At 43.1% G+C, this 72,089-nt stretch overlaps 1 protein-coding gene across 3 annotated transcripts; it reads left to right on the top strand.

The window, feature by feature from the left end:
- The first annotated feature begins 6,452 nt into the window (after positions 1–6,452).
- SS18 (SS18 subunit of BAF chromatin remodeling complex) lies at positions 6,453–38,188 on the top strand. 3 transcript variants are annotated; one of them, XM_063451452.1, is made up of 11 exons: positions 6,453–6,655; positions 12,983–13,059; positions 14,501–14,585; positions 21,035–21,188; positions 22,776–22,997; positions 24,288–24,455; positions 26,915–27,019; positions 31,760–31,852; positions 32,597–32,743; positions 35,682–35,815; positions 37,039–38,188. In XM_063451452.1, exons 1-11 carry the CDS (start codon positions 6,587–6,589, stop codon positions 37,063–37,065), a joined length of 1,281 nt encoding a protein of 426 aa, XP_063307522.1. In that variant the 5' UTR covers positions 6,453–6,586; the 3' UTR covers positions 37,066–38,188. The 3 variants fall into 3 exon arrangements, with proteins under 3 accessions (XP_063307522.1, XP_063307523.1, XP_063307524.1); XM_063451453.1 differs by lacking the exon at positions 31,760–31,852 and having other exon boundaries at positions 37,039–38,186; XM_063451454.1 differs by lacking the exons at positions 26,915–27,019; positions 31,760–31,852 and having other exon boundaries at positions 37,039–38,187.
- The last annotated feature ends 33,901 nt before the right edge of the window (positions 38,189–72,089 follow it).

Below are 72,089 nucleotides of genomic sequence, written 5' to 3' on the forward strand. Positions count from 1 at the left end.
ACTTTCAGAAGTTAGGGGTTATTCACGTACTAGAAGAGATAGCACCTTGCTCATTTACTAAACAGGTATTTCGAGTCTAACAGAATGTAATAGTTTTCTGTCTTTCTGACAGAATGTAATAGTTTTTAAATAAAACTATTACATTCCATGAGACTTGAAATTACTGTTTAGTGGATGAGCGACTACTTGTTTAAGAATGACTGCTCTAAACCTAAAAAAAAAATAAAAAATGACAAGCCAGTCAATTGGAAAAGAATTGAAAGTTTAAATGTTTCAATTTTAGACAGACTGGGCACGTAGCAAACAACAACAGTCCGCCATGGCAATTAAAGGAGAGTCTTCTAAATAACTGAATTTTGATCTGAAAGGTTCCAATTTTTCAGAAAAGTAAGAAAGAAAGGTTATTGCACGCTCTCCAATCTAGAGAGGGAATTTTCTCTGCAGGAGATATGGATGAAGGATGTGGTAAAAGTTCAGCTTACTGAACCTACTCCTTTTTAGAAAGATGTAGAAAAATAGATCCACGACATGTTAAAATATGAGAAATATACTTCATGAACTGAAGGAATCTTGGATCATTCTGGAGTCTGTGCCTCATCTATAGTGATGGTAAGAAAGAAGAATGGTTCAGTAAGATTATGCATTGACTATAGAACTTGAAATTAGAGAACTATTCCTGATTAGTACATTTTCCTGCAACAGAAGATACCATCAATGCTTTGTCTGGATGCAAATTATTGGACCTCCATTCTGGGTGATAATGTTTTATTATGTACATCCTGTTTTCCTATAGCTTGTACAGACTCAGATATTCAGATCAGATGTGTCCAGTGCGCCAGTGGTAAGCACATAGGTGTGCGCACGGGGTGTGCCTGGGCACACCCTAATCCCCGCGGCACGCCTATGTATTGAGACCGGCAGGGGAGATCTCAGGATCCCCCCTGTCGGCTCATGCAGAGCCGGCGCTATCCAAACGCCGGCTCTGCTCTCAGCCTCCCTCCCCACCGAGCCACAGGCAGTGAGGGAGGTAGGAGAGGACCAGCGGAGCTCTTGCCAGCAGCTCCGCCGGGTTCTTCTCGCCGGGTTCCTCTCAGATCTCGCAAGAGTGAACTCTAGCCCCGCAGGCTAGAGTTCACTCACCACTGGACCACCAGGGAAGGATGGCAGAACAAGGATCCCCCCTCCAGGCATAAGGTAACAAGGGAGGGGCGATATTAACTGATCTGCCCCCACCTCCACTGGACCACCAGGGAATGTAGCAAGGAACAAGAATCCCCCCTCCCCACATAAAGCAAGCAGGGAGGGGGGATATTGAGTAATGTACCCCCACCTCCACCCCCCACAATCACCCACACACATACAGCACCCACACACATAAAGCACCTACACACACATACACAGCACCCACAGACATACACAGCACCCACAGACATACAGCACCTACAGACATACACAGCACCCACAGACATACACAGCACCTACAGACATACACAGCACCCACAGACATACAGCACCTACACACATACAGCACCCTCACAAAAACACACAGCACCCTTACACACATTACACAAACAGCACCCTAACACACAGCACACAAACAGTACCCTCACAAACACAAACAGGACCCTAACAAACACACACAGCACACTACCAGTACCCTCACACACAGTACATTAACATCACCCTCACAAGTGCACACACACACAAACAGCACCCTCACACACAGTACATTAACAGCACCCTCACACACAGTACATTAACAGCACCCTCACAAGCGCGCACACACAAACACCCTCACCCACATAGTACACTACCAGCACCCTTACACACACATCACACTAACAGCACACTCACACACACACAGCAGTGTATGTGTGTGTGTGTATATATGTGTATATGTATATATACACACATATATATACATACATACATATATATATACGCGGCGTGTGCTTGTGCTTTAGGGTGCACACCCTAATGCAATAGGCTGCGCACGCCTATGGGTAAGCATGAGATTTTACAGAGGGGAGAATGTAACCAGGCTTCAGATCCTACAGTTTGTATGCTATGGTCACCTTACCCTCACTTCTTCGAACCTGATAGCCAATGAAAAAGGGGAAAAGCAGAGGCTGAAGGGAAAAAGAGGCTGTGGGGACTGAGCTAGGCCTGAGTTGCACATGTCTTAGACATATTCAATTTGAGGCTCATTGAAAAGTCTGAGTAAGTTTTAATGCCATCAGCAACGTAAAATCCTTCAATGTAGTGCTCCCAGCATTGTGCACTAACCATCTTGTGGGACACAAGGTATGATTTACCAAAGCCGTGGGTGGGGTTGTATGCTGAGCACTGCTGAAACTACAAAGGACAGAGATATTATAGCAGCAGAACTTGTCATAAGTTACCTACTTTTTTTTCATTCTTTATGTTTATTTGCATTTGTGTGCTTATAGTAATTAAATATATCTGCACTTATATATTTAACTTAACCTCTGTGTTTGAGAGTGGTTATTTATAGTGGAAACCCCATCTACTCAGTGGGGTGGGTTTCTTCATATGAAGAATCACTGAGTGGAAGCACTGATTACAGCAAGATCTTCTGCTCTCCAAATTTTGTTGGAAACTCTGACTCCCTGTTAGCATCAACGTTGAATGTAGCCGCTGCCCATACTTGCCTTCTACTGTTCGCCCGCCGCGTTCGCCACGAACAAGCTATGTTCGCCAGCGAACGGTTCCTGGCGAACAGTTCGGGACATCACTAGTTATAAGTAATGTATTCATTTTTTTATCTGAATTCATTGATCATCTTTCACTAACTTCATCTGCTTGTCTCTTCTTTGATATCCCATACTAACAAAATTATCTTTTGTGTAGCACATCCCACACGTCATCTTTGGAGGTAGATATCTTTAATGTAACACTATAGTGGAGAACAAACAGTGTTAAAAAACAGATTTTAGGTGGCCAGGCCCTCTGCTCCTGTTAAAAGGTAATAAAACTTACCTTTATTCTGGTGGCGCGGCTAGCCCTGCTCCTCCTCCTTGGCTGAGATCATCAAAATTGATGATCTCAGAAAATCCAATGTTCTCTCATTGAGGAAAGTTCAGTGCCTCCATTCAGAATGTGAAGATGTCGAACGTTGGTTCTGCACAATGTGCAGCATTGACACAGCACTCCTAATGGCTGTTTGAGTAACTGCCACTAGAGGTGTTCCTAGGCAGTAATGTAAACAAGGCAGTGTTTACAGTAAAATCTCTGCAGGGACATACTACACAGAACAACTGCATTAAGCTGTAGTTGTTCCGGTGACCATAATGTTTAATAGAAATTATCAGATTGTGTATATTCAGTTAATTAGCTTTGTGTCTGCAAATGTTAAATATGTCCCACTCAGCATTTTCTTGCTGGAGTTTAGATGTAGTTCAAGTTTTCAACTTTTCTTTTCTAACCTTAGGATTAAAAAAAAACCCCAAAAAAAACCTTAACTCTTCAGCGCCCTCTGCTGGCTGAATGGAAGTGTGTGCATTTACATTATGCTGGTATGCAAACGAAGGCAGCCAAATACATTGTTGAATGCAATATTGTTTACATTTTGTGTTTGAAAATGTTATTTGTTTTATATATTAATTATAATTGCTCATTTGTTCATGTTCTATATATTTGTATTTTAAAATAATTGTCACCACATGCTTAAGGACTAATCCCCCAAGGCTAGTTATTGTCCAAAAGATAAAGAATGCTATGTTAGTTCCTTTTGGAACTGTATGTCATGTGAGGATTTTAATAAATCCAAGTAACAGTCTTCGGAACCCGTCGGTTGGCTGCACAATCCCTGGAGCCCAGGATAAGTCAAAACGAGAGTTAGGTGTGAGAGCCGCAAGTGTCTTTATAAAGACAGGAGCTATCACACTACAGGCAAAGGTGACAGAGGGGACAATACCGGCCTGGAAGAAGAAAGCTGCAGCTGGTCGGATGGAAGAGTTCTGTAAAGATCCCAGTCAAGCATAAGTGGCTAGGGCTGAAAGGTTCCAGGTTCCAGTTCCCTGTGGCAGCAAGGAAGTGGACTGGCGGAGGTACGGGAGCTTTGTCACAGACATTAGTAACAGAAATACTCTAACAATTCTAAAAAAAAAAAAAAACAATACCTACCAAATTAATTCAGTTGTTACTCTGAGCAAAATTTCCAGATGTTAATAATCATTAAATTTTTTTCCCCATTGTTTGCTACATATTAACAGGGCAATTCGTTAAAGTGAGAATTCAAAGTAAATTTCAAACTTAAGGTCAAAATAGCTGAACAGGAAATATTATCGAAGTCGCCTTTCATTTCAATCACTCTGGCCTTAAAATGAAAATTCTCACTTTAGTAAACAACTGTAACGGAACTCCCCATACTCTGACCGAGTACCTTCCGTTGATGGAAGCTTCCTAGCCTGCGCTGAGGACCACAAGCACTGCACCGGACACCACAACCACCGCAGACTCCACAACCGCCGTAGCTTAACTGGAGTCTCGCCATCTTCGTCCACCCTGGATCAACTTCTGTCCTCCAGGACCAAGTGGTGAAGACCTCTCCTCCAGGAGAGCGTAACAGGAACAAGCTCTTAAAAGAGCTAAGTGATTAAAGCTCAGGGGAGTATGCAGAGCATAGCAATCCCCAATGTGAATATAGCTGTACCCTCCAATCACGAGACAAGACTACATGTTGAGGGTGAAGAAGAACTGAAGCTTTTAATCAAACACTCTGCTTTTATGCACATAGTACTGCCCAAAGGGTTTTGCAGAACAACCAATCAATACGTACAATACACTCAGACACTCCCACACAAAATCACAAAATGCCTGTGATAGAATTACTGAACACAATGGTCTAATGTAATTGTCACAGGCAGGAAAATACACAGTTTCACACAATATTCACATCTCTAAAAGTATACATCACATTCATATAAAACTTACATTTTCAGAATCAGCATACTCCAAGTACAAACATACTTCATAATCATACAAATTGGTCCAGTGGGTCAAAAGTTAGTTGGTAGTCCCTTTGTGACTGTCTGCAAGCATGGCTTGGGTGTGGTAAGCCAATTACCTTCAGCATACAGAAAATAGCTCTATTCACAAAAACAGTAAAAACACATAAAAATACATAATTCCTATTATACTTAACAGAACCCCCACATCCCCAGATAGCTTGGATCTGAGCGCTCAGTATATCCGAATAGCGCTCAGATGCCACAAACAGTCAAATCGCCATGGGGTTAAACCATAGCAACAAGTTCCAACTGGTCTGGCAGTGTCCCTGGGACAACGCCCTGCTGGAGAACAATAGACAGGAAACGGGGGAGGGGCACACCTTCTCATGTATTCAAAGGGGCAGAAAAAGTGTTCCAAAATCCAATAAGCCCAAATAATGTCTTTAAAGGGCAATACATCCCAGGGGCCATAGTCACATGGCAGGAGGCTGGCAATTAGTCTTCTCCAATGCCCAGTGGCGAGGTTGGTTTCGCCACAACAACCCGGTTACCTCTTGGTATACATAGCATACGGTTTGGGGAGAAAACCATGTCTCAAAGTAGAATCGGTTAACTAACCATTGAGGCATTTTCAGAACTGGAATCAACTGTATAATTTACTCAACTATACACAACTGCTACAGCTCCACCTAGTGTTGAATCTCAGCATTATCCAGCACAAAAGGTCAGTAGGATGGGCATGTAGCCAATGATGATAGACGGCTTTGTAAATCATTCAGGGCACGTGATACCTGACGTCACACGAGGACGCAACTCTAATCTCGCATTAGCCTGTTCCATCACGCACAACATATCTTGGGCAAGTTTAGTGGCTTGTCTGTTTATTGATCCATCAGATTAAAAACTATATTATCGGCCGGGGTAGCTGCCATTCAGTAACATTATAAGCCCAGAAATAAATGTGACCGTAAGAAAGTCTAGCTAGATCCCCCTCCCCCAGTTGATGTGCCGGAAAATGGTCGTGCTCTAACCCCCCACGGACTGTACCAATACGTAAAAAGAGGGAGGAAATGGTTTATGAAGCATTAACTAGCAAATTATTAGAGATAGCAAAATCTTAGCACATCAAATATTCATTACTGAGCAACTAATTTTCAAATTCACGGATGACGGTAAACAAAACCTCTGTCCAACAAACGTAACTAAACACCCCTTCGAAGGGATGTACCAATTTACTGCTGGGTACGCTACACAAAGGATCATGGGATCCACGTAGGGCAAAACCACTGCCGGTGGTTATAGGGGTGTTATGGAGACTCTAAAATCTCCTTTACTCCTCTTCCAAACAGGCAGTCCTGCTCTTTTATAACAATATGAATTCTTTAAGATTCCCTATCGTAAGGACAGTGAACTGTGGCTTTCAAAAGGCAGGCATTGTGGAGTCCTCGCTCGTAGAGTTCCTCCGTTATCCCTCCCCCCCTCATCCGTTTGGTTTGTCCCGCTGGTCTCGCAGAGAGTGCGCGCGCAGTCAAGGTGTTCTGTCCGTGCAGTAATTCGCTTCCTCGTCGCCGCTCGCTGGTCCCTGGTCTTCGCTCGAGTCTCCCGGGTCCGTCATGTCTGTAGCCTTTGCGGCTCCGAGGCAGCGCGGGAAAGGCGAAATCACGCCCGCCGCCATTCAGAAGGTGAGCACAAAGAGCTGAGAGAGCTCCATAGAGCATCATTACCGAGAGCTCCATGGAGCACCCTCACCGAGAGCTCCATGGAGCACCCTCACCGAGAGCTCCATGGAGCACCCTCACCGAGAGCTCCATGGAGCACCATTTACTATATATATAGCCACATGCCAGCCTGCTCTCTGCTTTCATTGTAAGCGGCATAGATCAGGCTGGCGACCATCGTAATGGGTGACTAATCCCATTTGTAATAGCACCCTTAGGGCCACTTTCCTTTCCTCCAGGAGCTCTGCCCTCCTCCCAGCTGGTCTGCAATCCCAACTCTCTTTCAGTTGTTCAGCTGATCCTAAGCCACAAGAGTCCTAAGCTCTGTTCTATGCGCTGCTGATAAACAACACTAAGAGCACTAGGCTGTTTTATGTATCCTGTTAGTTCACAGCCCTAAGATCCATAATCTCGATCACGTCCCCTGCTCATGTGCAGCCCCAAGAGCCATCAGTTTTGTCATGTTCTTTGTAATCCCAAGAGCCGTTTATTGTCACGTCCCCTGCGGATCCGTAATGCCAAGAGCCGTTTATTGTCACGTCCCCTGCGGATCCGTAATGCCAAGAGCCGTTTATTGTCACGTCCCCTGCGGATCCGTAATGCCAAGAGCCGTTTATTGTCACGTCCCCTGCGGATCCGTAATGCCAAGAGCCGTTTATTGTCACGTCCCCTGCGGATCCGTAATGCCAAGAGCCGTTTATTGTCACGTCCCCTGCGGATCCGTAATGCCAAGAGCCGTTTATTGTCACGTCCCCTGCGGATCCGTAATGCCAAGAGCCATCTGTCACGTCCCCTGCGGATCCGTAATCCCAAGAGTTCTCTTCTCTGTCACGCCGCATGTGTAATCCCAAGAGTTCTCTTCTCTGTCACGCCCCATGCGCATGTGTAATCCCAAGAGTTCTCTTCTCTGTCACGCCCCATGCGCATGTGTAATCCCAAGAGTTCTCTTCTCTGTCACGCCCCCATGCGCATGTGTAATCCCAAGAGTTCTCTTCTCTGTCACGCCCCCATGCGCATGTGTATTCCCAAGAGTTCTCTTCTGTCACGCCCCCATGCGCATGTGTAATCCCAAGAGTTCTCTTCTGTCACGCCCCCCCATGCGCATGTGTAATCCCAAGAGTTCTCTTCTCTGTCACGCCCCATGCGCATGTGTAATCCCAAGAGTTCTCTTCTCTGTCACGCCCCCATGCCATTGTGTATTCCCAAGAGTTCTCTTCTGTCACGCCCCCATGCGCATGTGTAATCCCAAGAGTTCTCTTCTGTCACGCCCCCCCATGCGCATGCGTAATCCCAAGAGTTCTCTTCTCCGTAACGCCCACATGCGTAATCCCAAGAGCTTTCTTCTCCATCACGCCCCCATGTGCATCCGTAATCCCAAGAGCCCTCGTCTCTGTCGCAGATCCGTAATCCCAAGAGCCCTCGTCTCTGTGACGTCCCATATGTTGGCAGTACTCAGTAACTGAGTGGTAAAGATGACATGCACAGCAAATGAAAGGCTTTACAAATATTGATACAATTGATATTGGTAATGTAGAAGACTGGCAACCTTAACCCCTTAAGGACACATGATGTGCCTGACACGTCATGATTCCCTTTTATTCCAGAAGTTTGGTCCTTAAGGGGTTAAAGGAACACTATAGTCACCTAAATTACTTTAGCTAAATATAGCAGTTTTAGTGTATAGATCATTCCCCTGCAATTTCACTGCTCAATTCACTGTAATTTAGGAGTTAAATCACTTTGTTTCTGTTTATGCAGCCCTAGCCACACCTCCCCTGGCTATGATTGACAGAGCCTGCATGAAAAAAAAACTGGTTTCACTTTCAAACAGATGTAATTTACCTTAAATAATTGTATCTCGATCTCTAAATTGAACTTTAATCACATACAGGAGGCTCTTGCAGGGTATAGCAAGCTATTAACATAGCAGGGGATAAGAAAATCTTAATTAAACAGAACTTGCAATAAAGAAAGCCTAAATAGGGCTCTCTTGACAGGAAGTGTTTAGGAAGGCTGTGCAAGTCACATGCAGGGAGGTGTGACTAGGGTTCATAAACAAAGGGATTTAACTCCTAAATGGCAGAGGATTGAGCAGTGAGGCTGCAGGGGCATGTTCTATACACCAAAACTGCTTCATTAAGCTAAAGTTGTTCAGGTGACTATATTGTCCCTTTAAAGGAAATTGATAAGCAGTTTTGCTCAAAGTGCTCAAACGGTTTGACCAAAAACTGCTCACTTTAACACAATGCTTGGGGTATGGTGCCCGAGCCTAATGGCACCATAACAACTCAATTATAATGTGTACCCTTTAATGATGTAAAGAAGGCAGCTTATTGACATGGGTAGGCTGTCCTTAAGAATTTCTTGCTGTTGTATCCTTTATCTCAATTATGTAATGAGTAGACCGTGTGAATCCTGTTACTGTTTTGTGAACCAGGCTGTGTACAGAGAACTCACAATTCCTTCAATGAGCTTGTGTCCACCCATGGCTATTGCTCTCTCCAGGGCAGACAATTTCTATCCAGGTTGACTAGTTTACTCACATCCAAGATAAGATTGTGCAGCTTCACTTAACTGTACTTAGTCTATTAAGCAGGTTTAGCTTCCAGTTTGGCTTCTAATTGTTGATGGGTCTGCAGTGGTGTAATAAAACAGTTATGAACACATTATCTGGTGCTGGTTGTCTATACTTTATCTACATTGGTCTTTAGTTCAGGCTAGAGCATGGCTATTTAGCTGGGTCTATATTTTAATGTTCATTTACTTGCCTAGTCACCCATGTCTGTATTGTCTAGATCTTACTTTAGTCAGCTTTGATCTATCTTTATTTTGTTCTGCATTTTGAGCTTAACACAATTACATGTTTTATTTTTTTAAATTTCTCATTTCCGATTAGCCTAAATTCAGGTGCATTTTAGTTTCCAAGTATGTGCTCATATCTGCAGTGTATATTGGGATGTCAAATGAAGCCATTAGTTTCAGGAAAATCAAATGCATATTATTGCCATTGTCCAGGAAATGTTTCTCAGGGCTCACCTGGGATTTTTCAGCCCGTTCAGCAGAGGTGGCGAGGGCGGACGCAGGCGTCCTTTTAATGGAGAGCAGAGGAGGCCGGCTGGGTGTGCAAAATGGAGGGGGCGAGGGAGCTTTAATCTTTCTGCTCTATTCCCTTGCGTGCCCTGCAGTGATGCAGAGAGCCTGAATATGATGTCACTCCTACCCTACCCTAACATCACTTAATGGCATGAGTAGGAGCTGAGCAGGAAGATTATGGCAGCCCCACTGGAACCTAGGGAAAGCTGATCCACTCCAGCTCTCCCAAAGGTAGGGAAGCTGGGTGGATTTAAATTAAAGTATTAAAAAACAAAACTATAATTTCTGAGTGCGTCTGTCCGTGTGTGTGTCTTAAAGGAACCGTATAGGCACCTGGACTACTTCAGTTTATTGAAGTGGCCTGGGAACATTGTCCCTATTACAGTTAGTGCTGCAATGTTAAACATTTGAGTTAAACATTGTTTACATTCCAGCACTAAGTCTGCCTCCAGTGTCTGTCTCCAGTGGCGCTTCCTGGATCCTAACGGACCTTTGGTCCGGTAACTGACATCCAGCGTCAAGTTTTTCCCCCAAAGAAAGCATTGATTTAATGCTTTCCTATGGGGAGGTCTAAAGCATGCACTGCATTTGCTGCGCATACGCATTAGCGCCCGCTCATCAAAAGAGGTTCAAGGAGGCAGGGCCGGCACCCAGCACCGAATGGATAAGGTATGTAAATAATTTTTTTTTTTTTTTTTTTTTTTAACCCTTTAGTTACCAATGCAGGGAGGAAGAGGTAGCTATAGAGCCAGGAATACAGCTTTGTATTCCTGGTACTTATCCATTTAAGAGGTTCTGGTGACTATAGTGTCCCTTTTTTGTGTGCTCCTGACATTTTAGCTGGCTCCTAGATTCCAAGCAAATTTGTCAAGCTATGATTTGGATGTTATTCTCACGTAAAACCAGTCCAGCTTCAGTGCTATGTGTTTATTTATTTAGTGTATATATATATATATATATATATATATATATATATATATATATATATATATATATATTCTCAGGTATCGGTACAGTCTTTTTGGTGACTTATTTCAGCTCCTTTTGGCCATTGATCAACCATTTTTGTATGCCAGTGCTCTGTTAATCAGTTTGTAAACAATGATATAATATTGACTGTGTTCTTTAATGTATTATTGAAATGGTCCGTAACACGCATTTCACATTCATTATGCTGCTCTTGAAATGTGATTTTTGATATGTTTTCCTTGTCCATTAGGTGGGGCGTTTGATTGGTGTGTTGTTTTTTTTTTGTGTAGAGAAAATCAGTCTACTTGTATGCTGCATTATCCACAATTGATTATCCTTTTATTTAGCTGATATCAAAATACGTTTTTGGTAATGGGCTCCTCACAAAATATCCATTACAGTGTACTGTACTGATTATGGTCCTTGGCGTGCCCATTTAAGTTATAACAACTCTGACCCAACTAAATTTTTAATAACTTTGTGATTTAGATTTACGTATTTGTTAGGTATGATTTTTATTTGCATTCTTTTTAAACCATTGTTATATACTATTGTCACTGGTCCCTGCTTTCACCCGACTATCTCCCTGGTGAGATTGCCTAGCTAGTCTGTACAATCTCATTAAACAATCCTTCGTTAACAGGACTGTGACGTTATTAGTTCAGAGTGAGAAGCCAAATTGTTCTTGGTTTTTTTTTTTTTTGTGTGAAACTTCTGTCCTTTCAGTGTCATTCTTTTTAACCCCTGACAACAGTGACATATTCCCAGCTTTTAGCACGATCAGGTTTTATTTCCAGTAAAGACACATCTAATACATTTACTAATATTTAATAGAGAAAATCACATATGGTGGTAATTGGTTAGGACTTTGCAATGGCTGAGATATTTGAGATACTTTAAAGGTGCTTAAACATCACAACAACCACAGCTTAATGTAGTGGTTCTGGGGAAAGAGATTACATGGCAGGGACATTGTTTACATTGCTGCCTAACGCCACCTCTAGTGGCTGTGACCCATACAGCCAATATAGGAACTTTTGGGGCGGTCCTGCAAAGGTTGCAGGGCAGACATTCACTGCATTTAAGCTCATGGAATCAGTGCATCTCTATGAGATGCTGATTGGAAGTAAATTATGAGTAATGATGATGTCAGCCATGGGAGAAGCAGTAGCTGTGGCAAGATAAATGCACCTAAAGAAGAAAGGCAAATAAACTATTTTATTTTATACGTTCAAGGGAGCCCAATTATCTTTCTTGCTAGTAGAACACCATAACTTGTTTGGATTCCTTACACTGGTGTTACATTAGTAAAAAAAAAAAAAAGGGCTGCCCAATATAGAGTAAATGGCTATGGAGTTTAACCGTCATTGGTTTTACACTAGAAGGTCAGTTGATTGGTTAGGTGCACCACTGCTCCCACGTAGCACATGCAGCTTTTTTTTATGGGTGTTCTACGTGTATTGGGGTGTTTGAAAATAATCCTTTCGACAATGACAGCGTCAACTGCATGTGAGCTGTGTATCTGCTAGTACATGTAGCTTGCATTATAATGAAGACTCGTTTGCATCACCCTAATAGGCCCATGCCCCCAACACACAGGATTTGGCTCCTTGTGATGACAAAAACAGGGATGCCCCCCCAAAAAAGTCCAAAAAGCATGACAGAGAAGTGTAAGTGACACGATGGCAAGATATAGTAATAGGGCTATTGAGAAGTAGTAGGCAACATAAACAGATCTGTGGAAGAATTGCGAGATCAGGTGCCATTGACATTTTGAAGATCAATGAGGTGTGAATGCCTTTTAATTTACCTACCCTCACTAATACTGTTCTGCATTCACACTTACCAGTAAATACTTTGATGGACTGGTCCTGAAGAAAAATGAAATGAGTCTGAGTGCATAAGTAAGTACATTTTGTACTACTGTAGCGCCAACAGATTCCATAACTCTTTATGGAATATGTTGTGAGAACACAGACCATGCAATATAAACCTACCAATAGGATGAGGACTTGGTCTTTGAGCAACAATCTATGTTCCTGTTAATATAAAAAAAAGGTTCCTGTTAATATACATGCAGGATTTTATTTAAAATAAGGAAGACTGTTCATTGTGATAGCAAATGTATACCTGTTAACCAGAACCAGTTCTTGGCATTGAGAGGTTATGGTAAATACATTTTTGTGAGAAACTGCAAATATTCTAATAAATACATATTTTCCTCAACAGATGTTGGATGAAAATAATCAACTAATTCAATGTATAATGGATTATCAAAATAAAGGAAAGACGTCCGAATGTTCACAGTAAGTACCTAGTATAACATACATTTTTCTCAGATTTAAGGCTAATTTTTCACTAAATAGTGGCGAGTGTGAGCGACATTGTAGTTAAAGGTGTACTCTGTAAGCACCTTAACCATTATAGCTGATTTTATGAAAATGATGAGCTGAGAGAGCTGGACTGGTTAGCAGTCTTATCAGTCTGAAACACTGCACATGAATTGATATCTAAAGGTTGCTCCCGGAAGTGTAACTTCACCTCTAGCAGCATCATTTCCCAAGTTAAATTTGTGTATATGGGTGTCTTTTGTCAGGCAGAGTTCTGCCTCTTTAGTGAGGGGGAGTGACATCGACAGTGGAGGACTGAAGTGCAGCAAAAGCTCTGCCTTATGAGAGCAGTTTATGTTTGCAAGGGTTAGTCTATCCCTGGCATGGCTTAGGAAGACACGACAGGATGGTGGGGGGCAGAGGAACCATGCTGCCATTGGATGTTTGTTCCTACCACTCTTGTTCTATTAGCTATTAATTTTGGCAGTGTTAGATTAATACCTCAAATATATCTCCTATATATCTGGGATTTTCATACTGAAGTCTTGCATATACAGACTTCAGGCACCGTGAAGTGGTAATGGTGCTTGGACTAACCCTTTCATGTATGCAGTAATATTTATAATGATTAATTGCAGCAGACTTGGTAACGAAAAAAGTAAATAAAAGCATTACACAGCGGCCATCATGCTAACCGCGTGTAAAAAAATAAACTGCTCTTTTGATCTAATAAAACAAAAAAGACCTTTTATTGAAAATTATAACCTATTCATGACCTTATAGTGTTACAACTTTCTGGTCCCTCCTCCCCCCTCCCCCTCCCCCACCTAAATATAATCAAATCTTATCTTTATTCCTTTATTTCTGCCTCTGATTTGCTTCCTTGGCTAACCTCACCAGAAGTAAATACCTCCCATAGGAAAGCATTGAATTGGCTGAGAGAGTCAATTCTGCTGATCTCAGCCAAGGAGATGTCCCAGGGGTGGAGTTAAATGCCGCTTGGCCAATCAGCATCTCCTTATAAAGATGCGTTAAACAAAGTGTCTCCATGCAGAGGGTGGAGACACTGATGCAGCACTGCTGCAGAAATCACATCCAGTAACCATCTGAGAAGTGGCCACTGCAGGGTATCCTGGAGCACTGCCTTCTCTCTGAAAAGACTGTTTACTGCAAAACGCCTGCAGGGGCATGCTTTACTTGCCAGAACATGTGGCTATAGTGTAACTTTAAAATTGTTTGAACAGCAATACGGCAATTGCCTCCAAAAAGGAATCAAAAAGCTGTGGTGTGTTTTTATTTATTTTTTTATTCCAGCCCCCTCCCCAAGATTTTCACATTTTCCTGCTATTATGTGCTTCATGCTTGTATAATGAATATTATTTTTCAAATTTCATTTTTTTTTTTTTTTTTAATATAGGTATCAACAGATGTTACATACAAACCTTGTTTACTTGGCCACAATAGCAGACTCCAATCAAAATATGCAGCCTTTATTACCAGCAGTAAGAGAACTTTTTTTAAAATTTGCAAACACTTAAATTAGTTCAGTTTTGTTATGATATTGTAAATAATTATAATTTTGTCATAAAAATTTCTAGTAATGAGTTTGGCTGTATTGATGTTAATGATGTGATATTTTTTTGTTAAAATTATGATAACAGAACACTCTAATAACAAAAACAACCTTAGCTTAAAGGGACACTACATTCCCTTGCAGTCTCACTTCACAATTCTCTGCCATTTAGGCATTAAAACACTTTGTTTATATAGCCCTAGTCACACTTTCCTGCATGTGACTTTCACAGCCTTCATAAACATTTTCCTGTATAGAGATATCTAATGTTTAAACTTCCTTTTATAGCTCCGTCTGTTTAATTTATACTTTCATATCTCGTGCTCTAATAGCCTTCTAGACCCTGCAGGAACCCCTTGCGTGTGATTAAAGGGCAATTTACAGAGCAGTTGATAAAAACATCTAAAACAAGTTAACATCTGATTGAAAATGAAACTTTTTTTTTTTTCCATACAGGCCGTGTGAGTGACAGCCAGGGGAAATGTGACTAGAGCTGCATTAATAGAGATAAGCGATTTAACTGCTAACTGGCATTGTATTGAGCAGTGAAGCTGCATGGGACATGATCTATACATCCACACGGCTTCATTAAACTAAAGTTCTTTTAATGCCTATAGTGTCCCTTTACTAGTGGTTTTGGCTGAAAGATCATTCTTGCAGTCTCACTGTTCGTTTCTCTGCTATTTAGCCGTTAAGTGACTGTTTATGCAGCCCTAGCCACATTGCCCTGCCTCTGACTTCTATAGTGTTAGGAATACAAATCCTGCCATCTTGTCATCCTGTCTAGGGCCATGGTTAACATTCATCCAACCTGTTACATAGTTGTCTTGGTTGAAAAAAGACTACAGTTTACCAAATACAACTGTGAAGCTCATTCTTTTGTTGTCGATCCAAAAGACGTCAAAAAATCCCAATTGTAGCCATTTCCAATTATGCTACAAAAAGGGGGGGAAATCCTCTTTGACTCCATAATGACAATCCTGTTTCTCCCTGGTTCAACATACTGTATATACTCCTCTATAAGTCAATCTCGTGTATAAGTAGAGTGCAGTTTTTTGACCAACAATTGTGAAATATGCTATGACTTGTGGATAAGTTGAGGGTACATTTTTCAAATGGAATTGTTCGGGTACCAAGCAGACTCTGTGTGGTCCCCCTTGTTAACACCTCGTAATCACCGACCATCCCTGGCTGTTAACCACAAACAAGCATTCCTTGGGTGGCCACCATTCGTTTATACGAATGCATGTGTTTGTCTCCTGAACGCAGGCAGCGGTACATGGTCGTTGTCGGCAACAATCTCGGAGTCGGCTACGCAAACCCAGCTGAAATTTGTACCCCTGCCCGTTCGACTTACCCACCAGCTAGGAGAACGGCGTTCGGGAGTCAACATTGCCCTACATTCGACTCCCGAACGCTGTACAAAATCCTATCAAAACTAGCAATGACCCATGGAAAAGTCAACTTTTTTTTGCGTTTTAAAATGAAGTTTAGGACTAAAAATTCTCAACTTACACCGTGTTCAAACTTATTATGCAAATTCTATTTAAGTGTCACAAAGATTAAATATTTTGTTTTTCAGTTTAACTCATGGATGGCATTGTGTCTCAGGGCTCTTTTGGTCACTGAAAACTATTTCAGCCACCTGTGTTAATTAGATTGCCAGGTGACCCCAATTTAAGGAAAAACTACTAAAGGAGGGTGTTCCACATTATTAAGCAGAGCACCATTTTGATGCAATATGGGGAAGAAAAAGGATCTCTCTGCCGCCGAAAAGAGTGAAATAGTTCAATGCCTTGGACGAGGTATGAAAACATTAGATATTTCACGAAAACTTAAGCATGATCATCGCACTATTAAGAGATTTGTGGCTGATTCAGAGCACAGACGGGTTCGTGCAGATTATGGCACATTGAGGAAGATTTCTGCCAGATCCATGCATCGGATCAAGAGAGCAGCTGCTAAAATACCATTACACAGCAGCAAACAGATATTTGAAGCTGCTGGTGCCTCGGGAGTCCCACGGACATGAAGGTATAGAGTCCTCCAGAGTTTTGCAACTGTGCATAAACCTTCTATTCGGCCGCCACTAACCAATGCTCACAAGCAGAAACGGCTGCATCGGGCAGAAAAAATACATTAAGACTAATTTTCAAACAGTCCTGTTCACTGATGAGTGCTGTGCAACCCTGGATGGTCCAGATGGATGGAGTAGTGGATGGTTGGTGGACGGCCACCCTGTTCCAACAAGGCTGCAACGTCAGCAAGGCGGTGGTGGAGTCATGTTTTGGGCTGGAATCATGGGAAGAGAGCTGGCCGGCCCCTTTAGGGTCCCCGAAGGTGTAAAGATGACCTCTGCAAAGTATGTGGAGTTTCTGTCTGACCACTTTCTTCCCTGGTACCGAAGGAAGAACTATGCTTTCTTTAATAAAATGATCTTCATGCATGACAATGCACCATCTCATGCTGCAAAGAATACCTCTGCATCAATGGCTGCTATGGGGATAAAAGGAGAGAAAGTCATGGTGTGTCCTCCATCTTCCCCTGACCTCTATCCTATTGAGAACCTTTGGAGCATCCTCAAGCAAAAGATCTATGAGGGTGGGAGGCAGTTTACATACAAACAGCAGCTCTGGGAGGCTATTCTGACATCTTGCAAACAAATTCAAGCAGAAACTGTCCAAAAATTCACAAGTTCAATGGATGCGAGACTTGTGAAGCTGCTATCAAATAAGGGGTCCTATGTTAAAATGTAACGTGACCTGTTAATATGTTTAAAAAGTCAAAATGTTGTTATAAGTTTGATTGAAATAGCTTTTGGTTTCAGTAAATATGCTGCCATCACAACAAATGACAGTTTTCAGTTCTTTACAACCTATAAAGTGTTTTGAAACTTACTGTGAATAATAATTTGGAATAGTGCATTGTAAGTTTTTAATGTTTAAAAAAAATACTGTTATTGGGGCGGAGCCAAGCCACTGATCCGAGCGGCCGCATGTTACTGAAGCTCCGAGCAGACGAACGCCCTAATAGCCGCAAAATTGGGTTTCCACCACCCCAAACCGCCGGAGAATCACCCCAAGCCCTGACCCACAAGCCATGGGGAAGAAAAATAAAAAACAAAAATCCGAAAAACCGCATATGGGCATGAATATCGGCGACCTGTGGCGCCAGGCCCGGAGTGGAGCGGGGCCCAAGATGGCCGACTGCTCAGACACAGACATATCGGAGGATTACTGCATGGGACTAACAGAGGGAAATACAGTGGAGCCACAAACCACCGCACCCTCCAGCTCTCCACCGGACTCTGCCCCGGTAACGACTGCTATAATGAGAGGGCTCCTGGCAGAACTCAGACGGAACATACAGACCGATATGGTCCAAATCCGACAAGAGATTCGAGGCCTAACGGACTGCATGGAGGTCCTAGAAAGCGATGCCCGCAAAAATACCCAACAAACAACCCAACTTCAGAGGGCTGTACTGGATCTGCAGGCCCACCAAGCCAAAACAGATCAAAAGATGGTGGTGGCAGAGGACCAAAGGCGCAGCCTAAACCTCAAGATAAGAGGTATACCAGAAAAGACTCCGGAGACGGAGACACCACACCTGCTGCGGCGCCTCCTCACAGCAATACTACCACCCAGGCAGGCAAAACAGGTGGGCCTGGAGGGGATGTTCCGCCTGCAAAAATCGACGAAAGCACCGAGCTCAGCACCACGAGACCTCCTGGTGAAATTCCAGAGCAGCAAAGACAGATCGGCAGTTATGGGAGCTGTCCGGAACCACTCGCCCCTACGCCTTTGAAGGTATGCAGCTCTCCTTCTACACAGACCTTTCAGGATACACCATGGCTTGGAGAATATCGCTACAGGCCTTCACAACCTTGCTCCGAGACAAAGGCATCCTGTACCGGTGGAGATTGCAACACACTCTAGAGGTCCAACATGGCACCGCTACACCCTATCCGGGACTTGAAGGAAGCGAGAGACTTGTTGCCAGCTTTGGGACTGTCTAGGGATGCTCTGAAATCAGCCACACTGCTCACCGCGGTCCCGGCAGCCCACACCTGGAATCTGGACACAGTACTCCCTTTTGTGCCCTGGGAAACGAGGCCAGGTGCCTATGTTGCGGTAACCACCTGATTTAGCCACGGACACCCGGCTGATGCCAACCCACTAGGACTGGTGACCACTCCAACAGCTGAAGTTTGAAGGCTATAATTAACCTTTCATATGTTATTTTACGTTTTATGTCCAGTTTTGTTTTTCTCTATTTTCGCCTCTCTACTCTATTGTTATTTTAGATTTTATGCAAGGCCTCCTTCATCGGACAGGCATAGGAATAGCATTTACGTGGACAGGGGACAGGAAAGAGGAACCACGACCAATGACCACACCCCTTTTCCCCGAGTACCTACAGATAGTCTCCTAGTTTCCCACACATTGACACCGGACACATGACTATGGCACAACGTTCTGGTACAGGTGGAGTCTGGAGGTACCGCTCTCCCCTCGGGAGCTTAGGGGGCTGACTGGAGTTGAGACATCACCCCCTAGAGGCCAACAACACTGTATACTGACCGACACCACTTAACCCCCACGGCTGCGTGCCTGACGAGAACCTCTGAAGTAGCCGTAATTTCATATGCAAGGCACATACTCCTATTCACAGGTTAACCCCACGTACGCACAGCGCACGCCCAGTACCCCAACTTTACATGGACTGAAAGACGACAACCCCCCCCAGTAAGGCACCCCGCTACGCGCAAGTGGACCGCTAGTCTTCTTACACCCCAACTGGGCGTCAGCTAATGGCAACCCATGAGTACACCCCGATCACTTAAACTGTGATATCAAACTACAGTTCACACTGCTTTCTCCACACACCCACAAAGCGAGATATACCAGTGACACTGTTTGCCAATGCTTCTTCTCTCCACACAAAATCATAAGGAGTTTATACTGCTAGTTAACGCCAAGTGGAAGACTAGGCAGAAATATCAGTCTGACAGTTGTTACTATAGCCTTCACGTCTCTGTAAATAATAAAAATGTGCACTCCACTCAATGCCCAATACGATCCACAGATGTTACCTGAATGCGTGCTATTGTGGCACATTGTTTATGCTTGTTACTTTTATGCACAACCAAAATAAAGAATTAAAAAAAAAAAAAAAAATACTGTTATCATTAGGAGGTTTGTTCAATAAAATTTGAATTGTACTCTTAATAGTTGATAACATGAGAATTATGCCGACTGTTATTTACATCAATTACTTGGGTAAATGAGAAAAATATAATTTGGAACAGGGTGTATACACGAGTATATACGGTAAATATCAATTATGTCCTTGAATATTCTGCTTATGCAATCAAAATATTTAAAAATGTATTTATATAATCTGATAATATGACATCTTTAGGCAGAGAGTTCCACTTTTTTATTATTACTGTAAAAAAAACTATTCCTCTGCTGTAAGAAAAAACTTGTTTCTTCCAGTTTTAATACCTGATCTCTTGTCTGTTGTTTATTCCTGCTAATTAAAGGCTGCACAGTGGTTTGTACAGACGGTATATATTTGTATACATTTATAAAAATATATAGTTATGTTTACAGTCAAATGTGAACATTAATATTACGTAGAAATGGTAATGTTTGATATTGGCCAATAAAAGGGTCAGCATCTGTGGAACAAAACACAGTATGTTACATAGTAGTGGTTTTGAAATTTAGTGTTCCTTTAACTATCAGTTATTGTAAATTTAATAATAAAAAGCCTTATTGTCCCTGCTTCCCTATCTATGCTGGTCCTCCCCTGATAGAGAAATACATACACAAGGTGGTTAAGGCAAGGCTTGTTTTTACCAGGTGGCTGTTAATTCATTGCGGTCATTCTGTTTTAATTTTAAGAATATACACTGATGTATGTATAAAATAGATTTTTCCTTTTACACTCTGTTAAAAATATTGCTGGAGGTGGAAACCCATATGATCAGATTGTAATCTTCTATTTTTTTTTTTTTTTTTAAACTAGCAATGTATCAAAATATACTTGTAAATGTTTATTTTTGTGGAGGTGCTGGAACTCTAGTGGAGTGACTGCTCTTTTGGTTTTGTGGGCAATGGCAGTTTAATTATTTTTTTTGTGTCGGGGGAGGAGACATTAAAGATCAAATGAAGAAAGGACAATAGTGTTGAAATTAGCTAGAAAAACTGAAAGGTGCTTCTGATGCCAAAATATTTTTAAATGTGGAGGCTGGAATATAGTAAATGATTTTGATACCCATTGTACAGCGCTATGGAATCTGATGGCGCTATATAAATAATAAAATAGCTGTATAGGGAAAAAAATAAATTTTGTTTTATTTTGTTTTAGTTACCAACACAGAACATGCCTATGGGTCCAGCAGGGATGAATCAGAGCGGGCCGCTGCCACCTCCTCGCTCTCACAACATGCCTTCAGAAGGGATGGTAGGAGGGGGTCCATCTGCACCACACATGCAGAGTCAGATGAACGGCCAGATGCCTGGTAAGATTTTCTTCTCTAAGGTATTCACACCAATGTTGCTTAGCAACAGAGTGCCGTGGAGGCTCAGGGGATACTAGATTGTTGAGGACAAAACTGCCTTGAATACCCTGGAGTGCAAGCTCTCTTACAGTTTGTTAGCTTCAGAGATACGTGACCTGTATTCACTGTTTATCTTTCTGCCCTTGGGCTTTAATGTGGCTGACACACAGCATTGCTGTGATGAACAGAACTGTCTAAATTTAGTCTTTGTGAAACCACATAGTGCAGCTGGCTTTCAAAGGCTTTTTGTAGAGAGACTGTCCTTAACTCATGAAAATAAACCCTTTCATGAGGACAAAAGTAATGTTTTTCCATATTTATCACCCCCATTTTACTATTTCGGTGCTAAATCATAGGATCCAAAAATGGATCCAAATATTTTGTGGATAATTGCATTGCAGGATTCATTCTATAAACTAGAAAGTTAGTTATGTTCTAGCCAAAGTATTATTACCCATCATTGCATTTGTTATTGAAGGAATGATTGTGCAATGATAATGATGATCCAACATCTTCTTGCTCATACTTTCTGTTTGCAACTGTTTGTGCCAACTACAAATACAGGCAACCTGTGAACATTGTAGTTTTCATAAACATTGATTTGCAGTGTTTTGTTGGTTTTTGTGTGTTAAAAGAATCATCAAATCGATTTTAAAATCAGCTTACTTATCAAATCAACTAGGTATCAAACAAATGTCTAGGGATGAACCGAAATTTTCGGCCGAAAATGTGCCTATCCCGTTTCGGCCGAAAACAGGTCAAATGTGCCAAAATAAAATAAATATATTGTAGTGCATAGTTTAACAGACATGTCTGCATTAACAATTCGGATGATTATATATCACAATGAAAGATGGTAATGATAACATGGAAGTCAAGAATACTGCACTTGGAACTGCAGGGGGAAAGAGCACTATGGGACAGGGGAGGAGGGGAAAGAACACTAGAGGAGGGAGAAAGGAACATGAAGAGGGGGTGGCACCACTAACAGAGAAGGGAAGTTTTTCATATTGGATTAAATTCATAAAGTCTAATCTTAATAAAATTAAAGGAATTTTTTTTAAAATCAACAATCATTTTTGTAAAAAGTCGTTTTCGGCCAAGGGCATCCTGAAGTTTTGGTTTTAGATTCAACTTGTTGATGTTTTAACTTTACTAGTGTGCTTTATGGGCATACCTGCGTTTGAAGGGTCCTGGCTGTGATATATCCAGCTAATGTTCTTTTAAGAGCGCAAACAAGTCCTCAGAAATCCATGAACATGTTGGCTATAGAACTGTATTTTACAAAAACAATAGAACACTAAAAGGTAAGACAGGACCAGAGAACTCCAAGCACCGTAACCACTTTCTGCAGATGAAGTTAAGATGCTTGAATGTTCATTTAAGTTAACCATATATGATTGATTGTTGCATGGTGCATCTCCATGGCTGTAGAGTTTACTTTTCTGAAATCTTTTGGTGTGTGTGTGTTTTTCTTTTTTTTTTTTGTGGGTCTTCACAATTAAAACTCTGACTTCCCTTATTTCTTCTTTTGGTCATCTATTTTAGGGCCTAATCATATGCCTTTGCAAGGGCCAGGACCAAATCAGCACAACATGACAAACAGCTCAATGCCAATGCCAGCCAATAACCATGGCTCCATGGGAGGCTATAACCACTCTGTGCCATCTTCTCAAAATATGCCAGTCCAGAACCAGATGACCATGAGTCAAGGGCAGTCAATGGGCAATTATGGACCAAGACCTAGTATGAACATACAACAAAATCAAGGTAACATGGCTCTTCAATAAGTTCTATCAACAGAGCAATATACCTGCAACTTGATATTTTTTTTTTTTTTTTATTCCTTTCCTTAAATATTATTTTAGCATGCCCTAGTTAAAGGAATACTGTTGGGCAACATATGATACAAGTAAGTGGTTATCTGCCAATTATATTCATTAAAACAAAAAGCATCTTGACTTGAAAAAACTCCAAACCGAAGTTGGGCCACCCTTATCAAACATGATGCAAAACATAAGATGCCTTTTGATATAAAATAAGACCGTTATGATGCTTCCTGCAGTAATCTCTGTCTGAACTAAAACAGTTGATGTCGCTCAGCCTCTTCTTGATTTTCCTTTGTTTGCAATGGGAACTGAGTATATCCTATAAACCTGTAAGGTGTGGGATATGTAGTAAAGAATATTAATGAAACTGCTGCCGATATGTGATGGCCTGTTTACTGGGGCTGTTGCAATTTACAACCATGGTTCTGAGTGTTTTTTTTTTTTTTTTTTTTTCTGGCAAATCACTTTAGTTTTAAAACACTGCAGGGAGGCAGAGAGAAAGTGCCTTTGTGACAAAAGTTTTAAAGGACAATTGTCACTTCAAAATTATTTTTTAATACAATACTTTATATCAAATTTTGAAAGGAAATAGAATTAAAAAAAAAATGTATATGTAAAAAAAAATTTGAACCCCCTCCCCCCCCCCAATTTCATCCCTAACTTTAAAATATGATCTTTCAGCCATATAGATTTACCTTGGGTGAGTGTATAAATTCTCAGTCTCTGTAGTCTTCCCTGCTTTACTCCATGCACAGAATTAGGGAAGACCTCTAGACACTGTAGGTTTTTAAACATTGTCTGACCCATGGTGCATATATCAAAACTTTAATCATGCTAATTTTAAGCATTTAATGTCATCTGAGCCAATCTTGGATTTGAGTGGAAAGTGAGCACGGTGCATTATTGTAAAGCACCTGCTCATTTTATAGGGGAGGGACAGAGATTATAAAAAGATATATTTATATATAGACTTTTACATCTCTAACTGAATTTACCTTTCTTTGTAATTTGACAGTTTTTACCCTATAGTTTGCAATTCCCTGGTTTAATACTTGTTTAGTGAATACCACTGTGTAGGAATTTGTTAGTAAAAATGATAACTTATTTAAACTGCCTTATTACGTGTAGCAGGAGTATTTTAGTATGTTGCCATACATATAGTCTCATGATCTCAAATTGAGTCAATTTTATTTGTTTTATATATTGTGTATGTCAAATTAACTTTGTTTAGGTCCAATGATGCACCAGCAGCCTCCCTCGCAGCAATATAACATGCCTCAGGGTGGTGGGCCACATTACCAGGGACAGCAACCACCAATGGCAATGATGGGCCAAGTTAATCAAGGAAATCATATGATGGGGCAACGGCAAATTCCTCCATATAGACCACCACAGCAAGGTATACTATTCATTTTGAACCCTAAAATATTTTTGAGATTCATAACAGATTTGACTGCCACATTACACCAGGATAATGGTGACAGTCTGCCATGATTGCACGTGGTTCACCTTTGCTATTTTCTAATTGTTTATTATATGTGTTGGTTCTTGTGGTTTTGAAGTTCAAATCATATAGTGTAGTTTAAATAACTTGGGATCTTTCAATCCGGTAGAGGTCACTAAAGAAAATGAGACCTTTGGTAATCCAGTACTTATGTAAAAAAAAAAAAAAATAAAGTAAATAAAAAAAAAAAAAAATATTCCACGCTGTGTTTAGAAGTATCACCACACGACAACTGGGTGTGTAATGGTAGTAAAACTGTGCTAAATAAAGTTTCCATGTAGCCTAAATGTCCTCACAAGAAAAATACTACAGTAATTATCTGTATATTTAACTTTTTTTTTTTCCCCCCTCAAGTTTACCCTGTTTCCTCTTGAATAGTTACCGGTATTTTCTATTCTATAATGAGTACCCATATGAACATCTGAAACTGAGATCACAATTTACTTTTGTAATGCTTTAGCAGATAAGACAGTTCATTAGGTAGATGGGTCAGTGCTTACAAAGTATTAAATCAGTCATGCAAAACAACTGATATGAAAACAATGCAGCAAAAACATTGCCATCCAAATACAATTTTAATAGATTCTGATACAATTGTAAATGTCTTAAAACACAGGTATACGGATCTTGTGTAACTGATTCTTAAGTAAACTTTACCCTCTTTGATGCATATAATAGCAAAGGCAACATTTACATACACTGGCTAGGTGTGTTGTGGCGCTGTGAATGAAAAGAGGAGCCTTCCTGGTTGATCTTGATTCTGGGGACCCCTATTTGATTTTTATTTGGGAGGGGGGGGGGAGAGACAGCCATTCAGTCACTCTCTCCATGGTTACTAAGGCGCCTTGCCCCCTACAAAGTATTAACATGTGCTACGTCTGGTTATATGGACATCGTATGAACTCCACTTACATTTGTCCAGGCGGCATTTAGCCAAAGGTAGCTGAGGCTATTGGAAATGAAACATGCTTTGATTTAATATTCGTAGTTTGCAGCACAACTTTGTGTGCCAGATCCATTTGTGACAAAAAAAAACTATGAAAAACTATAGTGACTTGCAAGAGACAGAAAAGCCCACACAGTTACGAGTAGTTTTTGTGGCTATGCAAGTCCTTCAGTCTCACTTCATTTGTTTTTTGGTTTCTAGGTTGGCTTATTTTTTTTCCCTTAAATAAAGCCAACAAATACATGTTTAGTAGTTTAACAATTCATGGGACCATCTCAACTCTTATAATTTGCTGTCATCTGCAATTTTATCAATCATCTTCTGCATCAGTAAACCACATTCCCATCAAAGTATTGCTTATTTATCTTACAACCGAGTTGTTAATTTACTGCAGTTACCGCTTGAAGATCTGCAAGTGTGCCATATAGAACTCTGTGGATGTAACCATTTCTATTTTGTTAAATTTGTAAGCCAACATTTTGTCAACCTGTGTTTTATTCCCCTCTTGGAGTGCAGTGACATGATCCTTCACTTTAGAGTAATTTTTAAAATGTTAATGTGTTTTGTAACACCATTTCTTACTCTGGAAAAACTCATTATTTCTGAGGTTATAGGTTTCCTCTAAACGTAAGGAGTTCCCTATAACTGTAAAGTTGGAGTTCGATTAAGGGCATTTGTTATTTTCTTTCTGTAGTGAGTATTTAATCTGTAAGATCTTTTATTTATTTTTCCTCCTCCATCCCATTTGAAGTGTTTCTCAAAATTGACTCCTCTTCTTCACACATTTCTCTCCTGATGCTTTAAAATAAATAAAAAAAGGGGTTATATTAACTTATTTAACAAATATGTCAGCATTTTGTGTATGTAGTTGCATTTAAATCCCTATTCTAAGCCCTATGCTAGATGAACTTTATAGGAAGTTAAGTTTCATAAACATTGCTGTCAATTTGTACCCTAGGTACTTTTAGCCAGTACGATCCTTTACTGAAACGATCGGGTTTCGAAATATGGACAACCATGTAAAAATAAATGCAGTTTACCTATGGATATTGGATTATATAGGAAATGTAGACAACCATATATAATGTTATTGTTACTGTGGATGTTGGTGCACAGTGTAATACAGACAAATACTCCTTTCTAGCAATGATTCCTTTTTTGTTTTGTATGGTTCTTGCTATTTTGTCCCTTGTGTGAGTACTCCACATAGGTTCTGTTTTTGTCTTGTGAGTGCAGCTTTTTAAACCCTCAGCGTTCATTAATTAATTTTTAATCCTACGGTTACAAGATTTTGCTTCTTGGATTTATTCAAATGTTACTTGTTTAAGAATATGTTAATGCTGCTATTTTGAACTGCAAACGAATAACTAAGGAAAAATCTATATAAATCTTGGTTGTGGTTTTTCAGGTCCACCTCAGCAGTATTCTGGCCAAGAAGACTATTATGGTGACCAATACAGTCACGGTGGGCAGGGGCCTCCAGAAGGCATGAATCAGCAATACTACCCTGATGGTAATTTCTTCCATGTAACATTTTACATTTTTCCATGCCACACAATTTAAGTGGAATAAAGGAAAATAATCTAGTTCAGGAAAACGAACAGCCATATCTGATTTCTTGCTTTAAATGCAACTTTAAATATTTAAATTATGAAATATATCTATTTAGTTTTTTTTAAAATAAGCATTTTAAAAAAAAATATAATTTTTTTTATTTTTTTATAGCTTGTTCTTCTTAGCCTTTCTCGTGAACTGTTTTAGGAAATATATATATATTGATATATCTCCTAGAATAATAGCTTATTAAGCCAACTGACATTAAAAATAAAGGACTACCAGGAAAAATAAAAAATAAAAACTAGTGGGCCATGCCTTTTGTGTAAATTGCAAAATAGACCATCATCTCTTCAAAGCTGTTCATAGTTTATTTTCCTTTTTTAAAGTGCTTTATACTAGCTGACTGCTATAAATGCTCATTTAGAGGAAAAAACTCAGTCATACTCTAGTACACTGCTTTGCCCATATAATTATTCACCGACATTTTGACAGTCCATTGGGAGTCATAAACAATTTAAAAAAAAATGGTTGAAATTATGGAGAAGTGTGTTTTGTTTATGGATTAAAAAATTATTTTTTTTGATACAACACAACTGCTTAACGTTAATAAGTTACTTCAAGCATCATAAACGCTACAGTATACTGGACTGGTTATTAAACCAGGAGTACCCTTGTCACATTTCCTGGTAATGGGCAAAACTTTTGTACTTTGCTCTCCTCCATGGGTCTCCTCTGGCTGGTTTTGACGTCCATCTTGCTTCTAGAACTTTTTTCCATTTTAGTTTATAAACTTGAATTTTTAGTTGTCTATATCAATCCCATTCCTGTAGGACAAAACATACTATTGAAGAGAATCTCACTACAGAATGTATTGGTGATTGACCATTGGGAGCCTGGGTAATCGGTAGACCGTCAGTATATCTAAAAAATAAAATAGAATCTGTGTGCGACATACCACTTACAGTGACATCTTATCGAATGAGATGATTTCACTTTCTTTCTCCACTTAAATTGTATGCAGAAAGCTAGCATTTGCTTTGGCTGCTTGATATTCATTTAATAGAAGTTTGGGGAAAAAAAATAAAAAATAAGATATATTTGTTCAAAGAATGTTTAAAATTGACAACCTCACAGCAGTTTGGACGGTCTGAGATATTTACAGTAATTGTCTGTAGACCGTAGAGTGGAATATTGAATATTTAGGGTGTGATGAGGGGTAAATGTTCGTTCTGTGTCATAGGAGAGAAGCCTGCTGATCTCCTGCAGATGGATACAAACGGGAGACATATATAAGGAGGTTGTGCATAGTAGAAGTTAGATTGGCCCGTTATGTTTTATCATAGAATTGCTTGGTGGTAATAAGCAATATTTAGGAAAGGGGTCAAGAGGGACGCAAAGTCCTATGAGATATTTGTAGAGTGGAATAATCCAGTTTTAAGGCAGCCTGAAAGAAGAAACTTGACGAGTGAATGTCTGGAAGAGAACGGACTACTTTGTTAAATGTTGGGATCCCCCGAAACCTGGATGCATTAGAGTTTAATTCTAGTTGGAACTTATATGATCAGCTGAATGTGGCACTAGGTTTGCTGTAAATCCATTTTGGGCATTCTGAAATAATTCTCTGTGATTTGTTCTAAAATCTAAATTCACAGTTTGCCACGTTCTATCATAGGTCAAAAAGGTTGTCCATCCCACAAATTTGAATAAAAATTGGGGTAGTAGGGAGGGTTTAATTTTTCCCACTGATGTCATGCCAACGCTTCTAACAATCCAATCAAATGCTCGTCAGAGAGGAGCATTGGGGAATAAAAGTGCATGCGCTGCAGCACTGTGCTCCTATTGGAGGTTAGCTGTGAGATTTTAGATTGAATTAGTTCTCACAACAAGTGCCAAGGGTCAAACCAAACGACCACTGCACACAGCCTTTAGTGTTCCTTTTAATTTAATGGAGAAATGTAGGAAATGTTATTACATTTTAAGGAATAATTTTATTGCATAATGTTAATTAAGTTACCCACCCCCACCACCCAATAGTGACAATATGCTATACTATGACACTTCTTAACGGTTATCATTTCTATATGTCAACATTTATTAGCTGTTCTGGGACCCCCTCTCCCCCCCCCCCTACCCTCCCAACATATAGAGCCTGTTCTAATTTTTGACTACCGTATATACTCGAGTATAAGCCGAGTTTTTCAGCCCATTTTTTGGGCTGAAAAACCCCAACTCGGCTTATACTCGAGTCAAGGTCTGTATTATGGCAATTTTCATTGCCATAATACAGACTGGGGGGAGAGGGGGGCTGGCAGGAAGCTGTAACTTACCTTCACCGCAGCTCCTGTCAGCTCCCTTCTCTCTCCTCCGTCCGTGCAGCTCCCAGGTCAGCTTCCTCTGCAACTCTCGCGAGAGCCGCGGGGTCAGAGCGTTGCCACGGGTTACCGTGGCAACGCTCCGCGCGGCCGCGAGAGTTGCAGAGGAAGCTGACCTGGGAGCTGCACGCACCGGAGAAGAGAGAAGGGAGCTGACAGGAGCTGCTGTGAAGGTAAGTAACAGCTTCCTGACAGCCCCCTCCTACAGCCCATCCACTGGACCACCAGGGAGTGAGAGCCCCCCTCCCTAGCCAGCTAACAGGCAGGGAGGGGGGACGAAAAAATAAAAATATGAATAAAACAAATAATAAGAAAAAAAAATATTACAATAATAATAACAAAAAAATTCATACAATTAATAATAAAATAAAAAAATAATTACCTAAAAAAAAATAACAAAAAAAAAAATATTAAGATAATAATTAAATAATAATTAATAAAATGCCCAACCCCCACCAATGCTCTGCACACACACACACACACACACACACACACACACACTGCACTGCATTCATTATATACACACTGCATTCATACACACTGCACTCATACACACACTGCACTGCATTCATTATACACACACTGCACTCATATACACACACTACACTCATACACACACTGCATACACACTGCACTCATACACACACTGCACTGCATTCATTATATACACACTGCATTCATACACACACACACTGCATTCATACACACACACACTGCACTCATATACACACACTGCACTCATATACACACACTGCACTCATACACACACTGCACTCATACACACACACTGCACTCATACACACACACTGCACTCATACACACACTGCACTCATACACACACTGCATTCATACACACACTGCACTCATACACACACTGCACTGCATTCATTATACACACACTGCACTCCATTCATTATATACACACTGCACTCATACACACTGCATACACACACACTGCATTCATATACACACTGCATTCATTATATACACACGCTGTAAATAAATATTCAGTTAATATAATTTTTTTAGGATCTAATTTTATTTAGAAATTTACCAGTAGCTGCTTCATTTCCCACCCTAGTCTTATACTCGAGTCAATACGTTTCCCCAATTTTTGGGGGTAAAATTAGGGGCCTCGGCTTATATTCGGGTCGGCTTATACTCGAGTATATACGGTAATTATTCTTTTTGTTTATGATTCAGTCTCCTGGAGGATAATTTATGTCCTTATCAGACTGCTGCTTTAAAATTGCAGATGTAAAGTTGGCAGTTTGGTTTAAATTATTCCTAACAGTTCTATCTGATTCATTATGGTTGTTTCCATTAGTATGGTGCTACATCAAATGCTTTCAAGTCTCAAGTTGCTAAAGTCTGGTGATAAGTAAGTGGTTGTGAAACCCATAAGTTTTTCCATTCTGTTTTTAAAAACTCATGAAAGGTTTGATCTTCGACTTTTGTGTGCAGGGTAGGTGGCAATGGTATCTGTTTTACCACTAGACCACCTTATATGTTAACATAGAACATTGTTGCCCTTCAGCGAGTAATCTTAAGTTGAATTACATTATTAATGGCCCTCTTTGTTGCATGTTTGTGATTCTGCCTGTAGTTGATTTAGCACTTGTTAACTCTATATGAATTGAATTGGTGTAAACATTTGTGTGATGGCCTTGCATGTGTTGCATCATTGTGTTTCTATGTCTAGTGATCATGTTGTTGCCTGTATTGCAAAGAAAAAATAGTGTGTGCCTTCTCTGTGTAAATTATTTTGGGAGGAGAGGGGTCCAATTAAAATAATGAATTTCTATTTACTAAGGTCATAAAACTACTATGTACCGTGGCTCTGCATCAGTTAGCTACTCTGTTTACATTATTACTGCTAAAGTAACTGAAAATAAGTGCTTTGAATTCCACCTAGAACAAACATTCCGAAGAGATATTACAGTTACTATGATCGAAAACACCCCCTTTTTTTTTTTTTATGTTCCAACTCTTAAATTAGCCTTTTTGGAGAGAGCCACACAATGGGTTTAGATACCCCTGTTCTGTTTCAATTGTTCTCTTTTAAATAGACATCATGATTTCTCTGATTTTATTTACCCAAGACCTTATTTACCCCTAGTCCTCTTTTATAGGAGCAATGTATATCATACTGATCAAAAGTATAATTATGGAGTGTTTACCATCCATTATTTGCTTCACAGATTGCTGTATGCTTCTTATAAAAAAAAAATCTAAAAAAAATCAGATGTGATATATTCTTATAAATCGTGAGCTAACATAATTAAAACTAATTATATGCGTCTTTTCTTGTCAAATTGATGTAGGTCATAATGATTACGGTTATCAGCAACCGTCGTATCCTGAACAGGGCTACGATAGGCCTTACGAGGATTCCTCACAACACTACTACGAAGGAGGTATCTATATACCTTCACACACGCACACAGCACATGCATATCAATCTTTTATTTTATTTTCTTCCTCCTGCAATCATTTGACTTTAAAGTCTTTCACAAAACACAACCAAACAAAAACTGTTACAGAATACATGCCAGCTGTCCTACAAAAAACACGTACAAAATCAAACTGCAAGGATTGTGCTAGACATTGCTTACAGACACTTCCGAAAAGTTCTTTGACTTCAGCCATGGTTTAGTCTCCTAACGAAAGTTCTCAGCAGGAAATAAAACTAACAGACAGATCCCATTGCTTGTTCCACAGCGTTATATTTACATGCACACATTTTATTTGTAGGAACCAGCTTGCTGATCTTGTGTAGCTAGTCTGTGCTCTTTGACCTGTCTTTTAAACTTTTGTCTGAAATTTATTTGTTTTTATTTTATTTTTATTTGCGATCATAGTCATTGTACTGTGATAATCCAATAAGTGTATTGCTCTTTTGCCAGGGATGCCTGAAAACTACCTGCCGTCCAAACTTGCAAAACTAGCTTTCAGTTTGTGGGTTGACTTTTTTTTATTTATTTTTGTGTTTGCTTTTAATGGATGTTTTTTCTATGTTTTTTTCCCCCCAACTTGTTTTCTGGATTTTTAATTTTCTTTTTGTTGTTGTTGTTGTTGTTGTTGTCGTTGTGGTGTTGGGTGTGACTTTACTAAGGGCATGTATAAACCTGTTGTTAATATTTTTTGTTTTTTTCAATCAGGAAATGCACAGTATGGTCAACAGCAGGAATCTTATCAGGGGCCACCTCAGCAGCAGCAGCAGCCACAGCAACAGCAGCAAGGTTACCCTCCTCAACAGCAGCAATATGCTGGCCAGCAAGGCTATCCAAGTCAGCAGCAAAGTTATGGTAAGTGATACTAGTGTTCTTTCTCTTTACCTCTTCTTTCTCCTCTCTTTATTTCTTCTCAGTGTTCCTCTTACTCTGGAAATCAGAGGAGATGCTTTAGGCGAAGTAGGAACTATAAACTTTTTAGATGATTTCAGGCCAAATACATATCTTCACTTGGCTTCCACTTCTGGGATCTTGCAGTTTTCCACCAGATGTCACTTGCACTGACTTATGAAGACGGGCGTTTCATTGCACATCTGCAAGGTGGTCTGTGGAGGATCTTGCTGTGCATGCCATAGACCATGTGTGTACAAATGACATGGCTTCTGTAAGCTATGCCTGGTGCTGAATTCCAGGACAAGGCAGAGCTAGGAGGGAAAGCTTCAGGTTACTGTAGCCCTTCCCTTTCTCTCTATTCACTGTGCACTGTTAAAGGACCACTCTAGTGCCAGGAAAACATACTCGTTTTCCTGGCACTAGAGTGCTCTGGGGGGAGGAAGAGGTTAAACTTACCTCTTTCTCCAGCGCTGGGCGGGGAGCTTTCCTCCTACTCTCCTTCTTCCTTGCGACGTCATCGGCTGAATGCGCATGCGTGGCAGGAGCCGCGCACGCATTCAGCCGGTCGCATAGGAAAGCATTTACAAGGCTTTCCTATGGACGCTTGCGTGCTCTCACTGTGATTTTCACAGTGAAAAGCACGCAAGCGCTTCTAGCGGCTGTCAATGAGACAGCCACTAGAGGTTTTGGAGGCTGGATTAACCCTCAGTATAAACATAGCAGTTTCTCTGAAACTGCTATGTTTATAAAAAAAAAAGTGTTAATCCTAGAGGGACCTGGCACCCAGACCACTTCATTAAGCTGAAGTGGTCTGGGTGCCTAGAGTGGTCCTTTAAACATAGTGTTGTTGATATTGCAGCCTGCATGTATGCAGACATTCAATGTCGTCTTCCTCCTCACTGCCAACAGCAGTGAACTCCATGGGAGGAGAGCGGAATAATAATTATATGCATGCAAGGGGAGCCAATCATGGAGAGATCTTTTGTTCTGATCTGTCTGATGCAAATTTTGGGCACCTTGTGCTAATTTTTTGTCCCCATAGCAACCTGACTGAATTTGTCATGCCCTGGACTTAATCCTTACATTGACACACAGGGTTATTGAAGTGTAAATAATCAGGAATTCAAAGTGAATTTAAACAAAAATAGTACAAAGTAGCTGAACTGAAGCCATAGGTGACTTGGACTTGTTTTACAATTTCATTATTGTGGCCTAAAAAGTGAAAGTCACATTTTAGTTAATATTTCTAATGATAATCATAGGCTGTGATGCACTTCAATAAACTGTAATGTTAGTCTTGTAATTTTAGACCCCATCAAAATTGCAACTATTGGTGGGAAGGTTTTTGGTATTCAGAATGTATGATCTAAATCTACGGATGACTTCGATTCATTAACGGTTTAATTTCACATGTGATTCTCCTTGTTTCTACAGTTTTTATAACTGTACCATTAATAACAATTTACTTTCTTTCTTACTTTGTGTGGTGCTCGCGATAATATAGGTTACACTGTCTGCTGCTTTAGACTGGCAAGTTTTTTTTCTTTCATACTTTAATTTTCCACTTGTTTTCCATTAGGTAGAAGTGGATCTATAATGGTAGTAAAAGCCATGCATAGCAAGACCACTTAATGTTATCTCACATATATTATTATTCTTATTATAGCCAAATTTACCACCCTAACTCCTCCCACAGTTTTTACACTACATAGACAAAAATATACCAAAACGTGCGGATTGTTCCCGATTGGTGTGCTATTACTTTGTGGAACGTTTCGCCGAATGGTTCACGGAATATCGTCGTTCTCGAGGCAAAATTGGTCCCATAGGAATGAATGGCAAAATGTTCAAAGCTAGAGTGGGAGCTGGCAAAAGCTGAAAAATCAGGACATGATTTCTAAACTGCCACCACTCCCTCATTTTCAAGCCCACCTACACAAATCTTATATCAAAATGTTCAGCTATCCCTGCTGCCACTAGAATTGTCCACGGCTAATTGTTTTCACAATATGACCATTTGTTTGCAACTCACGCCGTCCATTGACATTCATTGAAACTCCACTATAGCCAGCTCAAATTTGAAGGGCAATTTCTAAACTGCGATTTTGATTCTCACAATATAAAACTCTTCACTGTAGGATTTATAGGTTTTAAAATACGACCGTTTGAAAATGGCAACCGCCAAAATATTCTGACCTGTGCCAGGCTGGAGCAGCTAGTGATGTCATAGACCGGGCCTTTTGCACAGTTGCTAATGTTTTTATAAATGTATGTTTTAATGTAACTGTGAAGCACTTTGGGCAACAACGTTGCAATTAAATGTGCTATATAAATAAATAATAAGTTACTCTGCCCACTCCAGTTCTTGATTACTCGTGGAGGCAAGAACACTTCATACAATTTCCCAAGAAATTGTAGCTTTTCTAGTTTATAATTCTTTTTTCAATATGATGAAGCTGTTGCATAACATTTCAGTTTCAAGTTACAATAATGGTAAGGCAAAAAGAGTATATTGAATGTGTGTGTGTATATTTTATATATATATATATATATATATATATATATATATATATATATATATATATATATATTCATTTATTATAAGATGTATACAAGTGAACTTGGAAAAAAAATTGAATCTGAAGCACTGTATTTAATGCACTAAAAACATGTTACGCCAAAGGTTCACAGGTTTCTGAGTACACATTTACTTGAACAATTTTCATAGTTAATTTTAAAATGAAAGATGGGGTGAGGGAAGGGGAGCCACCATGATGAAAAACAGTAACTTAGTATCTTTGAGTGTTGCGTCTTCACTTGTATCATTACTCTTGGTATTATATTTTAATTATTTTGCAATGTTTAACAGCTTAAATCCACTATTCTTTTCTGTTTAAAGCGCCTTCTCAGAGTGGTTCAGGGCAACAGTATCCTAATTACCCTCAAGGACAGGGTCAGCAGTACGTGCAATATAGACCTTCACAGCCAGGCCCCCCACAGCCACAACAACAAAGGCCTTATGGATATGATCAGGTAAACGTTTCTATAGTGTAAATTAGTTTATGGCTATGGTTATATTCAGTGGCGGAACTACCGCGGGCGCAGGGGTCGCAGCTGTGACTGGGCCCGTCACTCCCGGGGGCCCGGCCGCCCATTTTGACCCCTGCGACCGGTGCTCGCCGGCCATGTGTTCCGGCCCGTGCGGTATAACCGCCCGGGGCGTACATTAAGGGGCCCCTCTGTGTGTGTGTGTGTGTGTTTACATGTAGTGTGAGACTACATGTGTATCTGTTTGTTTGCATGTGGAGGATGGGGCCCAGGATAATTTTCACACTGGGGCCCCGTGGTTGCTAGTTGCACCTCTGATTATTTTGTTTAATCTTTAACATTGTCACAATACATTTTCTTAAATATTTCAGGGTTTATATTTCTTCAGACAAAATATTAACAGCGTTATTCATTAAACCCGGAGTTATCATTGTTCATATGGTTGATTTTAAGTCCAATGTAGGCAAACTGAATAACTGCATTTAGATTCCCTAGCTCAGTTATTTAGGCCTAAGCTTTTAAATCCCTGTTCAAGCCACACAATTCACACTTTTGTGAAGAACCCATTATCAAAAAGGTTTTGGATTAAGTAAAATACAAAGTACACATACGAAATGTGAAATTCTGAATGTATGTTGTCGTTAATGGAATGATTTCCAAGACCCTGAAGAGATCTAGTGTGATGAACAGAAGTTTGTGTGGTTTCTAACATCTATACAGATCTTAATGATGTAGCTATTGGGCATCGTGGGAGAGAGGTGGAAAAGACAAATTGTTGGGTGTTATGAACATACACTGCGTTATTCACTTTAGTGAGAGTTTAAGTTTAAGGTCAAAGTAGTCAAAAAGCATAGCGAAGTTAGAGAATGCTTCCAGTTTAGCGATGTTGATGTTGACGTTGAATTGAGTGAATAGCCCTGACAGTTTCAGAACAAGTTGTGCTTGGACAGTAGTACGTTACTGTGCTGCCCCAAAAGCCTACTTTACATTTACTGGCCACGTTGTGCATACACAGAAGAGATGATTGAAATCTGAAGAGTTGTCAGTAGTTGAGTTCATGGCCATGGATTTACTTGTATGTTTTAAACTACATAAATGATTTTTCCTTTTTTTTTTTTTTTTTTTTGACCTTTTTCTGCTTTTTTGTTTCCTGACAACTTACTTATGCACAGTGTTTCTAACATTTTCCAACACTTTTCACATCTTAGGGTCAGTATGGAAACTATCAACAATGAAAGGCATATAAATCACTATAACTGGTCTGTGTACCTGTTTCCTGAGGAATGTGGGCATCTTGAAGGAGAGAAACTGTTCCTGTTATCTTTCATTTTTACCCTTGGAAAATCATGTAAAACTTTGGTAGTGCTGTCCACTTGGGTTTTCTTTTATTCAAGACAGCAGAGATTCAAATACCAATGCTCATTCACATCCTTTACACTAGATGGCGTTGTTGCGTAAATAACCAGCATGGCAATGCTATGCATTGGAAGTAGATCGTTTTATCTTGAACATATTGACCTTTAATTAAAGGTTTTGAGTGAGAGTTTTTTATTTTTTTTATTTTGCATTGGGTTGTATTTATAGCAATTTATTGTAGATGAAATATGCAATCCTGTATACCAGGGGTGCCATTTACCTGGATTATAAAAAGGTTTACATTCAGCCAAACGTTTTGTGAAATATACTGACAACTCATATTGTCTTTTACAGTCTGCAACAGAACAGTCTTCTATATTAAGTTAAAAGGATAAAAAAAAACATGGTTGCCTCAGCGCTACCGTATGTCTGATTATATATTTGTGTTTTTTTATTATAATTATTGCAAAATAAATATTACATTACCACACTTTCTGGTAGCTGGAAATGTTTGTACCATCGTATATCTTTCTATTTTTTTTTTTTTTTTTAATTAATGAAATCTTGACATCTAAAGCTGTCCAGAAAATAACACAGGATATTTTTCAGCAGTGCTGTGGTTTGTAAAAAATTTCTATATATGAGGCACACCATCCTATTTAAATGTTACAGCAAAAGTTGCAATACATGCTGTGTCAACTGTTCAATAACCAATATGCAGTACAACTCAAAAACTGGAGTAGTGTTTGGGGATGTGCGTTTTCTCTTTTGTTTTTGAGAGCAATTGTTTTTAACAGTGTCTCATGTGTGGTTCTATAACTCCCTTAATTCTCAGACCTAGTCTTCTAAAGTATCGTGGGAGCTGCCACACCTCTGATCTACATGTTTTAATATTATTTTTCTTAAAAAAAAAACAAAAAAAAAACAACCAATGTCTTTGTTTCCTAATAAAATAATTAAGATGACATGTTTTTACAGTATTTTCATTTGATTTAATGGTTCTGTGCCAAACATACACCAGTGTACTTACATTGCTATTTAAAAAGAATAAATTATTGTGACTTAAAGTTCTCTTATTTATATGTATGTATCCTTTGCACCAAGGTTTTACAATGCAACTTGTGCCCTCAGCTTCTCCCTGGGATCTTGCCATCATCAATGACTGTTCTCGATCATCCAATGCTTTGCTGCACTGTGCCAGTCAGCATGTCTTCATAAACATGCATTACCTCAGTCTGTGAGGAGCATTTTGCATCCTCATGCAAAGCGTGTAGACGTCTAGTAGTCCTGCAAAACTACCAGGAAGCACCTCTGATATGTATAAATGACTGACCCTCGAAGTATCTCTAGAAAACCGTGTAAACCATGTTTTTTTTTTTGGTTTTTTATACTGCAGTGTTTAGACTGCAGGGACATTGCTAAGAATGATGTTGTAGGGAGGAAATTAAAAAGGAACACGTTTGAGCTACCCAGTGGTTTAGATCAGCATTTCCAAATTGGTGTTTCACGGAATCCAGAGAGAACAAAACTAGGGTTCTGCCGCGATTTGCCAATCGAGTGGCTCTTGAACTTAGGGCCCTCCGATTGGTATTATCTCTGAATAGGGGCCCGGTTGGGTGCCACAGCTCTTTAAGCTTCACAGAGCGAGCTGCGCAGGAGGAATGGAGTGAGGAAGGAGGCTGAGGCAGTGGCTCATACAGCAGCATGGAGGCACAGGAGGCTGGAGTGAGCTGCTGCATGCTCACTCCCATCAGTCTTAGCCAGGACCAGAACCCCAAGCAAAACATTCTCCTGGACACAAAAGTAAGGTAACGGGGGTGGCTGCAAATATAAAAATTTCAACATGTATGTGTTTTTTTCCCTTCAGATTAGAGGCAGTGATTATACCACAGGGATATCCAATCTGGAGGGAAAAAACAGGCAGGCAAATCTCCAAACATTTAAACCCTCCCCTAATTACCTCCTTTCCCATAAGTAGCAGCTCCTCCTGATCATACCCAGTTCTTTGCCTGCCTCCGGCAGGGGAGGTTAGACAGGAGGTTCTCCAGGAAGCAGGTGAGAAGGGCTGAGGCTCTGGGGGCACTGCTTCCTTCATGTCCGGGTAAGTAGCCTTTAACACGCCGGACGGCGTGGTCCCTCAAGTTTTATGTTGCCGTCTAATGCCGTGCCAGGTGCCGGTCTGACGAAGGACGCAGGCGTGCGTCGGCTGGGAAGTCCTGCGGTGGAACGCACACACAGGTTGCGTTGCGTTCCACTAGGGAGTCGCGGAGCGCTATGCGCATGCGCAATGCGAACCTTGATTCAGGCGCCAAATTTGAACTGGGCGTTCTCTTTGGTTTCAGGACTTATATGAGCATTTACCAGCAGCAACCTCTGTTTGCCAGGAGCTCTCAGATCGGTTGTAAAGAGTGTTATCTCACCTGCCCTCCAACACACTCTCAGGCCATTTAAGGTAAGACTGATTAAGTTTTTAATTAAATGGGTCCTAGCCTGAATCGATAAGGAGAAAAATTTGATTGTTTTCCCTTTTTTGTTTTCTCTTTTCAGTATGTCTAATCCGGAAAATTTGGATAAAGTTGCTGAAAAGGGGAAATGTTCATCTAAAGCCAAGCATTTAATCTGCTCTGTGTGTAGCCAACCTATGCCAGATGGTTATAAAAAGAAACTTTGCTCAGTGTGTTCTAAAGAAGCTTCAGAGGAAGCAAAAAGAACAGAAATGTCTACTTTCCTCAGCTGGTTGCAACATAGTATGCAGCAAACATTTGTGGATATGCAGTCGGCTGCATTACAGTCAGTCCAGGCCTCGGTTGCCCAAGATTCGCAAGTTGTAAAACATGCTAAGAAAAGACTGAGATCTTGGGAAGCTTCTGATACTAGTTCAGTAACTAGTGGTTCTGAGTATGAGGAAATTTCAGGTGGTGATTCTTCAGATGAGGAGTTTGCCTTCCCAGATGAAGCAATTGGGAAATTGATTAAAGAAGTGCAGTGCATTTTTGGAATTGAGGAAACAGGGAAAAAGTCCAAAGTGTTTCCTTTTCTCCCACAGATTAAGGAATTGATTTTAAAAGAGTGGAAATTCCCTAGTCACAAGCCGTTTCTGTCTAGACATTTTAAAACTCTTTTTTCCTTAGCATCGGAACAAGACTGTAAGCTGGATACGGTCCCTGTAGTGGACGTTCCTATTGCTCAAATCTCTAAGAAAACTACTTTACCGATTGGAGACACAAGCGGGCTCAAGGATGTCATGGACAAACGCATTGACTCCTCCTTAAAAAAGTTGTTCATATCTTCTGCAGCCCAAGCTAAAGCTTTGATTACGGGGTCATCTGTTGCCAAGGCCCAAAGACTTTGGTTGGAAGAACTAGAAAAAGTTTATACGGGAGAAACTAAGGAAGACCCGGTAAAGCTATTAAAGAATATCAGGATGGCATCTGATTTTTTGGTAGATGCGTCTGCAGAAAGCCTAAAAATTTCGGCCAAGAGTATAGGTACTTCAACAGTCGCCAGAAGAGCGCTTTGGCTCAAAAATTGGTCAGCAGATACAGCATCTAAGAATTCACTGTGTGACCTATCCTTTGAACCAGGAAGACTTTTTGGTTCAAAACTGGATGAATTGTTAAAACAGATGAAGGAAGGAAGGAAAGCTTTACCAGAATCATTTAAGAAGCAGTTTAGAAGACGTAAAGCGGAGTCGCTTCCCTCATTTAGAAGTTCCTTTCGTAGAAACTATTTCAGGGGTCAGCATAAAAAAGCCTTTGATTATAGGAAGAAGGAAAGATTTTCTGACAGAAGAAATAAAAAGTTATGACGCCAGGCCTGTGGGTGGAAGGCTGAGTCACTTCCTAGAGCACTGGAAAGGAACAACATCAGATCGCTGGGTTCTCACAGTGATAAAACACGGATACGCTCTAGAATTATCACAAGCCCCAATGGAAATGTTTCTATGTTCCGAGGTTCATTCTCTAGAGATGGAACTCTCTCTGATGCGAGAAGTATCGACTCTATTACTGAAAAGAGTGGTGGAAGAAGTTCCTCTCAAGGAAAGTTTTCGGGGCACCTATTCAAGACTTTTCTTGGTTCCAAAGCCAGATGGTTCGTTCAGACCCATTTTAGATCTAAAAGCCGTAAACAGGTGGATTATCAAAAAGAAGTTCCTCATGGAAACAATAAAGTCCGCTACTCTGCTTATTCATCCAAAAAGTTGGTTTGCGTCCCTGGATTTAAAAGATGCCTATCTTCATGTGCCCATAGCAGAATCCAGCAAAAGTCTTCTAAGGTTCGCTGTGTGCTGCCGATCAGTAATCAAACATTACCAGTTCAGAGCATTACCTTTCGGCCTGTCATCAGCACCCAGGGTCTTCACAAAGCTGCTAGTAGTCGTTTCAGCTTTTCTAAGAGGTATGGGCATCTCTGTCATTCCGTATTTGGACGACTGGCTGTTGATTGCAGAGTCCCAAGGTCAACTACAGCTAGACCTGGGGACAGCGATAGAATCGCTAGAAAAGCATGGCTGGCTAATAAATTTCAACAAATCGGAACTAGTGCCAGTTCAAAGGATCCAGTTCCTGGGTCTGATTTTGGATTCTATCGCAATGAAGATATTCCTGCCAGAAGAGAAGAAACTAAAAATCAAGCGATTAATTCGGAATCTCAGAAGAAAAATTGTGTTTTCAATCAGAGAAGCCATGGGCTTACTGGGTCTGTTTACAGCCTCAATCCCGGCAGTCGGTTGGGCAAAATCCAGAATGAGACCTCTACAAAGAAACATTCTGCAAGTCTGGAATCGACAGGAACTCGGCCTGGATGGGCTTATGAGGTTCAACAAGCTAACTTTGAGAAGTCTGCAGTGGTGGACATCTTCTCGATTCCTGCACGAGGGTCTGTCATTCCGGATGAAGTCCTTCACTATAATTACGACAGACGCCTCTGCCCTGGGCTGGGGGGCCCATCTGGGAGACATCAAGAAGCAGGGGTCCTGGCAAGAGAAGGATATGAAAAATTCCTCGAACTTCAGGGAATTAAAGGCCGTGTGGATGGCACTCTTGGCATTTCAGATGCTTATCAAAGATCGACATATTCAAATCCGCTCAGACAATCGAACGACAGTGGCATATTTGAACAGACAGGGAGGTACGAGATCAACAAAGTTAGAAAGCCTTTGTTCAATGATCATGCTGTGGTCAGAAGTGCACCTGATGTCAATTTCAGCAGTTCACATTTCAGGGAAATTCAATGTGGTGGCAGATGCCCTGAGCAGGCATCATTTGAAACAAGCAGATTGGTCCCTGTCATGCAGAACTTTCAAGTTCATCACAGACCGCTTCGGTGTTCCGGAGATAGATCTGATGGCTTCCAGAATGAACAGGAAGACAGGACGTTTTGCATCCCTAAATCCAACAGACAGGCCGGATATCATAGATGCCCTGTCAGTTCCATGGAAGTTCAACCTGGCTTATGCCTTTCCGCCAGTAGTGCTTATTCCCAGAATACTTCAAAAAGTAAGACTGGAAAGTGTACGTATTATCCTTATTCTTCCATGGTGGCCAAGAAGAAGTTGGTTCTCGGTTCTCCTGAATTTTCCAGGGGCCACATTTTGGAAGCTCCCACTTTCAAGAGAAATACTAGAGGACGCCATGGTGCCTCTGCCGACCCTTCGAAGATTCCATTTGACGGCCTGGTTTCTGAACGCCAGATTCTAGAGAGCAACGGTCTGGATACTGAAGTGATAAAGATCCTGTTGGCAACTAACAAGGAATCTACTTCAAAGATCTACGCTAGAATTTGGAAGATATTCTGTCAGTGGTGTTGTAGATTTAAAGTCAACCCTGTTTCCGCATCCATCCAGAAGATTCTAAGTTTCCTTCAGATGGGATTTGCTAAAGGTCTTAAACCTGCTTCATTGAAATTGCAGGTTTCTGCTATCAGTTTCTTCTCCCTCAGATGCTTGGCCTCTAATATTCTGATTTCGAGGTTCTTCAGAGCTCTAACTCGTTTGGTGCCCTATGTTAGGGAAACCTATCCTCCCTGGGATCTTAACTTGGTTCTTTCAGCGCTTTGTGAGCCGCCCTTTGAACCATTGGAGGAAGCTTCCCTGAAGATTATTTCGTTAAAAACTGTCTTTTTGGTGGCTATTACATCAGCTAAAAGAATTTGTGAGATTCAAGCTCTTCGGGCGAATTTTCCTTTTTTAGTTTTCCATCAGGACAAGGTGGTTCTAAAGCTCGATCCTTCTTTTATACCTAAAGTTTTTTCGGTTTCGAACGTCAACCAGGAAGTGGTCTTACCGACTTTTTGTCAGAATCCATCTAATGCCTTGGAAAGCAAATTTCACTGCCTAGACGTAAAGAGATGTCTTTTACAATACCTAAAATCTACGGAATCCTTCAGGAAGGATAATAGTCTTTTTGTCCTATTCAGAGGCACTAGGAAAGGCATGAAGGTTTCGAAGAGTTCTCTGGCTAGATGGCTGAAGGATTGTATTCTGTTGGCTTATTCCAAGAATGGCATGGAACATCCAGGCCCTATAAAGGCCCACTCTACTAGAGCGGTTTCGACGTCTTGGGCTCTCCGAGCAGCTGCATCTCCCTCTCAGATTTGTTCGGCTGCTACTTGGTCCTCTCTCCATACTTTCTCAAGACACTACAAGTTGGACATACGGGCCTCGGAGGATGCTGCTTTTGGGCGCAAGGTGCTTCAAGCTGTAGTGAAATGAACCCGCCCTCAGGATCTGCTTTATTATATCCCTGTGGTATAAGCACTGCCTCTAATCTGAAGGGAAAAACATAAATTTTACTTACCGTAAATTTATTTTTCCTGAAGATTAGAGGCAGTGCTACATTCCCGCCCCTTTTTTCTAATAAACTCAGTAATTTTGCAGCTATTTGGCTTATGTATTTTCTGGGTATGATCAGGAGGAGCTGCTACTTATGGGAAAGGAGGTAATTAGGGGAGGGTTTAAATGTTTGGAGATTTGCCTGCCTGTTTTTTCCCTCCAGATTGGATATCCCTGTGGTATAAGCACTGCCTCTAATCTTCAGGAAAAAGAAATTTACGGTAAGTAAAATTTATGTTTTTTGTGTCAATCAGTTTTTATTCAGTTTTCAAAGGTAACAATAATAGGCATAGTAGGTACAATTTTTGATCTTTACAGTGGTGACATAGTTAAACAGGTAAACTTGAGGTTTGCAATCTGTACACACTAGTGGGGTAGGTTAAATGGTATTCAGGTTCACGTAGTCATTCAGTCCTGAAATGAGATCATGCTCTGGTATGCAAGAACACGATTTTTTGGAGGGGCTACCCTCCAGACCAGGTTTCATCCCTTCTCCATATACGTCAGGGTTTGTATGTGGGCGCAAAGGTTAAAAAACCTTTAGGGCGTATGCTATCCTGAGCTAACGTTCTAGTGGGTGCGTTTGGTAATGTTTTAGGGTAGGATTCTCCTAGGGCAGCTTCCAGCTAAGTTCTGGAATTGATTAGGTCAAGCATGTGGGTAACTGTCTGCGTTAGCTATCCTACGGTCTGCCCAGTCTCCGTCCCTATAGAATGTTGCTTAGTTCCTGTATCTGTCCGGGCATTTTGTCTCTTGGCTTAGTTGTGTTCTGACTTTACAATGGGTAGTCCGACCTCTATCAGTACCGTTTCTCGACCACCCTCTTCCAGTTGGTCTATCGAACCTATCGGTACTGTAAATGCCAGGGGCATCCCTGTCGGTGGGATGTGGTAGCTTAGGTTTGCCATATTTCGGTCTCGTCTAACTCTCTAGTCAGTATCCAACCCGTCGGGTTGTTCCGTCTCTCGTCTGGTATGTCAGGGAGGGGGGGGATGTACAGTAGGGGGTTGGAGGGGAAGGGCAGGGGTCAATGAAGCTTCTGGCCAACAATACGGGTGAGGTCCCCCCGGGCATGTACTAGTTCCATGTTCGGACAGCGCACGGTCTTGGTCATACGTCCTTTCGTAATGGGCCCAACTCCCGGAGCCCGGAATGCCCCTGTGTCTTTATGCCCTTCCCGTGGAAATGTAGTGCCTCCACGGGTACCATTGTAGGGCGCACTTGTCCGAACGTCCCTGCAGGGACGCAGTCAGTATTTCCATCTCATAAATAGATTCCACCTTATCAACCCATTGGCTGAAAGTGGGCACCGAAGCCCTATTCCAGTGCACGGGGATCAGTGCTTTTGCGGCATTCAGCATATGGATGGTCAGTGAGTGCTTATATTTCCTGGTGGGGACTGAAGTGTGGTGTAGGAGCATCGTCATAGGTAGTAGGGGGAGATCGCTTCCAGTTATTTCTTTTATTTTCGAATTAATCTGCCGCCAGAATGGTACCAGTCGGGGGCATGACCACCATATGTGCACGGTCGTTCCCACAGCCGAGTTGCATCTCCAGCATGAGCCTGCGTTGTTGGCAAAGTGTCTCAGGATATCAGGTGTGCGGTACCAGTGGGACAACAGTTTGTAGCCAGTCTCCTGGACCTTAGAACTAATGGAGCATTTATGGGTGAGTAGTACGATCTTGTCCCACTCTTGATCCGTGAGTTGCGTGCCCGTTTCCCGTTCCCATTTGCCTCTGTAGCCCAAGGGGGTATTGTCTATGGTCTCTCGAAGAATCTTGTACAGGAGTGACACTCCGTGGTCCATGTGAGCTCGGTTTGTGCACAGCCGCTCGAAGCTAGTTAGTTGTCTGTGGAGATGGTTCTGACCCGCGATTCTACCAACATACGTCCGCACCTGGTGGTAGCGGAATTCGTCCAACTGTGTGGGTCGTGTGTCTCCCAGTAAGTCGGGTAGTGGTCTGAGCGTTGTTCCTGTGCACCACCGACCCACATAAATCCAATCGGGTTGCGGAAAGCCCTGGAAAGCTGCTGGGGGTAAACCTCCTGCCAGCTCCGGGTTGTGGGTGATAGGGGTCAGGGGGTTCGGTGAAGTGGTTAGTTGCTGAGTGTGGCGGGTTTTGCACCAGGTCTTGAGGGTCGCGTCAATCATGGGGTTGTCTACGCGTAGCTCCGGGAAGGTGGCCCGTCCCAACCATAGTTTAGATGGAAACTGGCCTTGTGTTTGCTGGAGTTCCATTGCCACCCATTGCTTCGGGCTGTTACTAACGTGCCAGTCCACAATCCTATGCAGATGTGTGGCCTGGTAATAAGACTGAACCGACGGTAGTCCCAACCCGCCGGCCGACTTAGGACGTTCCATGACAGTCCTACGGATGCGTGAGGTTCTGTGATTCCATACAAATCCGCGAATGGTCGAGTCCGCATCCTTGAAGAATGAGTGTGGTATAGAGATGGGCAAGGTGGCGAAGAGATATAGCAGCCGTGGCATCACGTTCATTTTGACCGCATTAATACGGCCAAACCAAGTGATGTAGCTCGTCGTCCAGCGCTGCAGGTCCTGCTTTATGCACTTTAGGAGGGGAAGGAAGTTCAGCTGGTAGACCAGTGATAGGTTTTTGGGCAGCCAGGTACCTAGGTAACGCAGCTTCTCCGTGCACCTGGAGAAGGAGAATTGGTCACCAAGTCTGCGGGCGCCTTCTTCCTCCCGCATTATCGGCATCGCTTCCGACTTGTCCAGGTTGAGCTTCAGGTTGGACACTAGTCCGAAGCTGCGGAATGCCTGTAGGAGGTTGGGGACAGAGATCAAGGGTTGTTCAAGGAAGAACAGCATATCATCAGCATATGCCGCTACTCTATGTTCCACCTTACCTATGCGGACCCCCGTAATGCCCCCATCCCGTCTGACCGCCTCCAGGAATGGCTCCAGGGAGAGGGCAAACAGGAGAGGGGACATCCTTGGCGAGTCCCGTTACATATGGGGAACGGTTGCGACAGGCCTCCATTCACTCGGATCCTAGCAGTCGGCGTCGAGTACAGGGCGGAGATCCAGGTGCGCATATGTGTCCCAAAGCCGAAGTGCCTTAGTGTTTCATTCAGGTATATCCAGTCTACTCGGTCAAACGCCTTTTCGGCGTCCGTCGAGAGCAGTACTGTATCTCGGTCCTTGGATCTCGCGTAGTGTATAACGTTTAATGCGCGGATGGTGTCATCTCTAGCTTCCCGCCCCGGGATGAAGCCGACCTGATCTGGGTGTATTAGGTCCGGTAGAATCCTGGATATTCTCAAGGAGAGCGCCTTCGTGAACAACTTCAGATCTGCATTGAGCAATGAGATCGGCCTGTAGCTGGAACAGAGTGTGGGGTCTTTCCCATCCTTAGGGATCACCGTGATCGTTGCCGCTAAGGTGTCTGATGGAAAGGCTCCGCCATCACGTATGGCATTGAGGCTCGTCAGGAGCCTGGGCAGAAGAACCTCCTGGAATGTCCGCAGGTACGTCAATGGGAGGCCGTCTGGGCCCGGTGATCGGTGTGGTTTTGAATGTTTCAAGGCTGCTGTGAGTTCCATTAAGGTCAAGGGTCCATCCAAGTCCTCCGCGAGGTCCGGTGTGAGTTTGCCTGTGACGGTTTGCGATAGGTAGTCCGATACCCTCCGGCGATGTAGTCTCGCTGCATCTCCTGTTCGGGCCTGTGACTGGTGGTAGAGATCCTTATAGTACTCCCTAAAGGCTTCCATAATCCCCTCAGGCAACCTTGTGGATCGTCCCTGCGGGTTACGGATTTTGAGTATGTGTTGAGATCTCCTCTTTTCTCGGAGCATTTTCGCTAAAAGCCTGCCGCTCTTATTGGAATGCTCATAGAAGAATCTCGCGGATTTCCGCAGGGTGTGTAACAGGCCTTGAGACAGGTGATCGGCCAGTGCCCTGCGGGCATCCGTGAGTTGTAGGTACACATTGTCATCCGCGGATGTTTTGTGGGAGTCTTCTAGGCCGGCTATCTTTTTGGTGAGATCGGAGATGATTTTGTTTCTGCTTTTCTGCCGTTGTGAGCTAAGGGCTATGAAGTGTCCTCTGATGACACACTTATGAGCTTCCCATAGCGTTAGGGGGGGACATGTCCTCTGTGGCGTTTGTGTCGAAGTAGTCGGTGAGGGCCCGGCAGGTTGAAGTCCTGGCTTCCATGTCATCCAATAGGGTCTCATTGAGTTTCCAGTGACGCTCCGCGGGTCTAAACAGCGGGGATTTCATCCGGATTAGGATGGGCGCATGGTCGGATTGCTGCATGATTCCAATTTTCGCGTCCTGGAGGTGGGTCAGCCGTTCTTGGGGCAAAAACACGTAATCAATTCTGCTATAGTGCTTGTGGACCGCCGAATAGTACGAGAAGTCTTTGTCTTCTGGGTGTGCGACCCTCCAGCAGTCCTGGAGCCCTGCTTTGGCTAAGGAGTGTCGCATGGAGCACAGGCAGTGATCTGGGATCGCGCTTGTGCCGGTTGAAGAATCCACGTTTGGATCCAGCGGGGCGTTGAGATCCCCAGCCATGATCAGCAGGCCCTCCCGGAATCTCTCAAGTTTGGCCAGGGTTTTAGCCAGGAAGACGTGCTGCTTGCGGTTAGGGCTGTATACGCATGCGAAAGTATAAGGGGTGTCAGCAATGGTACCCTTAAGGAAGATATATCGACCACCCGGGTCCTTGCATGTGTCCGTGAGACTGAACGGTATCGTGTGTGCGAATAAAATCGCCACCCCTGTTTTCCGTGCGTCCGGGTGATTCGCAAAGTAGCCTTGCGGAAAGAGCCTATTTGACAGAGTCGGCGCATCTCTCTCTCTGAAGTGCGTCTCCTGCAGGAACGCAACGGACACTCTCTCTGCCCAGAGCCTACGGAGGAGTTGCGCACGCTTCTCGGGTATGTTGAGCCCACGAACATTGTGCGACCACAGTGTAAGCTGCGCCGGTCGAAACTGTGCCAATGCGCGGTGGGTACAGGTATTTACAAAGTAGGTCAGTTGCGTGGGGTGCGCGGAAGGCTCCCTGCGGGGTATGTCGTCTCTCTGTGTAGGTTGTGTAGTCAGCCATCTCCGTCGGCTCCCTCCCCGCCGGTAGTGTCAGCTGCGGGGTAAAGTGAGTCTGTCGTGTGGGCCCTCCCGTCTCGGGCCGTACAGGGAGCAGTCGCCCCCCCCCGGTCTCAGTCCGCCTAAAGCGCGGAGGTCTGCGGCCCTCACCTCTGTGGGGTTTCCCGGCTCAACTGGTTTAGTTCAATTTTGTCTTGACATCCGTCTAAGCCTACATTCAGCTGATAGTGTGTCGGGTCTCTGTCCAAATCCCTCCCCTCCGGGCCCGCGCAGGGACACGGCCAGTTGAGGCCCTAACTCTCTCTGCTTCCCTCTATGTGGTGTGTTGTATGGGGGGCCCTTAACGTATATGGCCGGGTAGACTGATCGTTCAGCAGATAAACAACTCCTATACTGAGCCGCAGAAACAATATATGTACAGATTATAGATATTGCAAGGTAAAGTGATAGCATGAGAAATAAACACCTCCTATTCTGTGCATTAGAAACAATTTATATACAGATTATGCATTTTGCTAGATAAAACGGTAACATGAGAAATTTACTATTCCTATTCTGTGCAACAAAAACAATATATGTACCGATTATGGATATCGGTAGGTAAGGTGAAAGCATGAGAAATATACAATTCCTATTCTGTGTAACAGAAACAGCGTACGGACAAAGTATGCATATTGCTAGGTAAAATGATATCAGGGGAAATAAACCGCTCTTGTTCGGTGCAATGTTAACAGATAGGGAACATGGTAGACACCGTGCTAGGTAAGATGATGGCTTAACTGATAAACCGCACCGTTTAAGTGTAACGTGAACACAACAGGCACATATTATACATTATCATTCCATGAGTCCCCCAGAGACGCCGTCACCCCGCACCTCGTCTAGACAGGCCACCGTAGGCTGTCGGTAGGCGACTTAGCCTGGGTTTTGGGCCTTCGGGGCGGGGTGGGTGCGTGTCTTTCCCCCACTGACCCCCCTCCCCGTATGCTACCCTCCCCTCCCGGTCCCTATGTGGTCCCTATGGTGGCTATTCCTTATATATCGTCAGGTAGGATATTCAAACCTCTCTGTAGGCCTGTGGACCTGTCGTCCACTCTCAGGGGAGACCTAAGGTTCTGTGATAGACAGCAATTTACATACACGTGAGATTGTCCGGGAACCGTCTCAGAAACCGCAATCTTCAGGGGCATCCCAACCCAACACCTCGTCCCCCGCCCAAACCTCTCTATCTTCCCGGGGGTGGAGATACGATCTGTGGTGGGTGATTCCAGGGAGATCTGGCTTGTGTCGTTAATACCCCCACTTTACCCCCTCCCAAATCATCTAGCGGAACCCACGGGGCTTCGGGGAAGCAGTGGTTTGGTGTGGTGAGGGGGGTGGTACATACCCTGGCGGGATTGTCTCAGTGTCCCTCGGCCGCCATATGTCCTGCGGGCTCCTGGGGGGGTGTGGATCACCTGGGACCTTCTCAACGATCATCCGTGGAGTGTCAGAAGTAGCAATAAAGAAGGGGGGGGAGATATAATACCTCTTGGGTGATCAGCTTAGCGGGGTTTCTACGTCTCCGGGGGGGTCTCGCTTCTTTTACTCCTCAGGGGCCACTGGGCCACCTCTGCGTTGGTTCGGCCTCGAAATAGCCCCTTCACGTAGGATGTCAGCCGGTGTATTCGGGCCAGTGGGTCTAGCCGGAGGGAAGTCCAAGATCCAGTTTGCCACATGTACGTCAGGCAGATCTAGGGCCCGCAGGAAGCGAGGGATCTCGTTCGGCCACCTCAGGGTATGCCAGCGGTTTCCCGCCCGGGCCTGAAGACTGAACGGAAATCCCCATTTGTATGGGATCCTCTTCTCTTGCAGAATGGAGGTGATTGGCTTCAGGGCTCGCCTGGCATCTAAGGTGAGGGTGGATAGGTCGTGGAACAGCGTTATTTGTGAGTCTAGGTAGCGGAGTGAGCGTTGAGTCCGAGCCGCTCTCATGACAGCCTCTTTCAGTTGGAATGACCGGAGGCAGCAAATTAGGTCTCTAGGCTGGCCGTCGGGGCGCGGAGCTCTAAGCGCCCGGTGGGCTCTTTCAATGCCAAAGTCCTGTGGTGCTTCAGTGTCGAGGATTTGGGTAAATAGGCCCTCTAGCAGTTCCCTGGGTGTCTCACCGTCCGACTCCGGCACTCCCCTGACCCGAATATTACAGCGCCGGCTCCTGTTTTCCAGGTCTTCAACCTGGCGCCTCAGGTCCAGCAATATGTTGCCCTGCCTCGTGGCCGCTAGTTCTGCTGTTCGTTGGTGTTGTGTGGCTTGCAACTGGTGTACCTCCAGGTTGTCTACTCTTTGTTCCAGAAGAGTGAGGTCTTGCCTGACAGCTGCAACTTCTTCCCGGATGGCGGTTCGGAGTTCAGCCACGAGTTCCGACTTGTCCCTGCGTGTCAGCATATTAGCAGCTATCTCGGCCAGGTCAGCGGAGAGCCTAGTCATGGCGTCTTCAGGGGGTCCACGGGTAGGGGATCCTCGTGGAGAGCCCGCGTAGCTACTCGAGCCAGGGGATGTGGGCGCCATTTTGCCGGGGCCGCATGGTACGGCCCGCGGAATCGGTGAGGACAGATACTCGTCCATCGGACCCGCGGGAGGTCCCGTGGGGGGGTTTGCCGGACCGGGAGTGGCCCCACGCTTGGTTCTCCCCATCAATATAGGGGGATTTAAGGCTTAGATACGGTGCTTCGGCGGATCGGGGCCTAGGAGCTCAGTGTGTCTGCGTCCTACTTCATGCTCAGCCGAGCCACGCCCCCCATGTATGTGTTTTATGTATGTCAGATTGTGTGTGCGTATCTGTGTATGTGCCTATGTGCATGCATCCCAGCAATCAAACTCTAACACAACATGCAAACATTACATACAAAAAAAAACCCTGAAGATACAATAGCTCATTAAAAGGTTTGTGCTACGGCGCAAAAAAAGTTTGAGGTTTCACGATGTTGGTACAATATGTCAAAGGGTTTCATGTGAAAAACTAAATTGGAAAACCTGGTTTAGATTATACACTCGAGCAATGTTGCAGAACACTTTAACCCCTTAAGGACCAAACTTCTGGAATAAAAGGGAATCATGACGTGTCACACACGTCATGTGTCCTTAAGGGGTTATATAAGTGTTGTAAATAATATGTTTAAAGCCCTTGGACTTTGTGTTTTGTTATAGCTAAATTGTACTTTATTATGGACTGATGGATATCTGCTCCCTCCCTAACAAAATGGCACTTAGTAGAGCTGTCCTTGTTTCCACGCTTAGTCACGTATTTTTCTAAACTTTTTTTAGCTATGATTTAAGCTTACCCTTGTCAAAAAAGTTGGGATGGGATATTGATGTGGCAAGAGACCTACACGTCTCTGCTAAATGGCTTACTCAGTCTTTAGCAGAGATGTTCAATCTTAGTTGGTATTCCCCAAACTTTAATGATTAATCTCAATTAATCTCAATTTCATACCATACCAATCTATACCAGGGCTTTAGATGTGTTTAGAAATCAGAATAGTCCAGTCTTCCCCATTTTTAGGACAGGCATGAAAAGGACTGAAAATCTTTGTTAAATGGTAGGCAAACTATTTAGCATAGATTCAAGACTCTGCACCAATAAAGTCCAGAACTATAACCACTTAAATAAGTGGAAGTGATTGTTGTTCCTACAGTGTTTATTTAAAGTCAGAACTACTTTAGGGAGATAAGAGTAAAATACATCTAAATAGAATACACACAAACAAAGCTGCACCACTTAAAATATACTGTAGGATTGAGTTTAGTTGATTACAAACTAGAAGACCCATTAATTTAATTGGTGTCCCCTGGTTTGGGTTTCAACTTCTATCACGCTTAGCCAGACACCTGCTGATTTTAGTGGGATCTAATATCTACAAAATCAAATGATTGTTAAAGCACCACTTTAGGCACCCAAACTACTTCATCTCAATAAAGTGGTCTGTCTGAAGGGGCCCTGTAGTTTTAGTCCTGCAATGTAAAACAATGCTCCTTTCTTGTATATGGCAATGTTTTCACTCTGTAGTAAACTCAACTGTGGTGGCTGTCTACTTGAAACTTGAGAGTGAATCCATTGCTATGACAGTTAGACTTGGTTCTTCAATAGAGATGTCGCGAACATAAAATTTTCCGTTCGCGAATGGGTGAACCGCCATAGACTTCAATAGGCATGCAAATTTTAAAACCCACAGGGACTCTTTCTGGGCACAATAGTGATGGAAAAGTTGTTTCAAGTGGACTAACACCTGGACTGTGGCATGCCGGAGGGGGATCCATGGAAAAACTCCCATGGAAAATTACATAGTTGATGCAGAGTCTGGTTTTAATCCATAAAGGGCATAAATCACCTAACTGTCCTAAAATGTTTGGAATAACGTGCTTTAAAACATCAGGTATGATGTTGTACCGCTTCACAGTGACAGACCAAACTCCCCGTTTAACGCACCGCAAACAGTCCATTTGCACTACCGCAAACTCCCCATTTGCACAAGGTTGGATACCAAGCTAGCCATGTCCCGTTCCGCCACGTACAACACCAAGGGTCCCCGAAAGGTGACAACAAGCCCCCTGGGACGCCTGCTGTGTTTGGTCTTCCACCTCCTCAAAGCCACCTTCCTCCTCTGACTCCTCTTCTTCAGACTCCTCTCTCTGCGTTATTATAAGGTGTGTTAAGTAGTACTATTCCTATCAGTTTAATCCCTGTTACGTACCCTATCGGGACGTGTATATGGCATAGGTTTTAGGAACCGGGAGATGGAAAAAGATGCTTGGTTGGTCCTCCTACTTCAAATTTGGGGCACTGCGCATGCAATCTAATCTGCCACCAGATAGGAGTGGTGTGTGAAGTAGTACTATTTTCATCAGTTTAATCCCTGTTACGTCCCCCTCATCAGTCCCCTCATCACTGTCAGTCCCTTCGGGATCCATCCATCAATTATCTTAATAAAGGTGAGGTAATCTAGACTTTTTTGACCTAGGCGACTTCTCTTCTCAGTGACAATACCTCCTGCTGCACTGAAGGTCCTTTCTGACAGGACACGAAGCGGGGCAGGCCAGACGGTCTATCGCAAATTGGGATAGCTCAGGCCACAGGTCAAGCCTGCACACCCAGTAGTCAAGGGGCTCATCGCTCCTCAGAGTGTCGATATCTGCAGTTAAGGCGAGGTAGTCTGCTACCTGTCGGACGAGTCGTTCTCTGAGGGTGGGCCCCGAAGGGCTGTGGTGATTCGTAGGACTTAAAAAGCTCCGCATGTCCTCCATCAACAACACGTCCTGTCCTTGCCGACGTGGTTGTAGGAGGAGGAGGATTACTTTCACCTCTTCCCCTGTTAGATTTCCGTTGTGCTGTGACATCACCCTTATACGCTGTGTAAAGCATACTTTTAAATTTATTTTGGAACTGCTGCATCCTTTCCGACTTGCGGCAATTCGGTAACATTTCAGGCACTTTCTGCTTATACCGGGGGTCTAGTAGCGTGGACACCCAGTACAGGTCGTTCTCCTTCAGCCTTTTTATACGAGGGTCCCTCAACAGGCACGACAGCATGAAAGACCCCATTTGCACAAGGTTGGATGCCGAGCTACTCATGTCCCGTTCCTCGTCCTCAGTGATCTCACTGAAGGTATGTTCTTCCCCCCAGCCACGTACAACACCACGGATACCAGATAGGTGACAACGAGCAACCTGGGATGCCTCCTCCTCAAAGCCACATTCCTCCTCTGACTCCTCTTCCTCACAATCCTCTTCCAGCGTTGCCGCAGGTCCAGCAAGCGATGCTGATAAGGCTGTTTCTGGTAGTGATAGTGACCACAACTCTTCCTCTTCACGCTCATCTACGGCCTGATCCAGCACTCTTCGCAGGGCACGCTCCAGGAAGAAAACAAATGGTATGATGTCGCTGATGGTGCCTTTGTAGGGACTGACTAGGTTTGTCACCTCCTCAAAAGGACGCATGAGCCTACAGGCATTGCGCATGAGCGTCCAGTAATGTGGCAAAAAAATTCCCAGCTCCGCAGAGGCTGTCCTAGCACCCCGGTCATACAAATAGTCGTTAATGGCTTTTTCTTGTTGGAGCAGGCGGTCGAACATTAGGAGTGTTGAATTCCAACGTGTCGGGCTGTCGCAAATCAAGCACCTCACTGGCATGTTGTTTCGCCGCTGGATATCTGAAAAGTGCGCCATGGCCGTGTAGGAACACCTGAAATTGCCACACACCTTCCTGGCCTGCTTCAGGACTTCCTGTAAGCCTGGGTACTTATGCACAAAGCGTTGTACGATCAGATTACGCAAACGTGCCATGCACGGCACATGTTCAACTTGCCCAATTCAATGCCGCCAACAAATTTCTTCCATTGTCACAAACCACTTTGCCGATCTCCAGTTGGTGTGGAGTCAGCCACGGATTCACCTGTGCGTTCAGGGCGGACAGGAGTGCTGGTCCGGTGTGACTCTGCTTTCAGGCAAGTCAACCCCAAGACAGCGTGACACTGCCGTATCCAGGATGTGGAACAGTAGCTGGGGAGCTGGGGGGTGCCGTTGATGTGCAGCAAGACGCAGCAGCAGAAGAGGACTCAGCCGAGGAGGTTATGGAAGAGGATGGAGTAGGAGGAGTAGAGGAGGTGGCAGCAGGCCTGCCTGCAAGTCGTGGCGGTGTCACCAACTCCTCTGCAGAGCCACACATTCCATGCTTGGCAGCCGTCAGCAGGTTTACCCAATGCGCAGTGTACGTGATATACCTGCCCTGACCAGGTATCAGTGGTCAGATGGACCCTTGCCCCAACACTGTGTGCCAAACATGCCATTACTTCCTTTTGCACAATCGAGTACAGGTTGGGGATTGCCTTTTGTGCAAAGAAATTTCGGCCGGGTACCTTCCACTGCGGTGTCCCAATAGCTAAAATTTTTTGGAATGCCTCAGACTCCACCAGCTTGTATGGTAAAAGCTGGCGGGCTAAGAGTTCAGACAAGCCAGCTGTCAGATGCCGGGCAAGGGGGTGACTTTGTGACATTGGCTTCTTACGCTCAAACATGTCCTTGACAGACACCTGACTGTGGGCAGATGAGCAGGAACTGCTCAAGGCGAGAGACAGAGTGGCGGATGGTTGAGTGGGGCCAAGGAGGACAGCAGTGGTTGACGTGGCTGAAGATGCTGGACCAGGAGGAGGATGGCGGCTTTGAGTTTGTGTGCTGCTTGTACTCATGTGTTGATCCCATAGGTGTTTGTGATGTGCGATCATGTGCCTTCGCAAAGCAGTTGTACCTAGGTGGGTGTTGGACTTCCCAAGACTCAGTTTCTTTTGGCACAGGTTGCAAATGGCATCGCTGTTGTCAGAGGCAGACACACAAATAAATGCCACACTGCTGAGCTCTGCAATGACGGCATTTTGGTGGTGGCAACAGCATGCGTTGATTGGTGTGCTGTCTGGCTGATCCCGGGTGCCGATGCATGCTGTCTGACTGTGCCACTAGCTCCTTGTGATGACCTCCCCCTGCTTCCAACTCGTCTCCTCCTCCTCCTCTCTGTCTCCCCATCTGAACTTTCCCCCTGTTCTTCTCTTCTAGTGGGCACCCACGTGACATCCATGGACGCATCGTCATCATCAACCGCTTCACTTGTATCTGACAACTCAGCAAAGGAAGCAGCAGCGGGTTCAACATCATCATCACACCGTACGTCCATGTGTGTAATGCTGCCTGACTGAGACATATCCCTGTTATCTACATCCTCTGGCAATAATGGTTGCGCATCACTCATTTCTTCCAACTGATGTGTAAATAACTCCTCTGACAGATCAAGTGAAGCGGCTGTGGTGCTAGTGTTGGTGGTGGCGGCAGGCGGGCGAGTGGTAACCTGAGAGGTACCCGGAGCTATGCTGGAGGAGGATGGTGCGTCAAGGTTCCGAGCGGAAGCTGTAGAAGATTTGGTGTCCTGTGTTAGCCATTTAACTATGTCCTCAGAACTTTTCTAGTTCAGGGTACGTGGCCTCAGAATACTGGGCATTATTCTAGGGCCAAAGGGAATCACAGCACCACGACCACAACGGCCCCTGCGGGGTGGCCTGCCTCTGCCTGTAATTTTTTTTTTTCGATTAGTGGTACTATGCGTGCAAGCTACTGTGATATGAGTGGCACTGTGCACTGGCAGAAGTTGGCAGAGTAGACGCTGTAGGCCTGACACACACGCTTGCAGACAACTAACTGCTATTCAATCTATTACAGTCAAAATTTTAATTATTTTTTTTAAATGTACACTACTGTTACAGCAGATATGAGTTGCACTGGTGTGATACTGTGCCCTGGCAGGCCCTGAAACTCACACGCGTGAAGGAAACTGACTGCTATTATTTCACAGTCAAAAAACGTGTTTTTTTTTTTTTTTTTTAAATGTACACTACTGTTACACCAGATATGAGTTGCACTGGTGTGACACTGTGCCCTGGCAGGCCCTGAAACGCACACGTGTGAAGGAAACTGACTGCTATTATTTCACAGTCAAATTTCTATTTTTTTTTTTTAATGTACACTACTGTTACACCAGATATGAGTTGCACTGGTGTGACACTGTGCCCTGGCAGGCCCTGAAACGCACACGTGTGAAAGAAACTGACTGCTATTATATTACAGTCAAAAAAGGTTTTTTTTTTTTAAATGTACACTACTGTTACACCAGATATGAGTGGTGGTACTGGGCAAGTGGGCACAGTATACGCTGTGAGCCTGACACACACGCTGGCAGGCAGGCAGGCAACTGCAATTAGATTACACAGGAAAAAAAAAAGCAGACTGATGTTCTAGCCCTAAAAAGGGCTTTTTGGGGTGCTGTCCTTACAGCAGAGATCAGATGAGTCTTTCAGGACTGTAGTGAACACTGAATACACTAGCCTAGCTATCAATTTCCCTATTAGATCAGCAGCAGCAGCTACACTGTCCCTCCTCTCACTAAGAATGCAGCTTCCGAATGAATCTAAAATGGATGCTGTCCAGGAGGTGGGAGGGTCTGCTAGGGAGGGTGTGCTGCTGATTGGCTGGAATGTGTCTGCTGACTGTGAGGTACAGGGTCAAAGTTTACTCAATGATGACGAATAGGGGGCGGACCGAACATTGCATATGTTCGCCCGCCGTGGTGAACGTGAACAAGCTATGTTCGCCAGGAACTATTCGCCAGCGAACTATTCGGGACATCTCTATTCTTCAATACTTCTCATAGGGAGCATTTGATTTTATTAGATTAGATGAGTACTGCATTTTTTTATTTTTAACACATGGGCTTCTTATCTCTATGAGAAGCACTTGATCGGACGAAAAGACCGGGAGGTGGAGTTAAATATATTACCGCTAAATTTTGCGACAGCAGATGGGGTTGGACAGTGCTCACAGAAATGGCAGAAAACTTCTAGTCCTGAGAGAAAAAAAAATATATAGTTTTAATTGTGGGACTGTAGGTTCCCCTCAACTACCATCAAGCTAACTTGTACAGCACTTGCTAAGAATTACTGAAAATTTAGTATGCAACAATCTCCAAGTCAATCCAAATCTCGCAACAGAGTCATTCTAGCACGTCGTAATGCTTCACAACAATGAAATGCACAATAAATAGGATGCACTCTTTTGTTTCAGAATGGGTTTTTACAGACATAAATATCACAATATTGTTCTATTTGTAAGTGTTGAAAAAAATCTTTTTATTAAGGTTTAACTAAGAACAGAAATATAACCTTTGGTTAAAAGGGTAGTTTTTACTCTCCTCTTTCTGCGCCATGCAGGTCTGGTTTTAACTGCCTCCACCGCTTTGGCTGAGAATATCAAACTTGATGATTTCAGCCAATTGAATGCTTTCCCATAGGAAAGCATTGCGATGCAATTGTGCATGCACCGCAAAACGTTGCCCCAGTCAGCATCTCCTCCACATTCAATGCATCTCTATGGGGAAAATTGGAACGTCTGTGCTGCATGACCCAGGAAGCACCTAGAGTGACTGCCGCTGAAGGTAGCCCCAGGGAACAATGCATTTTTCTTTGCAAAGGCAGTGTTTACATTAAAAAGCCGCAAGGACATTGCTATACTCACCAGAACATCTCCATTAAGCCGTAGTTGTTCTGGTGACTATGTCTCTTTAAAGTAGAGATGGTAAGGGGGACAATAATTAAAAAGATCTAGTGTTGCATAGTGAAATCAATGTGAGCAAATAAAAATATTGGTAAATTCCTTTCTGATTGTTTATCAGGCCCGGACTGGGAAAAAAATTCAGCCTGGGCATTTTTTTTGAATCACAGTGGCCCAGACAGAGGGGGCGGGGCCACAGAGGTGGCATTTTGTAATCACCAATGATAAACACTCCTCCTCTCAAAGCATGTTGTTTCAATGCTCTTCCAGGGCAGCCCATGCGCAGAGCTCTGCTGAAGCGCTCTAGCATGAGAAAAAAGCATTAGAAAAAAATTGCAGCCCTGGTGGTCCTGTGGTGAGTTTACTCTTGTGAGATCCACGGCAACGCTCCGACCTCGCGAGAGGAAGGACCTGGAGGAGCTTCTAGCTAGAGCTCCCGGGTCCTCTCTCTCCTCCCTCCTACCTCCCAGCTGCCCAATAAAGTGCATGTGGGACGGAGAGGGAGATCTTTGATCTACCCACCGGCCCATGAAGGCACACAGTAGGGCCGGCGCTCGAATAGCGCTGGCCCTGCAGGGGCTGACCGGGGAGATCCGGTGATCTCCCCTGCCGGCCTCTGCTCATGGACATTGCGGCCCACCGGGCGTTTGACCGATGGCCAGTCTGGGCTTGGTTTTTATGCAGTTTTTTTTGTGTTGCAGCGGGAGCAGTGTCCCTATTGCACTTAGTCTGCCTCCAGTGGCTGTCTACTAGACTGCCACTGGAGGTGATTCCTGGATCCTAACAAACTTTTTGTCAAGTGATGTTGGAGGAGGCAAAAGTGCGACCCTGCGCCGAAGGCCATTGGTGCTGAGATCAGTTAACTAAATAAAGGGTTTTAAACCCTTTATTTACCACGGTGGAGGGGGGAGGCAGATGGATCGATAGTGCCAGGATTACAGCTTTGGGAAAAGATCTGGGGACAGAAACAGCATGAAAATAGGGGGAATGAGCATGTCTTGACATCAATTGACAAAACTCTTACAGAGATGAGCTTTTATATGCACCCACAATACCATGACCACCATCCAACACACTTTTGCTTAATCTTGCCTGTTTTTTTTTTATACTATTACAAATACACACTAGATGTCAGTATAAACAGATTATATGTTTTGGAAACCTGGAAACAATATACCCTAGTAGGCTATGTTTGTTGAATAATCTTCCACATTTGTCGCGTTTTATAGCACAAAAAACAAGGTTAAATACATGATGAGAAAATCATTTTTTTTAACTCTTTTAACGCTAAGTATTTTTTTTTTATCTTTGGCATTTTGTCGTGTGCAGTATGTAAATATACATTTGAAAATTTGCCGTTGTTTCAGTATATAACTATGATTATACAATGTGTTCATTCATTAGTGCTCTGTGTTAAGAATATAATATATCGCAACTTTAGATTTTTATTCCAATAACAACTTTAAAACAAACTTTGCAAATCAGTTTTCAACAAACCACATCTCTCTGATAAGTGGATAAACACAACTTCCTCTAAGGCATCTCATGGCATAATATTCTTAAAAGGATACTATAGGCAGTAAAACAACTTAAGCATTATGAAGCAGTTTTGGTGTATAGATCATGCACCTGCAGTCTCACTGGTCAGTTATCTGCCATTTAGGCGTTAAAACGCTTTGTTTATACAGCCGTAATGACACCTCTCTGCATGTAATGTGCACATCTTTCCTAGCCCCTTCCTTTATTGTGCAGTCTGTTTAATCTAGCATTTCTCATTTCCTCCTCTGTTTGTAGCTTTCTAGAACCTGCAGGAGCCTTGTATGTGATTAAAGCGCATAAGATAAAAACTTCTAAACTAATTTAACATCTGCTTGAAAAAATAAATTACTTATCTTTTTATGCATACTGTGTGAGTCACAGCCAGAGGCGGAGTTGCTAGGGCTGTATAAATCAAACTAAAAGTAATTTAACTCCTTAATGGAGAATTGAGCAGTGAGAGTGCATGGGTATGATCTATAAACACAAAGCTTGTCATTAAGCTAAAGTTGTTTTGATGCCTATAGTATCTCTCTAAAACTACAATTCCCAGTTTGCAATGCCTATTTAAAAAGCCAATTTTCTTTTATTGGCTTCATATTTAATTTAAAACAGAGATCCAAAGATGTTAAAATTATATATATATATATATATATATATATATATATATATATAAACTATAACTCTCCCTGCACCCAGATTCCTCTTGTGCAACTATCATCAAAACAAAACACTAAGCCCTCAGTGAATACTATCCTAGCAACCTACCGTTCTACCTTACCCAGTTGCTACCCCTGCGACTGTGGGCTAGTCAGGGGGTACAGCCATTTCACTTGTGAGGGGCCTAGGCCACCTGAGGGCCCCGCGAGTCTGGGCCCCTTACATGCACACAGACCCGGTCAGGAAAATCAAAAGATCTCCCCTCCTGCAGAGTTTGCGCAGCACGAAGGGGAGGAGGCTCTCTGCCTTCTCCCCGTGGCTGCTAAATCCCGGATTTCCGAGGTTTACGTGGTGCAGGAATTGCAAGAAAAGCCGGGCGAGGTGAAGGCAGAGAGCCTCTGCAGCACCACCGCACCACCGCACCACCAGGGAATATGCTGCCCCCTCGCTTGATACCAGTAGAAAACACACACACACACACAGAAGGAGGGGCTGGCACAGAGGGAATGACACACATGGGGGGCTGGGATGGAGGCAATGGCACATGGGGTGGCTAGAGGGGTATGAGACGCATGGAGGGGGGGGGGGTGCAGGGCAATTTTCGCACTGGGGCCCAGTGATTTCCAGTTACACCTCTGACCCTACCCATACCTTTTGTGTCACTATATTCCACTCCCTCTAGCATGTAAAAGCATGTAAACTCATTGAGCAGGGCACTCAGTCCCTCTGTTCCTGTGTGTCCAACTCGTCTGGTTACAAATAGGTGTCTGTTAGTCCACTCATTGTACGGTGCTGCAGAATTTGATGGCGCTTAATAAATAATATTAATATTAATAATATTGCTCTAAAATTTAGACCACATAATAATATCAAACAGATCAATGTATGACAATGGTAAGTGCCCACTTAAACTATTTAAATGTCTCATTGAATCAATAAAACATCTAGAAGGTCAATCCAACAATCTAATCTTAGTATATACTGGGTTTCAATATACTGTAGTTTGTTCCTATCCCCTCAAATATACGAATTTGGTTAGTTTTTAACAAGCTTATTGAAACGATGGAAGAAAAAGTCTAAAAATGTGAAATGATAATTACATTTCAAAATGCAATAAATGGCTCTATAACTTTACAGTCAACACTCTTGATGTAAATGAAAGTCTGACAAACAATTTGAATGAACAGATATAGACATACATCAGAACTATTGGGGTGTATTAGCTTCCACTAAAGATTTCAATCAACGTTTAAAGGGACGTTGTTCAAAAATGATTTATCAGTTCAAGTTTACAGTAGTAAGTGAGTCCTATTATTCACAATTAACTGAATTGAAAACATGGATTAAAAAGGTAGGCTGTCGATTTTCAGGATTTTTAATAGCGTTTACATATATGCTTAGCAAAAGTATATTTAATGTCTGAGTATATACATTTATATGTATAGTTCTCAATGTTTTACATCTATTCTGGAATGGAGTACCTTTATCTTGACTCCCTGTCAATCACTATTCTAAGACATGACCTTTTTTCTGCTACTTAGTAAAACTGCACCTGGCAGTCAGCCTCTCTCTGAACAAGATACAAGAAACATTGTACATAACGCACTAGGACAATGACGCCTCAGTCCCCATCAAAATAGGCAGCTTGGGACCTCACACAGTTCTCCGTGCATCTTTTCCACTGTTCAACACTCTGCAAAATTCTTTGTTGAAATCACCATCAGCTGTCTCGTCGTATTTACCTGAATCTCATCGACTGTCTGAAATCTCTTCCCTTTCAAAGGTGATTTTAGTTTTGGGAAAAGTAAGAATTTGTAGGGCACCCAATATTGCAACAGATCCTCGACCATCTTTGAAGTGTTTATGCCACACTTTTGTTTGCGCTGCAGTCATTGAATCGTAACCGAAAGCCTTTTTCATCATCCAAATAGTTTCTATGGAGGAATGTTGAGGCTAAATGCAAAATTTAATGTAGATTTGTTGCACTACTCGTTCAGCAATTTTTAATGTAATAGCCACACAGTACACATGCTCACTCAACGGCGTCTAGCACCCCCACTGACTAGTACAGTGAAGTCATTATTGTTTACGCATGCGCATTCCAGTGCACTCTCCTTGGCTGCAATCTGTTCTCATTATGTTAACAATGGCTGGACTTTTTCCAGACATACCTCCTGTGAGGAACTGACTCTGCTGGGTTTCGAACCCTGGTTTACATGCTGCTAAACCTCTTCCATACCACTACACCAGCCTGCCTTTTGCAAATGTACCTGAGATCTGGTAACCTTGACTCTATAAGCATTGGTATCAGTGACAAGTCTCTTCAGCTGTGTCTGGTCATGTGTCTGGTTCTTGTCTCTGTACCTTTGCCAGATTATTGTGGTTCCTGTACTCTCTAATCAAGCTTGTTCCTGTTTCTCCTACCTGTTGCTGATTTTGGACCGTTTTGACTTTGCTGCTTCTCCTTCCCACTGACCTCGGCTTGCCTCACTACGATTATCATCTCTCTGTTCCAGTCTCCCATCTCTGCTTAAGACCAGAAGGCCACTCAAGGCTCAGGGGCTCAACCACCTGGGTAACGAGTGGCTACCTCTGGCAGAAAACATTGCTGATCTGGCTACTGGACTCCAACACTTTGTAACATCAATATCATTACAGAATAATCTGGCCCATTCATGGAGACCGTCGGATCAGATTCTGCATTGGCCCAGCAGGTTGCTTATAATGCAAGAACTATGCAGACCCAGGCACAGACCATTCAAGTGCTGCAAGATCAGGTAGCTGAACTGCAAAATGAAGTTCGATCAATGCATAGTGAGCTTACCAGCTACAGGGCACATGATGTTGCGGCTGCTGCTGCTACTACTGTTACACCTGCACAAGATGCCCGCTTGCCTCTACCAGAAAAATTTGGAGGAGACCGCAAAAAATTTAGGGGTTTCCTAAATCAATGCCGTTTGCATTTCATGATGTTACCTAACCGTTTCCCATCTGAAAGAGAGAAGGTGGGATTTATTTTCTCCCTATTCAAAGATGAAGCCCTGGCTTGGGGCTCCCCTTTTCTGGAACAGGACAGTCCAGTCTTGGGAAATTTAAAAGACTTTCTTGAGGCCATGTGCCTAGTTTTTGATGACCCCAATCGCTGTGCTACAGCAGAAGCCACTCTCCTTCATTTACATCAAGGGAGGCGCTCTGTGGCTGAATATGCTGCTGAATTCAGACAGTGGGTTGCTGATACTACTTGGAACCAATCAGCCCAGAGGTTCCACTTCAGAAGGGGTCTCTCAGAAGCTATAAAAGATGAGCTAGCTCATGTTGATCTTCCTGTTGAGTTTGATGCATTTGTGCGGTTGGCTATCCGTATTGATCGGAGACTTTCAGAAAGAATATTGGAAAGACAGGGCTCTTTTAAACCAAGTGCTACTCCTACTTTCTATTCAAGAATTTCTACTCCGACCCCACAAACACCTACAGACTCTGAACCTGAGGCTATGCAGGTAGATCTAATAAGAGGGTCATTATCCAATGAAGAAAAACAGTGGCGACGCACTCATAATTTATGCCTGTATTGTGGTAGTGCAGGGCATTATGCCATCAATTGCCCTAGCAAGTCTAAAAGAACAATAGCTATGACTGCTGAGGGTGCACAGATTCAACACCAATCCCAGATTTCAGACCAACTGGATTCTGTCACACAACCCTTGTTTTCTCTGGCTCAGGGTGAAGAGGGTATGATGACTCAACATCCTCATTTGGTGGTGCCTATCACTTTGCAATATGGTGAGAATAAAATTTCAACTACAGCTATGATAGATTCTGGAGCAGGCGGAAACTTTATGGATATTAAATTTGCAGCAGGAAATAAAATTCAGTCTATCCCTAAATCTTCACCTGTGTTAATGGAAACAGTAGACGGTTCTCCACTTACGTCAGGCCCGGTTACACATGAGACTGTGCCCTTAAAATTGATTCTGGAAGTGAATCACCATGAGTCTATATCTTTCCATCTAATTTCCTCAACACAGTTTCCAGTGATTTTGGGTATACCCTGGCTTGCTCTGCATAACCCACAGATTGATTGGAAGACTAGAACTTTGTCCTTTCCTTCAGAACACTGCTTAATGAATTGTCAACCCTCTAAGGCAACACCTGTTGCCACAACAATTAATGAAATGGTTGATACAAACTTAACTAAGCTTCCTCTACAATATCGGGATTTTGCAGATGGCTGTGATAAGAAGAATGCTGATCAGCTTCCACCTCACAGGCCTTATGATTGCCCCATAGAGCTGCTACCTGGAGCTGCTATCCCATTTGGCCGTATATACTCCCTTTCTGAGCCTGAATTGAAAGCACTTCGTGAATACATACAAGAAAATCTTGCCAAAGGCTTTATTCGACCATCTCCTTCTCCAGCAGGAGCTCCTATATTCTTTGTAGAAAAGAAAGATGGCAGTCTACGGCCATGTGTCGATTACAGGGACATTAATAAAATCACTGTTAAAAACCGCTATTCCTTGCCTCTCATTCCTGAACTTCTGGAGAGACTTCGTTCAGCTAAAATATTTACGAAGCTTGATCTACGGGGGGCATATAATCTGGTTCGCATAAGACCAAATGATGAATGGAAAACAGCTTTCAGAACCAGGTACGGACATTACGAATATCTAGTAATGCCATTTGGGCTTTGTAATGCCCCTGCAACTTTTCAGCATCTAATCAATGATGTACTACGGGATCTCCTGGATCAGTTTGTTGTGGCATATTTGGATGATATCCTGATATTTTCTGATAATCTTGAAAATCACAGAAAACAGGTCTGCATTGTTCTTGAGCGCCTTCGTACCCACCACCTATACATTAAACTGGAAAAATGTGAGTTTGAACAAACAGAAATTCAATTCCTGGGATATGTAATAACTCCTAAAGGTTTAAGTATGGACGCAAGTAAAATTAAAGCTGTGCTGGACTGGCCCATCCCCAAGAATGAAAAAGATATTCAGAGATTTGTGGGGTTTGCCAATTTTTACAGGCGTTTCATTAAGAATTTCTCTGCCGCTATTACACCGATCACTGAACTTACACGTAAAGGGACTCCTTTTCAGTGGTCCAATAAGGCTGACACTGCATTTTCCAGATTAAAGACTCTGTTTACATCTGCCCCTATCCTGGTACATCCTCAGCCAGAATTGCCATTTACTGTAGAGGTAGATGCTTCTGATTCAGCTGTTGGGGCTATACTGTCTCAAAGGACTGGACCTAAGATGTTGTTACATCCATGTGCCTTCTATTCCCGCCAGATGTTACCAGCAGAAAGAAATTATGACATAGGGAATAAAGAACTTTTGGCTATAAAAGCTGCCTTTGCCGAATGGAGACATCTCTTGGAGGGAGCCACCCATCCAATTACTGTCCTCACAGATCACAAAAATCTGGAATGTATTCAATCAGCTAAGAGACTGTCAGCCAGACAAGCACGCTGGTCCCTATTTTTCTCAAGGTTTAATTTTTTGATTTCATACCGCCCTGGTTCCAGAAATGGCAAGGCAGATGCCTTGTCTAGGATAGCTGACCCCCTCCATACTACAGTAACCAAAGCCACCATCTTGCCTGAGAGTAGATTTTTAGGAGTTACCTTTCCTTCTGATCTAATGTCTCGCATTAAAAAGGGCTACGCTGATGATCCAGTTTTCCGTGATCCTCCTCGTGATCTTCATATGACCATGCTTAATGGATTTTGGATTTTTCAACAACGTCTGTTTGTTCCAGAATCAGTGCGACTGGACGTTTTACGTCTCTACCATGACTCAAAACCAGCAGGTCATCCAGGAATCCGAAAGACACAAGAACTACTTACCCGATCCTTTTGGTGGCCTAAATATTATGAGGATGTTAAGAAGTATGTGTCCTCTTGTGATGTATGTGCCAGACATAAGACTCCTCGCTCATCCCCTGTTGGCATGCTTCAGCCTCTTCCTATTCCTCATCGTCCCTGGGGATCTATATCCATGGACTTTATTGTGGAACTACCCCCCTCTAAGGAACACACTACCATTCTTGTTGTTGTGGACCGGTTAACTAAGATGAGTCATTTCATACCAGCTCGTGGTCTCCCTTCAGCTAAACAGACTGCTGACCTAGTTATTCGGGAAATATTTCACTTGCATGGAGTGCCTGATGAAGTAATTTCTGACAGGGGAGTGCAGTTTACATCTCATTTTTGGAAATATTTTTGTTCTTTTCTAGGTATTAATGTAAATCTGTCGTCAGCTTTTCATCCACAAAGTAATGGACAGACTGAGCGAACCAACCAGACGTTAGAACAATATTTGCGGTGCTATATTAGTTACCTGCAGGATGACTGGCTGGATTTTCTACCCACGGCGGAATTTGCCTATAACAATGCCCAACACTGCTCCACTTCTCTGAGCCCATTTTTTGCTAATTATGGTTACCATCCAACCTTTCTAGTGAGTCTCCCAATTACTACTTCCATTCCTGCAGTCACTGACCGGCTAACCACCTTACGAGATTCCCAAGAACTGTTGAAGAAGACTCTTTCGGAGGCTCAGGAATGTTACAAAAGAGCTGCTGATAGGCATAGAAAGGAGGCCCCAGTTTATCATGTTGGTGACAAGGTTTGGCTGTCAACAAAGAATCTTAAGCTTAGGATTCCTTCTCATAAATTGGGTCAAAAGTTCATGGGACCTTTTGAGATCATCGCTCAGATCAATGCTGTCACCTTCCGTCTGCAACTTCTAGATTCCATGAAAATACATCCGGTGTTTCACGTTGCACTGCTTAAACCTTTTCATAAAAATACTTTCCCTGGTCGAGCCCTACCTGCCCCACCACCAGTCCTCGTGGATGGTGAAGATGAATACGAGGTGGAAAAAATTCTTGACTGGATATTCCGCAACAAGCTTCAATATTTGGTTCTTTGGAAAGGCTATGGTGAAGAGGATAGATCATGGGAACCAGTGGACAATATTCATGCTCCTGATCTTCTTCAGTTTTTCCATGCACAGTACCCTGCTAAACCAGGAAATAGGGCATCCAGAGGCTGCGCCTGTAGAGGTGGGAGTAATGTGAGGAACTGACTCTGCTGGGTTTCAAACCCTGGTTTACATGCTGCTAAACCTCTTCCTTACCACTACACCAGCCTGCCTTTTGCAAATGTACCTGAGATCTGGTTTTCACTGAACAGGGCAGATGTATGGTTGAATCCTGGTTTTCACTGTATAGGGCAGAGTGCAGACAGCGTGGATGGCGTTGTGTGGGTGAGCGGTTTGCTGATGCCAACGTTGTGAATAGAAATGGCCCATGGTGGTGGTGGGGTTATGGTATGGGCAGGCGTATCTTATGGACAATGAACACAGGTGCATTTTATTGATGGCATTTTGAATGCACAGAGATACCGTGATGAGATCCTGAGGCACATTGTTGTGCCATTCATCCACGACCATCACCTTGTGTTGCAGCATGATAATGCACATCCCCATGTTGCAAGGATCTGTACACAATTTCTGGAAGCTGAAAACATCCCAGGTATTGCATGGTCAGCATACTCACCGGACATGTCACCCACTGAGCATGTTTGGGATGCTCTGAATCGGCGTATACGACAGCGTGTTCCAGCTCCTGCCAATATTCAGCAACTTCGCACAGCCATTGCAGTGGACCAACATTCCACAGGCCACAATCAACAACCTGATCAACTCAAGGAGATGTGTTGCATTGTGTAAGGCAAATGGTGGTCACACCAGATACTGACTGGTTTTCGGACTCCCCTCCCCCCCTTGACCTTCCCAATACAATAAAACTGCCCATTTTAGAGTGGCCTTCTATTGTGGCTAGCCTAAGGCATACCTGTGCAACAATCATGCTGTCTAGTCAGCATCTTGATATGCCACACCTGTGAGGTGGATGGATTATCTCGGCAAAGGAGAAGTGCTCACTAACACAGATTTTGACAGATTTGTGAACAATATTTGAGAGAAATAAGTATATAGTGTACATAGAAAAAGTCTTAGATCCAGAGTTCATCTCATGAAAAATAGGGGCAAAAACAAAAGTGTTGCGTTTATAATTTTGTTCAGTGTATGTATATTTGTGTACGGGATAGTGGGATGTATGATTAAATGAATGTGATTCGATAAGAACAAAAGTCGGTTGAGGTGTGTGAAACCGACGAGAGGTTAGACCTGCAATAAAGAGGGACCACCTGGATGAAATTTAATTTGAATAATAAAGGGTGAGGTGGGAGGGGAACTTCCGAAATCGGCAACGACAGGTAAGCAGGGGTTACTGGGGCTAAAATAGGACAAATAATCCCTCCCACAATTTCAGGCATATGCCTTCCATTTGTGTATGGGATAATAGTGGGATGCATGATTAAATGAATGTAATTCGATAAGAACAAAAATAGGTTGAGGTGTGCCGAAACTGACGAGAGGTGAGACTTGCAATAAAGAGGGTAAAAATTAAGAAAATAATTTTTATTTATTCCACAAGTAACATTAATTTAGACATATTATAGAAAGCAAGTCTGATTTCCTTCTCTGGGTTTGAAATATACCCTTTGTATGCAGAGGATTTTCAGCATCCCATATTCTTAATGATATGTGTCGGAACATAATTACTAGAAGCAGCTGTGGCTGCCCCAATTTGAAATGAATGACCTGAGAAGGAGGCTGAATTGAGGCCTAGTCTGAGTATGGTTTGCTTATGTATAGCATGAAGTGTTTGGTGGTAACTAGTGATGTCCCGAACGGTTCGCTGGCAAATAGTTCCTGGCAAACATAGCATGTTCGCGTTCGCCACCACGGGCGAACACATGCGATGTTCGGTCCGCCCCCTTTTCTTTATCATTGAGTAAACTTTGACCCTGTACCTCACAGTCAGCAGACACATTCCAGCCAATCAGCAGCACACCCTCCCTAGCAGACCCACCCACCTACTGGACAGCATCCATTTTAGATTTATTCGGAAGCTGCAACCATTTTTTTTTCAAATTTATTATTATTATTATTTATTTTTTAGTGCATATCAATGTTACAAGCAGATACTCCCACCAGACACTCTGTATTACTGCAAATACTCCCCCCAGACACTCTGTGTTACTGCAGATACTCCCTCCAGACACTCTGTGTTACTGCAGATACTCCCTCCAGACACTCTGTGTTACTGCAGATACTCCCTCCAGACACTCTGTGTTACTGCAGATACTCCCTCCAGACACTCTGTGTTACTGCAGATACTCCCCCCAGACACTCTGTATTACTGCAGATACTCCCTCCAGACACTCTGTGTTACTGCAGATACTCCCTCCAGACACTCTGTGTTACTGCAGATACTCCCTCCAGACACCCTGTGTTATTGCAGATACTCCCTCCAGACACTCTTTGTTACTGTAGATACTCCCTCCAGACACCCTGTGTTACTGCAGATACTCCCTCCAGACACCCTGTGTTACTGCAGATACTCCTTCCAGATACTCTGTGTTACTGCAGATACTCCCTCCAGACACCCAGTGTTACTGCAGATACTCCCTCCAGACACCCTGTGTTACTGCAGATACTCCCTCCAGACACCCTGTGTTACTGCAGATACTCCCTCCAGACACTCTGTGTTACTGCAGATACTCCCTCCAGACACCCTGTGTTACTGCAGATACTCCCTCCAGACACTCTGTGTTACTGCATATACTCCCTCCAGACACTCTGTATTACTGCAGATACTCCCTCCAGACACTCTGTATTACTGCAGATACTCCCTCCAGACACTCTGTATTACTGCAGATACTCCCTCCAGACACCCTGTGTTACTGCAGATACTCCCTCCAGACACCCTGTGTTACTGCAGATACTCCCTCCAGACACTCTGTGTTACTGCAGATACTCCCTCCAGACACCCTGTGTTACTGCAGATACTCCCTCCAGACACCCTGTGTTACTGCAGATACTCCCTCCAGACACTCTGTGTTACTGCATATACTCCCTCCAGACACTCTGTATTACTGCAGATACTCCCTCCAGACACTCTGTATTACTGCAGATACTCCCTCCAGACACTCTGTATTACTGCAGATACTCCCTCCAGACACTCTGTGTTACTGCAGATACTCCCTCCAGACACCCTGTGTTACTGCAGATACTCCCCCCAGACACCATGTGTTACTGCAGATACTCCCTCCAGACACCCTGTGTTACTGCAGATACTCCCTCCAGACACCCTGTGTTACTGCAGATACTCCCTCCAGACACTCTGTGTTACTGCAGATACTACCTCCAGACACCCTGTGTTACGGCAGATACTCCCTCTAGACACTCTGTATTACTGCAGATACTCCCCCCAGACACTGACACAGAGCAGAATGGGGACTGTTCCCCCTACATAGGGTCACTTGGCAGATATGGATTGACACCTATCCTAAGGATCCCTGATACACACTGACACAGAGCAGAATAAGGACTGTTCAACCTACATAGGGTCACTTGGCAGATATGGATTGACACCTGTCCTCACGGACCCTGATACACACTGGGGGGGGGACACCTACTGTCCTTCCCCTCGCCCCCACCCCTGTGCAGTGAGAGGGGGCCATAAATCACAATGGGGGGGACCTACTGTCCTCCCCCAGCCCCCACCGCTGTGCGGTGGGTGGGGGCCATAAAAATA

This window comes from Pelobates fuscus, chromosome 4, assembly GCF_036172605.1.
Source record: "Pelobates fuscus isolate aPelFus1 chromosome 4, aPelFus1.pri, whole genome shotgun sequence".
Lineage (NCBI taxonomy): Eukaryota > Metazoa > Chordata > Amphibia > Anura > Pelobatidae > Pelobates > Pelobates fuscus.

Bases quoted from the DNA above. Each gene is read 5' to 3' on its own strand.
- SS18 (XM_063451452.1), top strand. From the start codon at position 6,587: ATGTCTGTAGCCTTTGCGGCTCCGAGGCAGCGCGGGAAAGGCGAAATC. The intron at 14,586-21,034 runs GTAAGAGAACTT...ATTTTGTTTTAG, and splicing joins TGCAGCCTTTATTACCAGCA to TTACCAACACAGAACATGCC. The intron at 21,189-22,775 runs GTAAGATTTTCT...CATCTATTTTAG, and splicing joins GATGAACGGCCAGATGCCTG to GGCCTAATCATATGCCTTTG.